Source organism: Poromitra crassiceps (assembly GCF_964638095.1).
Source record: "Poromitra crassiceps genome assembly, chromosome: 12".
Classification (NCBI taxonomy): domain Eukaryota; kingdom Metazoa; phylum Chordata; class Actinopteri; order Beryciformes; family Melamphaidae; genus Poromitra; species Poromitra crassiceps.
In genome coordinates this window covers 18,131,215-18,203,154 of record NC_139632.1, presented here as the reverse complement: position 1 = coordinate 18,203,154, position 71,940 = coordinate 18,131,215, and the positions used below count along the sequence as shown (strand labels likewise).

The 71,940-nt window shown below is 44.9% G+C and overlaps 3 protein-coding genes across 3 annotated transcripts; all 3 read left to right on the top strand.

The window, feature by feature from the left end:
• The first annotated feature begins 21,634 nt into the window (after positions 1 to 21,634).
• pias4a (protein inhibitor of activated STAT, 4a) lies at positions 21,635 to 34,097 on the top strand. Its single transcript, XM_083647535.1, has 10 exons — positions 21,635 to 22,007; positions 23,349 to 23,433; positions 23,545 to 23,586; positions 24,851 to 24,941; positions 25,128 to 25,256; positions 25,496 to 25,601; positions 25,846 to 25,919; positions 27,791 to 27,951; positions 30,233 to 30,384; positions 30,506 to 34,097. The coding sequence occupies exons 1-10, from the start codon at positions 21,680 to 21,682 to the stop codon at positions 30,742 to 30,744; spliced, it is 1,407 nt and encodes a 468-aa protein (XP_083503661.1). The 5' UTR covers positions 21,635 to 21,679; the 3' UTR covers positions 30,745 to 34,097.
• Positions 34,098 to 36,964: 2,867 nt separating this feature from the next.
• Positions 36,965 to 48,457, top strand: map2k2a (mitogen-activated protein kinase kinase 2a). Its single transcript, XM_083648145.1, has 11 exons — positions 36,965 to 37,599; positions 37,841 to 38,051; positions 38,562 to 38,708; positions 38,898 to 38,975; positions 40,454 to 40,505; positions 44,488 to 44,612; positions 45,302 to 45,515; positions 45,757 to 45,821; positions 45,951 to 46,012; positions 46,311 to 46,356; positions 46,515 to 48,457. The coding sequence occupies exons 1-11, from the start codon at positions 37,511 to 37,513 to the stop codon at positions 46,623 to 46,625; spliced, it is 1,200 nt and encodes a 399-aa protein (XP_083504271.1). The 5' UTR covers positions 36,965 to 37,510; the 3' UTR covers positions 46,626 to 48,457.
• Positions 48,458 to 61,231: 12,774 nt separating this feature from the next.
• Positions 61,232 to 70,810, top strand: zbtb7a (zinc finger and BTB domain containing 7a; the record flags this gene model as incomplete). Its single annotated transcript, XM_083647594.1, has 4 exons — positions 61,232 to 61,264; positions 64,314 to 64,877; positions 66,490 to 67,427; positions 70,336 to 70,810. 4 exons carry the CDS (start codon positions 61,232 to 61,234, stop codon positions 70,769 to 70,771), a joined length of 1,971 nt encoding a protein of 656 aa, XP_083503720.1. The 3' UTR covers positions 70,772 to 70,810.
• Between the last annotated feature and the right edge of the window lie 1,130 nt (positions 70,811 to 71,940).

Here is a 71,940-nt window from a genome sequence, read left to right as displayed (position 1 = left end):
TGTGTGTGTGTGTGTGTGTGTGTGTGTGTGTGTATGAACTTATCTGCCATACCAATGAAGTCCAAATCAGTTATCATATAATTGTGTGCTTATTTGTTTATTTATTTTTAAATGATTTAATTTGAGTTTATATTTTTAAGAAAAAGTAATACCATAAATTACACTTATCTTCAAGGTTGAGGTCAGTTCACTTTCAATCCAATAATATAAAACTGTAAATTGTAGATTTTGGACAATTGCAGAACATCTTAAGTCAAGGATTTATAAAATATATATCTCCTGAATTATTATCATCATTATTATCATCATCAATATTATTATTGATTGTGGGGTTTTGAAGAAAAAACCCTCAGTTGGTTGCCTTGAGAGTGAAGTGACAAACCAGATCCAGGAACAAGAACCAGGTACCAGAACCTCTTTGGACTAATTTTATGTTTTATCTTCTGTTTACAATCCATTGACTGACTGTGTTTCACTGGCGATATAAGTGCAGTGTAATTGTTGTGTAGCAAAAAGGCAAATGCCAGTGTATGTTCTGTGGGTGTGTGTGTGTGGTGCTATGTGTGACTGTGTGCAAGCTTTCACACACACGCAATAACTTACATGTATGTATGTATTGTATTTCTTAGATTATAGATAATGATTATAGATTAGGATGTAAGTATTACGATGTGTGTATTATATATCAAGCTGATGTTTTTGCAGTGAAAGCGCCGTAGAGCATCTTCTCCCCTGACCCCTTGGTTCTAAACCACACAGCATTCTCTCCTCTTAACTGCTGCTGATGCTGGATTTATTAGGCTTAAAGAATAGCCTACACCTCTTCCTCAAAGGGGATCAGACATTAAGTGTAGATCAAAAGGATAAGGTCTTAAAAGGAGACGAGAACAATGCACGGCTTCATGCAAAACAGATTTCTTACTCCCTCTGTTAAGTCAGAATTGCAGGAATCTGTCTGGAGGTGTTTCAAAAGCTTCGTGTTTAAGATCAGAATAATGCATGCATCCAGCTTCGTCACATGCTAGAGAATCATTCTAATGGCTAAATGAGTTAATTGCACTCCCCACATTGTATTGCATTCATTTTGCAAAAAAATACCACAATTGTTTCAATTTGGGATGTTTTAGATCATAGTGATGTATAACATGAAAAACATTCATTACAATTGTGAATTACATAGCAACACTGTAACAACGGAATATAATCAGCAAATTTCTATTACATAAAAAGCACTGCATGCAGATACTGCGCTTATATGTCAAAATACACATGAAAGTGGAGAAAGTATAAAGAACACTAAAATGGTATATGATGGGGATAAATTTAATGTGCATGGGTATGCTTTTGTGTTTAGAGTGTTCTTGCTAATGATGACACCATTTAAGGGACTGCATGGGCTGTTCAATATGGTTTATAATTATACACATGTGGATACACAAAACAGCAGTGGAGCCTGGTGTAAATAACTATTTTAAGATGAATGTTTCTTGAGCTGATATAAACGGTGAGCACCGTCTCTGTCAGTATCGTTTTGCTGTCTTGTAAGTCTGTGTTTTCTTTCATATTCAGTAAAACCTCGCATGGCAGGCTATCAAAGGGAAACATATATCAGTCAGAATAGTGTGGAATCAAGTACAATAAGCTGTTGCCTGCACCCCCCTTCCTCACCCCCCTCCTCCCAATATCCCCCCCCCCCCCACACACACACACACACACCCCTCCCCAAGTGAAACTCCCAACCTCCACACCCGATAGAGCACCCGTTGCTAAGCGACAGAGGGAGAGATGGATTGAGGAGACATAGTCGATCAATTCTACAGAGAGAGGAAGGGGCAGGGAGGAGAGAGAGAGGGAAGGAGAGAGAGAGAGGGAAGGAGAGAGAAAGGGGGGAGGACAGAATGCAGAGTGATTGCAGTTGCATTGAGGCTCCAGTTCGGGTTGAAGATGATCTTTTGAAACATCTATCTTTGTTAACTGTATCGCGCTCTCAGAAAATAAATCCATCCATGAAGCTGTCCACCTTTCCATCTTTGTCCAAGTGCCTTACTTTAATACTTTTATCACTACAAATTATAGCCTGCACAACCAGCCCCCGTTTAATATTCCCTCATTCAAAACAGAGTTAATTGTATATTGCATACACTCTTTCCTGCTCTCTCTCTCTCTCCATTAGTCACTGATGTGCGCACGCACACACACACACACACACACACACACACACACACACACACACACGCACACGCACAAACAGGCAGATGCCCAGCAATACCACATGCCCTGTGTGTGTGTGTGTGTGTGTGTGTGTGTGTGTGTATGTGTGTGTGCGTGCACACGCGTGTGTGTGTGTGTGTGTGTGTGGGTGTGTGTCTGTGTGTGTGCGCAGAGCTGGGTGTTGAGCGCATCGACTGAGTATCGATCCCACCACTCTCCTCCCTGCAGTCAGCCCTTGTCCTACATAGCATGCCCTGTCTGATTTCTCCCTTAATGGCTTTTATCCAGCTCCAATCTTTATTTAAACTGAAAAGTAGGAATTAGCACCCACTCCTATCCTAGTCTCTCTTACCTATTCTGTTCACTGTCATCTCTGAGCAAGTACCAACTCCTATCCTAGTCTCTATTACCTATTCTGTTCACTGTCATCTCTGAGCAAGTACAAACTCCTCTCCTAGTCTCTCTTATCTATTCTGTTCACTATCATCTCTGAGCAAGTACCAACTCCTATCCTAGTCTCTCCTACCTATTCTGTTCACTGTCATCTCTGAGCAAGTACCAACTCCTATCCTAGTCTCTCTAACCTATTCTGTTCACTGTCATCTCTGAGCAAGTACCCACTCCTATCCTAGTCTCTCTAACCTATTCTGTTCACTGTCATCTAAGTACCCACTCCTATCCTAGTCTCTCTTACCTATTCTGTTCACTGTCATCTAAGTACCAACTCCTATCCTAGTCTCTCTTACCTATTCTGTTCACTGTCATCTCTGAGCAAGTACCCACTCCTATCCTAGTCTCTTTATTCTGTTCACTTTCATCTCTGAGCAAGTATCACCTCCTATCCTAGTCTCTCTTACCTATTCTGTTCACTGTCATCTCTGAGCAAGTACCCACTCCTATCCTAGTCTCTCCTACCTATTCTGTTCACTGTCATCTCTGAGAAAGTACCAACTCCTATCCTAGTCTCTCTTACCTATTCTGTTCATTGTCATCTCTGAGCAAGTACCCACTCCTATCCTAGTCTCTCTTACCTATTCTGTTCACTGTCATCTAAGTACCAACTCCTATCATAGTCTCTCTTACCTATTCTGTTCACTGTCATCTCTGAGCAAGTACCCACTCCTATCCTAGTCTCTTTATTCTGTTCACTTTCATCTCTGAGCAAGTATCACCTCCTATCCTAGTCTCTCTTACCTATTCTGTTCACTGTCATCTCTGAGCAAGTACCAACTCCTATCCTCTCTTACCTATTCTGTTCACTGTAATCTCTGAGCAAGTACCAACTCCTATCCTAGTCTCTCTTACCTATTCTGTTCACTGTCATCTCTGAGCAAGTACCAACTCCTATCCTAGTCTCTCTTACCTATTCTGTTCACTGTCATCTCTGAGCAAGTACCAACTCTTATCCTAGTCTCTCTTACCTATTCTGTTCACTGTCATCTAAGTACCAACTCCTATCCTAGTCTCTCTTACCTATTCTGTTCACTGTCATCTAAGTACCAACTCCTATCCTAGTCTCTCTTACCTATTCTGTAGTGTTCACTGTCATCTCTGAGCAAGTACCCACTCCTATCCTAGTCTCTTTATTCTGTTCACTGTAATCTCTGAGCAAGTACCAACTCCTATCCTATAGTCTCTCTTACCTATTCTGTTCACTGTCATCTCTGGGTAAGTAACTGCAGCTCTCCAGGCTATACGTTTGCTTTCCCACTCATAAACGTGCGGTGGTAGTGTTTCACTCGCTCTCTCTTTTACTGTGTGGTGCTATTTCTTCATATTCCTCTTATAAAGAATGGTGCTAGTCTCCGTGTGTGTTAGCAGGATTATGTATCATTACCCATTAGTGTAATAATGAATAGGATCACGAGACTACCACTAAGCTGTTTGTTTCCCAGCTTGGATTGTCATGCCAACAGAGCTGACACTGCAGCCTCCAAATGAGAGCTATTTATTCTGCACAAGACCTCTTCTCTTATTGACGGTCCTTCCGTGTTGTGATCGGCTGGCCACAGCCTGGGGAGGAACCCTCTGCGTGCCGTCATCCCTTTCGATTTGATTTGATTTGTTGCTCATAGAGGGAAGCGATGGGAGAGACTCTTATCTTGGCCGAGCAGAAACAAGCCATACCAAATAAGACACATCGGACTATCTGTGCTGGCACACACAATGGGGATTAATTGATCCCCTAATACCACAGATAAATCAATTCCTTCCTTCCCCCTTGAGCTCTCCGGCCAATTGGAGCGCCTGCCGTTTGATCAACAGAGTGTCTCTGGCCAATAGGAGGAGGGCCAAGGGTTGATTGACAGCTGCATGGAGGTGAGCCCTAAAGGAGGTTAGGGAGAGAGAGTCCATCAGAAAGCCATTGGCAGCAGGACTGCAACTGAGGGCTGTGGCATAGTCAGTGCTGAGTGTACAGTGATCCATAGAGAGTCCTGTGTGTATAGGCATAACCGTGGTTGTAAGACTAAGAAGGCATTGACATTGCTGTTTTGCTGTGCAATAATAATGATTTAGGCTTTATGTATGTATGCTAGAACCCGAGAGGCTAGCTCTCATTTTCAGATGTGCTATATTGACTATATTGACAAGAACCCCCCCAAAAATACCAAAAATTGCACACTGTATGCACAAAATGCTTGTGTGAGAAATGTGTTGTTGTGAAAGAGTAAAATGTAGCATAGTGTGATCAATCAAAACATATATCTGCGGTCAGTGTGTTATTTAGTTGTATTATAAACGGCCTCAAAATCCTCGTCAATAGCTGCTATCATCCCTCCCCCTCCTCCTGGCTATACTGAGCTAAGTCTCTGGTCAAGACATCAGCCATTTTCTCACAGTCACCCCATCTTATCTCCACCTTCGTTTGATCCATCTCCATTAGACGATCCCTTACAGCCCACCATCATTCTCACTCTTTCACTTCTTTTGTCTCGCTCCATCTCGCTCCCACCTCGTCTTTCTCTTATCACCGGCTCGCCATCTCTGTCTTTCCCACAAACATTGTTTTCCTCATACAGCTCATATAATAACAGGCTAAAAATATGCCTTCTTTTTTTCTTTCCATTATTGATTTTGCCCGTAGCATTGTCTATGGAGAGAGAGAGAGAGAGAGAGAGAGAGAGAGAGAGAGAGAGAGAGAGAGAGAGAGAGAGAGAGAGAGAGAGAGAGAGAGAGAGAGAGAGAGAGAGAGAGAGAGAGAGAGAGAGAAAAGACAGAGGGCGGGGGAGAGAAATGAAGTAGAATCAACTGGAAAAATGATTACTTTCTATGTGGTAATGCTCTCACCTTTCCTATTTTACTTAAGCTAAGTGGCGAGTACCATATTGTGCTTAAATACAGTAAAGACATTGCGATCAAAAGGTAACAGCATCTACTGTAGTGAGATCTTTCATCCATTCTACGACTCAACGCGACAGTGCACCAAAGCAGTTTCACTCATGTACTGCGTTTAATAATAACCCAATCAGAGAACCTAATCAGAGAAACCGTACCAGTGCACATTTGTACCAGATCAGCTTTTCAGGGAGAACGGTTGGCTCTTTTGGCACTGGTGTGTAATGGGAATGGAGAGAGTTGATCAATAGGCTATCGATCGTAGCTGGCCAGAGTCTGGGGAATTGAGAGTGAGAGTAGAGGGGAGTCAGGGTGGGGGTTGGCTCCAGGTTGAATTTTTAAAATGCTCTATTTCAGAGATGACAAATAGTCTATTTGAAAAGACAGAGACAAAGAAAGAGGGAGAGAGCTTGATAAAGGGAGTGCGAAAGAGACTCGGCTAGATGTGTTCTCTGAACATCTGAGACCTCTTGGTTTCGCAGAAGTTCTACAGCATTTTGGATTGGAGCTGGTGAACTACAAAGACAAAGGGAATAGGGACGTCTCGGGCTACAGTAGTAGTAGTGTGTAAGGGAAGGGGGGGGGGGTGTATTAAAAAATCCTTCTGATCCAGAGGGCGGTGCCTTAAAAACAGCATGGACAGCACACAGAAAATGATTTACACTCATATCTTGTATTCTACGACTACACTTAACCCAGTCAATTCATAGATATCCTTTTTTTATACGTTCATGCAAACAAACCTTAAAGTGCACATTATTTCCCTGTCTTGCACGCATTAATTTCACTTATAAGGCTGTCCGAGAACATTATTTAATTGACCTCATGCGTTACATTACACATTCCAGCTACAGGCCTACAAACAGGGTAAATAAGCCCACCTGGAAGCATTACGTCTTATAGTCAAGTCAATTGCAGGCAGTGGGAAGCAGTTAGAGCACTAGTCTGTAAACACCCCCAGAGAGGAACCTATACCTCAGTAAAAATTCAGCTGTAAATAATGTATTGAATGCAAACTTAAGGTCCACGGGGAGATATGGAAAGGCTCATTACTCTTTTAGTTTGTTGCGCTTTTACGTAGTCCACACAGCTCTCAACAATCGACTTCAGCCGCGTTCTCCTCCGTTTTGATTTAAAGATGCTTTTACCTGCGGATATTGTTATGGATATAGGTATTGTTTTTTTTATTTTCTACACATTGCCCTGGGGTTTCAAGGCTGTTAACTCATACACCCACCCACATGCTCATGTGCCCTCTCAAGGTTGGTGTGTGCGTCTGTGCGTGTGCATTTGCGTGTGTGTGTGTGTGTGCGTGTGTGTGTGCGTGTGCGTGTGTGTGTGTGTGTGTGTGTGTGTGTGTGTGTGTGTGTGTGCGTGTGCGTGTGTGCATGTGTGTGTGTGTTATCTGCACCGGTAGTTGAGGAGAACACGGGGCCTGTGTCTGTGTGTCCTGTTGATGTGGTGATCCGGGATCCATTGATCTCGAAGCAGGATGTCAAACATTTTAGTGGCGATCTTGTCCTCGTTGTTGCCTCGCACTGCCAGGTTGTTAATGCATTAGAAATCATTCGTCCCTATCTTTCCAAACTTATCTCACCCCACTGCCCCGAGCAACACAAGAATACCCCTCCCCGCCCCCCTTCCTCCACCCTCTGTTTCTAGCCATGTCCTTCCATCCTCTGTCTCAATCAATCTTTACGACACCCGGTGGCGTCTCTCTAATGTTTCCGGACTTGACCATATCCCCGTTCAAAAATTCTTAATTAAGCCCGTTCTGTATGTTTACCGTTGGGCAAATTACAATCTGACAGGGCTAATAAAACAACATGGGGCGAGAGAAGGCCAAGAGGAGCATGTGCTATAGGAGCCTTACCTCTTTCGCCTGTCTCTATCTGCACCTCTCCTTATCTCCCTCCATCCCCACCTCTTCATATCTCCCTATTTTCTACCTCACAGGTTATGGGGAGGGAAGGGAGGGGACGGGAGAGTGAAATGGTGGTTTGGCAGCATGTTGGTCAGGGTCTTATATTCGTCACCGTGTCAATTGATGTGACACATTGTTTTAAATACTCACATGTCATTTCAGTGACATAGTGTATGTCTTGGTAATTCCATTCCACCTCGTCGCTTCTCATCTCTGATTATTAAGATTCATGAACCTGCCTGCCTGCATGTCACCTCTTACAGATATGAGTCATATATCTATGTTCACATCAGCATCTTTCTTAATTTGGGTATTGACTTATGCAACGTCCACACATTGTGGAATCTATAGCCCACACAGTATGCGTATTATATCTCTATTTCTGTACTGTTTTGTTGGGTCATTTGAGAGCTGCCATCAATTGCTTTATGCTAAAGCATGATGGAGAGGGAGGACATGTCACAGGGACCTCTTCGGCTGCTTGGTTTAATATGGAACACATAGTTCAAAGCATGGAAAAGCAAGATTGAGCTCAGCACCTTTCTTATTATTTGTAACATGCACATTTCCAGAAACACAGAAGAAGATAGCCAGAGCTCCATCTGTTAGCTACTGATGGTGCACACCTCAGCGAAGTTGGAATCAGCCATGGAAGTGGACTATGAAAGCCCTCTGGGGAGTGAGAGGAGAGGCTGCATGCCGACTGTGAGCGAAGGGCTGACTATCACGGTATCAATGGGTATCAGAACTGGTACATCAAAAAGCAAACTAAACACAACACAACAAAACCTAACTTCGCTAAACTAAATCAATCAACCCAAATACCAAAGCCATCCAAAGTCAACTATCCTTAACCTCACTTTACCAGAGCAAAGCAAACCCAAAACAAACTAGCCAGGTGCTCCGGAAACCCATCCACTATGGTTAATGAGAAAGTCCAAATAAGAGCAGGATTTTTCTGATCCAGTGCAGTACAGGCTCCCACATTGCACTAATCAGACAAATGTAATGTTAATGTCCTCTATATGCAGCTATTATATGGTTTTACATTATATTAACTAGGAAATGACAGAGAACCAGAGCACAGATGAGATCAAATGAGCATTATTAGCATAGGAGCGCCGCAGGGCTGCGTCTCCAGTCCCTTGTTGTGGTATGACCTCTAATGATCTCTACACCCACGCCTGCGTGGCCACGCAGGCTTCAAACACCATCGTGAAGTTTGCGGATGACACGGCAGTCGTGGGGCTGATCTCCAACGGCGATGAGACGCCGTACAGGAAAGAGGTGGATGTCCTGGTTCTGCCAGGACATCCACCTCTCCCTGAACATCTCTAAGACGCACGCGCCAGTAACGATCAACGGCACAGAGGTAGGGAGTAGGGAGCCACTCACACCACCACTGTGGTCAAAAGAGCCCAACAGCGCCTGTACGGCCTCAGGCGCCTGAGGAAATCTGGCCTGAGGCCCCAAATCCTCAGGGACTTCTACCGATAAACCGTAGAGAGCCTGCTGACTGGCTGCTTTACGACATGGTATGGTACAGGACCTGTACTGACAAGGAACGCAAGGAGGGTGAGGCGCTCAGCTCAGCTTGTCACCGGATGCGAGCTGCCCAGTCTGCAAGAACTATATACACCCAGCGGTGCCTCAGGAGGTCCCTGAGGATCATCAAGGACCGACTCACCCGCACAACAGCCTGTTCTCTATCCTGCCCTCAGGGAGGAGATACAGGACCACCAAAACACGTACCAGACGACTGAGGAATACCTTCTCTCCACAAGCCATAAGACTCCTCAATGAATAAAACACACACACACACACACACACACACACACACACACACACACACACACACACACACACACACACACACACACACACACACACACACACACACACACACACACACTACCTCATACTGTAGTTTGGAGTGCAATATATATTGCAATATTGCCTTCTCAATGCCAGAGTCGATCAAAACGATGTGCAGGACAGCCAATAAAGTGGGCAAAAGTTCTAGCAATTGGAAGGGATTGTATTTTTTAGCATATACATGAGCAAGTGTTCAAGTTGCACACTTTTGACAGTCACAAATAATTATTCACAGGGAGAACGTGACTGAAAGTGTTTGTGTGTCCGCGATCATCTGTGTGTGTGAGTGTGACAATGTATGTCGGTGTGTGTTCCAGGGTGTGTAATGCATCTTGCACCCAGCAGCACCTGACAGGAGCAAGGCCCTGTGGGGTGGCACTGTTGTATCTTACACTTGGCTGAACACAGACCTCACATCAGAGGTGCGACAAATCCATCCCCAGTCTGCCAGAACCTTTCAGAGTCACTGTGCCTGCGAACAACACATCTCCAGGTTCCCACACCTCAGAGCTGACGTGCAAGTGTGCGCGCGCGTACACGCCTGTATGTTCCTACGTGAAGTGTCTGTGTCTCGATGGCGTCTTTAGAGTGGTTAATCAGAGGAGAGGCCGCGGAGAGTGGCAGAGTGTCAGGCGGGCTCCGGTGAAGAGTCCTCGAGCCCTCTTCTCTGCTGTGTGTTGACACCTCTTAACCTCAGTCTATCATCTCTCACACTCACACACTCCACTCCTATTGACACTCACCACCCAGCAGCTCTCCAAAGAGCAGAGGAGAATCCACTACAGGGATTGTTAGTGTGAGGGGAGCCTCAAAGCCTCTGAAGGAGAAGGGATATCATGTACGGGAATACACATTAACGAGGTGCCAGTATATGTACTGCAGCGGTTGTTCCTGGTTTGTTTTCTTCACTTTTCTTTAATGGATGGGTGGAGGGGAAGATGGATAGACGACGGATCAAAGAAAAGATAAACGGACAGAATGATTGATGGATCAAGAACCACTCGTGTAAATCTGTCAAGCCCTTGACAGAGAAAACAACTCGTATATATCCTGAGATGCTGGGCCCTCAAACAAAACGCATCAATTTGTAAATTAATCTCTCTCTGCTCCTCTTGTCTCCTAACAACAGGAAGTGTATGGGATCTCTGTCCACCACTGTCACTGGCTAGTGTAAGTGGGGTCAGGGGTTTGGGGTCAACTGAGAAGAGGTCAAAGGTCATAGAGCAGTGGGTCTTGTTAAAATACCTTTTAGCCTCCTTCAGGGATATTATGTAATGGCTCTGGGAATACGGTAGCTTGCAGGTTGAGGATGTGGCCGTGGATACGAGATGATATATGTGTTCTGCTTTATGCCGCATGTATATTTATTGCCCTTTTTTAAAAATCAGGATGCAAAGTAAGTGGCGGGAGGTCAAGAAGGGTCAGGGTTAATGCTTATGTGTTTTTCTGGAGTATCATCTTCATTGTCCAGTTTTAGCCTATACGATGTGAAGAGGCTGCTGCATCTTCCAGGAATCTCTCGTCCCATCTGATACCTTTGAGGGTTCTCAGGTTGTGAAATGCCACAGAAGGATTTTCTTTGTTTTCTTCAAATTACGAATTTCTGTGAATTCCGAATAAAGGATATCCAAAAGGTTTCTATATCCAGCGTGTTGGTTCCTCTTGAAATGTAGCACAGTTTTACCCAGAGGTTTGGGAAAACTGGGTCGGACTGATCAATATATCAGACATTTGAATATCAATACGATCACGACGCTGTCCTCAATCTTAATCTTTAATATGGTGATAATAAGTGTATTAATTTTCATATGTTTCACTCAATAGCCTTGGAATATGAGCGATGGTGGCCCGTTTTTGCACAGCAAATATCCATCTCCCTCCTCTGCGCCGCCATTGATCACTTCACGGAGCCGTGCAGTTTCTCTCTCTCGCGCGCTTTGTCCTCCAGTCTCTCTCTCGCCTTCTCTCTTTCCTTCCCCGAACACCATTGCACTGTAAAATTCATCCTTATCCCCTGCTTCAGCAAGCTAACTGTGTGCACTACCTTTTATCAGTCCAGAACTGAACTGTTAAATTAATAAATTGATATTGACGAGCTATCAGCCGGGGGATAAATTATTTGGGAGCAGAAGGCTGGGGTCACATGACTTTTAGTACCCACGATTCTGTAATTATTCCCCACGAGAAGGACCACGATGTGGTGCATTGCCCATCCCCCCTAGAAATGAACGAGCACACACATACACACATACGCTCGCACACACAGAGACACACACTCACACACATAGAACTATAAATATCCTCACATACAGTGGATTACTGGAGCCATGGGAATAGTGATGATCATTACTGCTATCATAACCGTCATCATACACGGCGTTAGCTGCAGATTGAATTTTACCATCGCAATTTACACAAAACCAAAGCAGACACCTATAGAACGTGTGCACCAGTGTGTAGCCAATACGTGCATGTGGGATGTATACGATGTAGCACTGAATGCAAATGATACAATATTGACCATTACATTGCCTTGAGCGTAGAACAGGCTACCTGCTGAAGTGCAATGTGAAACGGTGGGATGAATCTCATATCCTGCAGCTGGTCTGCTCCTCCATCTGTAATACATGCAAATGAGAGGTGCAAACGGGAAGGAAGGTGAGGCCTGCATGAAGGGGCAGTGAGCATGTCAGAGTGCCAATCATGGAAGTGCTCTTGTTGCCCTCCGGCCATCGCTGACCTCTTGACCCTGGCCATGGCCTAAAGGTCAGAGGTCACCAACAAGGGTCAGTGGGGATCATTGCAAGCCCTGGCCGGAGAAACATCACCATGGCAACACCTCTCTCTCTCTCTCTCTCTCTCTCTGGGAGGAGAGATGGGGGTGTTCTGCATTCTGTATGCCTAATCTAAAATCATGCAGAATGAGGGGGGGAGAGAGAGAGACAGAGAGAGAGAGAGAGAGAGAGAGACAGAGAGAGAGAGAGAGAGAGACACAGAGAGAGAGAGAGAGAGAGAGAGAGAGAGAGAGAGAGAGAGAGAGAGAGCGAGCAAAATGCACAAGCCAGGTTGAGCATCACATCTGTGCTTTTTATGGGAAGTCAAGCTGCCCCTATTGGCTCCCACTGAACTAGCACATCATGCACAGCTGAATGAGTTGGGCAGCTTCTTTCATCCAAAGTGATTTACAGAAGCCTGGCATGAGCACTGAACAAACATGTTTGCTTTGAATATTGGGTACTGCTGCTGAGGTCACGCTCTCTCAGTTAAGAGGGCGACTCACCCCTGACATTATGCTCCATTATCAGGGCCAAAGTCATGGTGCAAAAGAACACCATGATCTCTGCCAAAGTTTGGTGTTGATAAATTAGGCCAGTGGTTCTCAAACTTTTTTACATAAAGGACCCCTAAACTGACCAAAAAAAATTACTACAGGACCCCCGTTTAAGAAGATTTCGTTGCAACTCCCCCACCTGATAAGATTTTTGCTTTTAGATGTTCTATGAAACCCATGACCAAAATTGTCATACATTCTGTCATTGTGTTACTTATGGATGGAATGATAGAGAAAATAAATTATTACCCTTTTTGCTTGGACCCCCTGGAACCCCCCTCAAAGACCCCCTGGGGGTCCCCAGACCCCACTTTGAGGACCACTGAATTAGGCTATAGACATAAATAAACAACAAATAACTGCGATGCAGCAGTTATTACTGTCTAGACAACATAATAGAGTGTGACAAGAAAATGAAAGAAAGGAAAATAGCTTGATAATAGGAGAGAAAAAAACGTTACCACTTGCATTCGCTCCGAATGGTCAAAGCAGTCCTGAACAGATTCACATGCGTCGTGCGCCATCTAGTGGTGGGATTAGCTCTCTTCCACGGTCCTGCGCTCCTCCTCTCCTGCAGAAAAGGAGGAAAAAAGCACTAGGCCTGCTTTTGTCTCCGGGGAGCTCCGGTCGATGCCTCGTCCCACCATATGTCTGATCGCAGCTGCCAATCAACAGGTCAACGCGACCCCGGGGAGGCGCAGACTAGTGGGGAGAGATCAAACAGTGGACCTCGGGGATGACAGATGCAGATGAAAAGAAAGGCAATAAAACATTGCTTCAAAGATGGCAACGGTGCACTGGGAGGCAAATTATTGTTAACAGTAATCTGCAGAATAGCGCCTGGCATTCATGATGATCGATTGACTATTATGGAGCCTTTGAAGCCGAGGCAACGACGGGCTATTGTTCATGATGGGACACAACCATGAAAAGCAGCTGGTTTTGGTTCAACTATAGTGCTAGGCTACTTAAGTCTTAAACACTACACAATCATGCTTTCTAATAGTCTTGCAATTTTTTTGCAATTTTCCTTCAACAATTTAAAGTTCATACAAATTAACCAGCTGCAATATTGGCGCTACCATGATGAAACGTAGGCCTATGTCTGGAAGAAAAACAAAAGTAGACTAAAAGATGAATAAAAATGGAGGCCTATAGTGTTTTACCATGATTCTTATCTTCTAGCTAAAGTTAAATAAACTCTAAGCCTAGTCAAACTATAGTAGGCTATATCATAGGCATAATTGAATTAATGAATGACAAAGACATTTCGAGCTTGATCTTCCAAGGAACCTTAAAACTGCACCATGATTTGAGCCAACTGAAGTTATATCACTAGCCTATCTGTTATGAGTTGTACATTAATATGGCAGCCTATGTCTGCAGCTATTGAATAGGAATAATATCCAATGTAGGCCTATCACTTCATTATCATCATCGTCAAGCTCTTTAGCATAATAGAGCATTCGAGCTCACCAGCTGATATCAGGCCTATAACAGCCAAAGATTATGTAATCAGATCAAATCATAAAGGATTGGTGTGCTGAACATACAAATAAGATATTTGCCAATTCTGATACATTCAACCTAAACATATTCTGTAACACTTATAATAACTTTAATCTATAATCCATTTACAAGCAGTTAGTTAATGATGAATTAAACATGAATTACTTATTATATTATAGATGTTAGAGTCTGATTAGTCCATCAATAGTACTCATAGTTCAACATTTGGCTACCTGAATTATAAGCAAGGAATCAAGTTATCTTATGTCCTTTGTCAAACATTGGCTAATGCTGGTAAAATTCACACTTAGACCTATAAAACTTACATAAGTTAACTTAGTGTTAACGGATTTACTCGTGTTTTATAAATAATCTGTTAGTGTTACTATTGTGGAAGACATCTGTTAGTACCAGGATGGCCTAGAAATGTGCATTGGTACAGTATACAGTATATGCAAAAGTAAAAAGCTATTAACAATGTATCATTGTTGAATGCCATGTTGTCATGCTGAAATTTGTATTAATAAATTATCATTGCTGTCACTGCATTGTTTGTTTCATTTCTAGGCCATCCTGGTACTGACAGAGCCTAACAGTTTTCTAACTTTTAATACAATACTGTACTAATTTAAGTATAGACTGTAAATGTGTGGTTGTGTGTTTGCAAGTGTATCATGATTATGTGTGTGCTGTGCATGTACACTCTCATGTGAGTGTGTGTGTGTGTGTGTGTGTGTGTGTGTGTGTGTGTGTGTGTGTGTGTGTGTGTGTGTGTGTGTGCGCGCACACGCGCGTGCGTGTGCATGCATGTGTGTGTGCATGCATGTGTGTGTGTGTCTGTGCAGCAAACACAGTATGCAACCAAATGAAAGCCTTAAAGCTGGTGAATTGAAGAGGATTTGATGCGGAGGGCAATTCATGGGAATTACCCAAATTAGGTCTCCAATTAGCTGCTGACATTGAAGAGAGATTTGGTGAACAAAAAATAATTAGATGGATTTGTCATTGTTCTAATGAACATAGCCAGAAAATAACTGTTTTGAATCACCTCTGTTCTCTTCCTTAAGCTTTATTCTTCTGACATATTGTTTGACTTCTTAGAATCTAATTTCATGTCAAATATTGCCTTATTCAAATATTGAATAATTTGCGAATAAAAAGCCCACATGAGCTGCGACAAACAGACTTCAGAAAAGTCAATGTGTGACCTAATCCTCTCAGGGTGGTGCACTAGATGTAAATGCCAACCTTTGTAAGTCAGAGAGGAATTTCACTATTGATGTGAGAGCTGGACAGCTACAAATTCACTTGACTTCTCTAGATGGCACTAATGTGCTGCTGTTGCTGCTTTTACATGTAGTTGAGGAGTAAATAGAAATACATACTTGCAGTTATTATTGTTATTGTTAGTTATTATAACATCTTACTCTTTGTTAGCCTATGTCAGTGTATCATGTGGCCTTCATCCTTTTAAAAGGTGTAAGTCCATTAATGTTACTTCCTCCATAGTGTTTTTTTTACAGTGATTTTGGCCATGTGTTCAACGTGTAACTTCGTTTTTCAATATTAAAATTTGAGATGAATGTAGGTTGAATCTTAATGACACCATATTACTGCACCTCTTGAAGCCTGTCTCTCCAGCTTCCTCTCTCCATCCCTTTCCTCTCCTCCCTCCATCCCTGACCTCCCGCGGTGCTCCCTCTCTGTCGGAGCGCTTACGGATTACACTGTGTGATAAGCTTCCTATTTCTTGAAACTATTTGGGATTGCTGGGATTATCTGGCCTCAGATCCTTGGAGTCGGCATTGGAAAGCCTGATTTTAGTCTCTTCAGGCTTTGACTAATTAGCAGCTAAGACCAGGTGATATTTTAGCACTGGGCTCACTTTTATTATGTTCACACACAGGCAAGTGCACACACACACACACACACACACACACACACACACACACACACACACACACACACACACACACACACACACACACACACACACACACACACACACACACACACACACACACACACACAAACACACACACACACACACACACACACACACAAACAGAGAAACACACACATATTGTACTGATCTTACACATAACTGAGCCAACCTATATGTGTATGTGTATGTATCTGTTTCATTTTCCTCTGACACCGTTGGCCTGACAGCGTTCATATTTGGCACGGGTACCGGCAGGGGTCCTGAGCAGCAGACGGTGACAGGGCCGGATTTTTGAATCAGGTAATTAGAGCTGACTAAATGGGCAAAAATGGCTAATTATTGGCAAAAACTGAACACAGGTTCAGCACCATGGAGAGCTCCATTCGTTAGCTACTGATGGAGCGCATCTGAGCGGAGTTGGAATCAGTCAGGGAAGTGGACTATGAAAGCCCTCTGTGGAGAGGCTGCATGCCAACTCTGTGAGTGAGGCCTAACTCAAATGGCCAGTGGTTGTGTGCTCCAACAGGTCTCAAAACATCATGTGTTGAATTTAATTTCCCTTTTGCCCAACAGTAGGGTTCATACTGTGCAAATACTGAAAACATTCATACTACTCACTATCATGGTACAGAGGCGTGCAAGCCCGGGTGGTGTCCCACTGGTGGCTGCACACTGGGCCATCCCCAGTAGACTCCCAGTAGTGACTGTGCCAAGCTGGACAGAGGGAGGGCCGGGACCAGAGGACAGCCCCAGCAAGCCGTCCTGTGGCTGCGGTGCAGGACATGGCCCAGGCAGTAGGGCTGTCCTGTGGGTGCTGTGCAGGACTGTCCTGTGGGTGCGGTGCAGGCCTGTGCACAGGCAGTAGGACTGTCCTGTGGGTGCGGTGCAGGCCTGGGCCCAGGCAGTAGGACTGTCCTGTGGGTGTAGTGCAGGACTGGGCCCAGGCAGTAGGACTGTCCTGTGGGTGCAGTGCAGGACTGGGCCCAGGCAGTAGGACCGTCCTGTGGGTGCAGTGCAGGACTGGGCCCAGGCAGTAGGACTGTGGCTGTGGTAGAAAGGTCCTGGTAATTTGACGAGTGAATCGCCCCAAAATGGCCTTTCTTATTTTTCACTCTGATCGGCTTTGATGAAGCACTTGTTCAGCGACAGGTTATGACGCATGCTGTTCCTCTGGTTTTTAATCAGTATTTTTTTCAGTATTGCAGCAATTATGAACTGGGCTAACACAATGAACTAGAATTGTCTTTTTGGGATGAGAGTTTACTTGAGAACTGAATTGAAGTAAACAAACTTATTTTTACTCTGAAGTCTATTTTTGGTGAATGTTTTCATTGTACCTCCAATACACTGGATTTATATTGAACTTCCCTGTGTTTGCATTGTCACTGATTATTGCTTTGATTAATTGTTTGCATTCTGCTTGGTGGTTTAGATTGATGATAGGTGAGGTCATGACAGAGTGTACAAATCTTAAACGTTAACATTGTCAGACTAAACTCTGGCTGGCACCCCAAAAACCTACAATCTGCTATAGAAAATGTTATATTATTGTTTGTTTATTAACTGGCCCCTGGCCTCCTGTCATTTTGCAAACGTGGCAAAGCAAGTTGAGTATCCATGTTGTATCCATGTTGAAGTGGGAGACGAGGACTCAGACATCTTTTTTGTAATAGGCCCTAATAATTTGCCATAAGATATTGATAGATAACTATATTCTAGTAATGGGGACTTGACTCGGACCCGACTCAGCCTCTCCTTTATTGAACAGAAGACAGTCAATAGTAAAGCTCAGTACCGGCCAGCATTTCCTTGCCACCATTGCGTTGGCTTCTGTCCTCCATTGTTATTTCTGAATTAAAATATCTCAAACTCATCTGAGAGGTTTGCTTGGTTTCCAAATTGAGAGATTGTTGGACAGTATCAGGTATTGGACAAAAAGGTGTCCCCAGGTGGGTAAACTACTTACCTTGTATAATTTACCCATCTGTATTTACCACTACACCCCTACCGAAAATAGGATATGGATATTAGATGTCACAATAGCAATAAACTGGTAGCTTGTCAAAGCCAAGATATCTGAATATGCATGTGACATGGTTTACTGATCTGTGAGTTTTGGTTAGGGAATTGGATTAAATTACCTTGTGTTCAAATCATGGAAAATATTGCCCTCTTCTGTTTAAATTATGAAATAGGCTATAGCCTACTAGAAAGGCATAATAGTAGTAGTCTATAAAATATATAAGCTATGAATACATATTCAGAGATGTAGTATCCAGCATTGTATATACAACACAGGCTGTCACTATAGGGACATTGTCATCTGCAAAGGCAGTGAATTCATTTATTGTAATTGGGATAAGATAATATTTTAATCATATTTCTTTAAACAATAACAGATGAAAAGCTTGGCATTATGTAACTTGCAAAATTTACGATGAGAATGAAAATTGGCTTTTTATTCACTTCCCAAACTCAAAAGTAAATCCAAAGCAACTATGTGTCAGTCATTACATTATGTATATCATTGTAATTTGTTTAAATGATTTCAATTAATCAAGGAGGCTATATTCTTTGCACAACCACACATGAGAAGCCTTTGGAAAAACAGGACTGGATCACTAGGAATGCAAATTTCCCCTCACAAATTTAATTATTTTTTTCTACAAGAATGGCATGCCACGGAGCTTGCGTTTTGAACAGGATTTTGGTGATCTATACTTGATTTAGAAGGCTACTTATATTTCGTTAATTACTCAGTCCGAACTCAATTATGAAGATGTTGTGTAGACAAAGCATTTACCTCCACAGCCAATGGCTGGTTGCAAAGCATGAACCGGAGTATTTTCCTCGGACGGGAATTGAGAGGACCATGCGACCCCATCCACTTGACACACCATGCTTTACTTGTGTGTTGAATTGAAACACTTTTTCCAACAGACATTCACAATATCTCAATACTATAAAACGGAAACACCATAAATATCGAAATACTTTGACATGTGTTATCATTTATGAATGCTGAGGCCTATTTTGGAAAGGAGACCTGCCTCTTAGTAATTTTTAAAAGTTGTACTGTAACTTTAAAATAATGATGGTCACTCCCACTTTTTCTGTACCGCTGCAGGCTCGCGGAAAAGACGCGCTGTAATTGGCTGTGGCTATCCGTCGACCAAAGGCTTCCCTGCGTTCCATTGGTGAAAGACTAGCCGTCGTCTGACTCTCGCGGTACTGCTGCACGAAGATGGCGGCCGAACTGGTGGAAGCGATGGCAAGTAGAGCTTGGTTCGCCCGGGTTGATAGGAGAAGGGTGCGGGGGTGTATATTGAAACTCGGTTTGGCCGTGGAGACTCAGGGCTTCAGCCTGAATATGGCCAAGAGCTTATAGTTTTACAAATGTGGAATATATTTGGTTCATGAAAAAAACGAACTACTTTCCTGTTAGCTTGTTAGCTAATGCTAGCTAGCTAAGTGCGTTGGTTTAGCTAGCATCACGCTAGCTAGAAGGGAAGAGAGACAGATAAAATGAATGATGAGACCATAAAAACACTTGGTGGCTGGCTGCTAGCATCCTGTCGTCGTGCAGATGTCTAACGTTGGCTTGTTGGGTTGAAATAATCTTTGTAGCCAGCGAATTCGTTTATGGAACTGTGCACCTGTCAAATGAATACGCTAGGTTAGTTCCATGATTGAGGAATGGCATTGGCAGCCCAGTCTTGAGTAATGTTAGAGCAAGCTAGCCGAAAGCGTAGGCTGCAATATGTTCATGAGAGCTTGAAGAAAAGCCGCTGTACCCTTTGTAGTACTGTAACGTTATACGTTTTTCGCACAACACGTCTGTATACACTATACAGTCTGTGGACAGTTATCGTCAAAGTCTAATCCAGATACAAAACGGCTGTGTATCAGTTAGCTAACATCGTATGCACAGAGACAAAACTGAAGCATGCTCCGGCTCGTGTTTTTCCAGTAAACGTAACAATAACATCCCGTTCTCCGGCTTCTGAGTCAGGCTCGCCGCTCCCCTACTAATCGCTGCTGATTTTTTGTTAAAATAAATAAATAACAACCAGGCTGTATGCGGCGCTTATGTGCCTTGTCTTGAGAATACTTGATCCATTTAGCATTTGTGCAATTACATAAAAAGGTAGACACATTGAAGATTGGAAGAGATGGCTTAAAACGCGGGATTGTGGCGAGAAAAGGAGGCATTTGGACTCCTGCATCAAGAGTACAATTTATTTATCGTTCATGTAGGCTTTATTGCTTAAATATACACTTATATTCTGCGAATAAACCCTTCCCTTTGCTCTGCCTGTCACTTATGCTGGCCAAACAGAAGTCTTCTCAAAAGCTAACAACAATCGGTGACCTCACATTAACAACAAATCTTCTGGAAAATTCTAGTCTTGCAGTAGTTGGGTTAGTTTTATATTTAAAATGCATCTTAATTTTGATATTCAGTTAAGATAGTCCATGACTGAAACAACAAACCTTTTGTCAAATTTGAAATATTCCCAACTATTTGTTTCATTCTGTGGTGTTCAACATTTCCTTCATTCTACTTAGCTTCTACATTTCCCTGTAATTTCTTTGTCCGACTCTTAACGCAAACTAAAATTATAAAACCATGCCATGACCATAGGATGAATCAGTGTGACATCACAACCACCCATAAATGCGGAACCTGCAGCAGTTAACTAGTATGAATTGTGCCAAACAAATGTTATTCTCAAAAAGCTATACATCACATCGCTTATATTTTGACATTCCGAGTGAGAGCAGAAGTAGCTCAAGAGTCTGATTTATAGCATGTTGTGTTAAAGTTGTGTGAACTGTCAGTTTTGAAAATGAAGTCAATTTAGTAAACGGCACAGCTGGCTAGAGTGAGTCAGTGAGACACTCAAGGCTGGCTCCATAGGGTCCCATTATTGAGTTACCCGTTTCCACCCAGTGACGCAGTTTGTTTACAAAAATGCTGATCGGCTGATCCCCTTGTATAGGATCAGAGTTGGGCCTGTGTCAATTCTATCAGTGTGATATTCTTCATGCAAGTGTAGCTTATGCAATTAAATGCAGGATTGGCAATCCCACACTTCTCTATCTAGTTTTTTATGAACTTGTCTTGACATGCTGACACCAAATACAATTTGCTTGGGATAATTGGAGAAAAATAATCCAGAACATGTTTCTTATGATTATAGGAGAAAAATAATCCAGAACATGTTTCTTCATTAGGGAAATCACTTTTAAGAGTTAAAGGAACACTTTGTCGATTTTCAAATGCTTGTATCATTACAATGTCGGTAGTATATTAAATTAATCTTTTTTACTTTCCCTCCATGTTGCCTGCACTGGTATTGCAAATTTATGTCGTTAATTTGTTGTAGTGTACTACATGAGGCACAAGATGGTCTGATCTTTCAGTCAGACTCTCCCCTTCTGTAAATTTAGTCATATTTGTATTTCTCATCTTTTTGTCCTGTCCTCCCTCTAGAACATGGTCAAAAGTTTCCGGGTCTCGGACCTGCAGACGCTGCTGGCCTCAATGGGCCGCAGCAAAAGCGGGCTGAAGCAGGACCTGGTGAGTCGAGCGCTGAGGCTGGTGCAGACAGAGTACAGCCCAGAGCTGCTGAAGAACGTCAGGCAGCTCTATGAGTCGCGCTTCCCCAAGACATCCAGCTGGCTGGCGGCCCGGCGTCCGGAAGGGATACCAGTTGCCTACTCATCCCTCAGTTCCTCCTCCAACTCTCAGGGCGCAGACTACCTCAACGGCATCTCCAAACACCTCTCTGCTGCACCGGCAGCAGACGTCAAGCTGGTGCCACTGCCCTTCTACCAAACTCTGGAGACGCTGTTGCCACCGACTGAGCTAAGTTAGTGATTCTTTTCAAACTCAATGGTGAAGGGAACCTTCTGTTTTATTTTTACTAGAAATATTGAGCACTTCGCATGCTCATTTCTAGCTTTGCGTGCTTCACGTGCACTTTCCTAGGTCGCGTGCTCATTCCTACCAGCATGCTCTGCGCTCAACTGAACCGCATGCGCAATTCAGCAATTGTGCGCTGACCCTTTCCGTCTTATAGTAGTCTTATCATTGTTATACCGAAATGTCAATACTATTTTGATACTTTTTGTTGAAAAGGGTTCGGTATTAGACGTTCCCAAAGTCCGGTACCATCACTTTAACAAGCCATTGTTGTGTCTTTAAAAGGAAAGTTAGTTAATTGCAGGCTATTGTCCTTTAAAATTCATCAAAGTCCTGCAAATTAAAATCAGCAGGACACCGTGTCATGTAAACGATTTCTGGATAAAGCCTACAGAAATATGCCATCCCTGCGGTACTCTATATCTGTCTGTCTGCTGTCTATTTCCATTTTTGTCCCACTGATGATGTCACAATGTCTATGACATCATCAGTGATGTCATAAGATGATTTTGGTCAATAATAAACATTTCACTGATGATGTCATGTCTATGACATCATCAGTGATCTCATTAGTGACATTATTGACCAAAATCATCTTATGACATCACTGATGATGTCATAGACATTGTGACATCATCAGTGATGTCATAGGCATTGTGACATCCTCAGTGACAGTGATGTCATCAGTGATGCGAAGTTGGGCAATTGTGCACTGCGCAGGTGAAGCCACGCAGCAGCTGAGCTGCGGCGAGACCGAGCTGCGTGTGGCAAGCCCGCAAAGCTTTTCTGCCCCTTCGCCCTAGTAGTCTACATCCCCCTTCTTTATGCTGGATACTGTATAGAATAGTCAACAAAGAACACTGTCTAGGTTAGGAACCATAATTTATAGCAGCCACAACATAATGTAATTTAGTTTGAACCACAGCTATTAAACGAAGGCCAAAACAGTGTGCATGTAGTGTAAACAAGGTGCAAGGTTCATAAGGCACTAAAGGCAAAAGTACAAACAGGTCATGACTCATGTTCTTTTTTTGTCCCAAGCTGTCAGAATGGCTGCACTTGTTTTATATATCTTTTAAATATTATTTTATTTCAAATTGTTTTCAAAATTTATTTTTAATATTATCTGTTTTTTTTAGGTATCAAGTATCGTATCATTATCGCTATATTAAACTTGGTATCGGTATCAAAGTCAAAATGTTTGTATTGTGACAACACTAGGTCTTAGCATGGTTTCCTTTATTGTCTTTGAATGGAATGTTTTTGTTGATGGGTTTTGTTTTTACAGTTGCCCAGAACAACGAGAAACTGCAGGACAGTCAATGCATATTTGAATTAACACAGCACCAAGCAGACCAGCTCAGAAATGCTTGGTAAGAAGTTTGAACACCTACTGTACATCAGCTCAGTTTATTTCATGCTAGCTTTATTGACAAACTGCATATCTGCCGTACACTATAACTTCCAATCTTTTACTCCCTCAGTGAGCTTCGCCCTGGAATCAAATCAATCCAAGTGGTTCTTAGGTAAGTTCATGTTGCCCTTCCACACGTGAGTGCATTATTCAAACTCTCATAGAAATGTCCTATATATATCAAAATGGTGTACTCTGTAAGGTGCCTGTTTTGCCTCTACGTTTATAGTTAATTACAGATTGTCACACTGGTGCACACCCATTTTTGTGCACTATTTTATGCCACAGTGAAAGGGACAAATTGTAATTGCATTTCCACCACAATCCTTTGTCAAAATGGAAGATCTGAATTGCCCATCTGAACAGTTGGGTACTACGAGGTTGGTTGCTTTGCTTATAGTTCGAACATAGAGCTAGGCAATATAGCAATATCAAAATCGCGATTACCGGTAGATATAATCTTTGATTTTGGATATCGTAATATCATGATATGGCATAAGTGTTGTCTTACAGGCTACATTACATTAAAGTGATGTAATTTTCCGAACTTACCACTGTTCTAGCTGTTCTATATTATTTGCCTTTACCCACTTAGTCATTATATCCAGTCCACATGACTGATGTAGGGATGTAACGATAACCAGTTTGAATGATAACCGTGATAAAATTCCTTATGATAACCGTACCGTTTCAAATTTTCATTATCATTAAAACCGTGGTACCGTGATTACAGTGCTTTGAAAAACATGCTAAATACTGTCCATTATCAACCAAAGTTGGCAACAGTCTCCCAGATGCAAACGTGCAGCCTTGGAGAAATGATTTCAGTGAGTGTATATCAATCCTTTTTGGGTCTGAGTTTTCAATATAAAACGTTGTAAAATGATTTCAGTGAGTCTCACAGTAATTTTTGAACATTTTCAGCAATTTCTTACGAATACCGTGATAATACGATAACCGTGATAATTTTGCTCACGATAATCATGATGTGAAATTTTCATACCATTACATCTCTAGACTGATGACTATCAAAATGTTCAAGGAAACCCTGTCTTTGCATCAGTCTTGTTTGAATAAAAGTGCTTGTGACATCTCACATGTGGCTTCGACTTACAACTGAACATTTAGCCTACTTTGTATGAAATACCAAGATAAGTATCGCTATTCAGCCTAAAAATACAGAGATATGATTTCTGGTCCATATCTCTCAGCCCCTAGTTGTACTGTTCAGTAACTTGCAAAATAGTCCTTAACCAACATGAAAAAGGGATCCTGCTTGAAAAAAACTGATATCTTTTGCCATATCGCCCACCCTGAGCATACTTACTTATAATAGTAAGTTGTAACCTCCCTCTCTCTTATTATTCTCTGTACAGACTCTGTTACACAGACTCCATCGGTGTCCAGGAAGACCAGTATCCTCCCAACATTGCTGTCAAAGTCAACCAGTCCTACTGTCATGTGCCGGTAAGTAGATTCTCCTCTCTGAGAAGAATCAGAACTGCAGAATGCAAGCACGCAAATTAATCTGTCATGAAGACCACAAGAGGGAACTCAGAGATGCTTATGATTTCAGCTTGAATTGTTAAAGCCCATTTAAATGAAGTCTTGGGAACTTCACACAATATGTTGTGTATGTCTGTGTGTTTACAGGGCTATTACCCCTCTAACAAGCCTGGTGTGGAACCTCGCCGGCCTTGTCGTCCTGTAAACATCACTCCCTGGTTGCATCTCTCAACTATCAGCAACAGAGTCGCCATCACATGGGGCAACTTTGGCAAGGTCAGGGTCTTATACTCAATGTCATGAGCAACCGTTTCCCAGAGTGTTCCTAAACCAGGGTCCAGGGACCACCAAGGGCCCTTGACATTGGAACAATGAGGGAATGTATAAGGATGTGTGTTGTGATCATAGTTACACACTATTATCCATTTCACATAGTTGTGCATATTATGCTTTCTTGTTAATTGCTAGTGTTTTAAACTTGGTGCTCACAGCCTTTTAATCTCTGTTATTTTCAGCGATACTCTGTGGCAGTGTATTTAGTGAGGGTCTTCACCTCAGAGGACCTCTTCAGTCAACTCAAACTCTGCTCTGTTGAGAGTGCAGAACGTTGTCGTGAGCGCAGTAAGTGTTCCTTTCATGCTCTGCTTCTTCTGAACGTGGCAATGAAATTCTGATTTAGACAAACTGACACTCGAGAGAAAAGCTGTCACTTGAATTTTGTTTTTTCTTAGCTTGATTTGTTCCTTATTGTCATTCTTTTGGTACGACCAGATTGATTCTTTAATTTCATCCATTTTGCTGAATACTGTGATAATGTCGATTGGGCTATCTTGCAGAGGAATAATGGTCTGTCATTTATTCCTAGTCCAAGAAAAACTACGTTTTGACCCAGACAGCGAAATTGCTACCACAGGCCTCCGGGTTTCTCTCATCTGTCCAGTGAGTATTTCTTCATAGTTTACTGCTGAGATATTTGACTAGAGATGGCTCAGTCTTCACTGCCTTTACAAATCTAACAATTTCTCTGTATTTCCCATTGTTTCACAACAGCACAGACAAGTCCCGTAAATATTTATCTTAGTATGAAGCTTGACTAGAAATCCACGTGCTCCACTCGCAGATTTCTAGGGTGGAAACTCTGGAGAGGAGGTGCCATGGTCGCACTTTTCTTGGGTGTGACCAAACTCATGCCAACTCATGCGTTTAGCTTTGTGTGCTCAACCAGATTTTCTCTGGCTCGACCGATTTCTTGTCATCAGTGATGTCACTCTGTCTATGTGAGCAAATGTGATGTCATCCAGTGATTCCCATACATTGATGTATTATACCATTATTACCATGGTGCAGTCATGCAACCTTTCCTCATTAGCTAATGCATTTCTGGTTAATTCTGGACATCACAAACATGGACTGAGACTCTTAGCCTGTGGCCACTGATCCGTCAGAAAGTGGACAGAATTATAAAACGGATAGATGTATGTCCGTTGCATGTACAGTACAAGTAACCTACTTGGAGCAGGTGGCGGTAAGCACCATGAAGGTATCAGCGACCCGCCTATAAACTGAGCGAAGAAGAAATCTGGCGTTAGCTAGCTGGTAGCTCTGTGTGCTACGTTACTAATGTGGCGATAAAACGCCACTGATGACCAGTCTGATGTAACAGTCAGCCAGTTCGAGTAATGCTCTTTCCATAAAGGGAACCAACTTATCTGTTGGCTAGTTGTTGATATTATTACGGCATTGTGGCTCTAAAATAGCTTTTTTATCGATGCAGACAACTGTCATGGCGTGTCTTCCGCTCAGCCATTTCCACTCTGAGAACGCCTCCTCGACTCTGATTGGCTAAATGGACAGATCCTCTTGTTTCACTAGTTTTAACTCAGTCCCCTTGTCTGAGAGGCACTGGTCTGGCGTTGTCAGCTGAAGCGCGTTTTTTCTCTCTTTGGCTAAACGGACAGTCACTATCCATCCGATACGTCCATCATCCAGAAAAAGTTCAGCCCTCTTGAACTTTTCTGTCCATCAAAACAAATGCAAATTTGCTGGATACATACGCTTCATCAGTGCTCCACGGACAATCGGACAGCTGTCTTGAAAATGAATGGAAGTGAACAGAGAAATGAAGGCAGATGGACAGACACCACTGATCAGTGTGGCCACCCCCTCAGAGGCCATTTACACCTGGCACTAACATGCGTTTTCTGTGATCAGATTGCAATCGGATAGTGCTTGACCACATTAGCCTGATTTCATTTACACCTGGCGTTAGCATGCGTTTTGGGTGATCAGATTGCAATCTGATCACCCAAAATGGGTGTCCTCTCAATCCGCATACAGTTGCGGATTGAGAGGACACATTGCATTTACACTTGTGTTCAATGTGGTCACAATGCGTCCCTCACCACCTCCGGAGGTGGTTTGGCCGATCAGATCGCAATCCGTCTTCAATGTGTCTTGGGGGTGTTTACACCTGTACTTTCAAGTGGTCAAGCACTATCTGAATGCAATCTGATCACAGAAAATGCATGTTAATGCCAGGCGTATATGGCCTCTTAGCCGTTGGCCTTTCTAAGTTAACTAGAAGCAATATTATAGCCATTTCCTGTTTTTTATAAATAATTAACCCATTATGCTAATTACTCAAATTGCTCAACATACAACTTTTAGCAAACGAGTTGAATTTCATCCACTAGGCCTATAGATGACATTTTAATCATAAAAGTTAATAGGAAACACCATTACTGCGTCCAAGAAATTTCCAGTAGTAAGATCATGCTAACATGCTTCCTCCTCTTCTCCCTTTTCCACAGTTGGTGAAGATGCGGCTTGAGGTGCCATGCCGAGTTTTAACCTGTGCCCACCTTCAGTGTTTCGATGCGGTCTTCTTCCTGCAGATGAACGAGAAGAAGCCCACGTGGACTTGCCCTGTATGTGACAAGCCCGCTCCCTTTGAGTTGCTCACCATCGATGGGTAAGGAGACAGAGACACGCTCAGACTTGTCACTCACCAGCAGCACTGACTTCCTCTCACTATTTGAAAATATTCACTTTTCTGCATGTTGAAGCCAGATAAGAAAAAGGACTCTTGATACAAGTTAAAACCTGTACTGACCTTGAGTGCATGCATTTAAAAAGCTGTCCATGTTTTGAATTGCATGGGAGGGTGACCATCCATGTTATTTTGTATACTACATCTGTAGTATGTACTAGTATGTACTAGTTTATTTGTTGGCTCTTTACTTTAGTTGAACCAACAAGGCTATAATTTAGAGGACTGTAATCATAGGAATCTGGAAGGTAAAAAAAAAATCAATGGTCAGTAAACGCAATCGGAACGATTGTGTTTACACTTCCTGTGGCAGGTCTTATCCCCGCAGCCTGCTTCCAGTGAGTCGCTATCCACCTTATTTTTGGCGGCCATTTTGCCTTACGTTAACTATGGGTTCTATTTCCGGTGTAACCAATTTAGATAACCCCCCAGCCCCCGACCAAAAAAAGTCTATGAGGATTTTACCCTTTTACAGCGGAGCTATTCTGCTCTACAGCCGTGTCGTTCGGGTGCTGGGATAACGTAATGCATTGTGGGTAGTCGGCTACTAACTGTGGCTAATGTTAGCGGCTAGCTAGCTATGTTACATGGCAGTAAAACGCCAGCAAATTGATTTAACTTTTAACCATTTCGAGTAACACACATTTCGAGTTTCCATACGGACCTCCAGCGTTGGTTAGTTGTTTATAACGTGACTATATTTATAACTTTTATAGCGGACTCCAGCTTCCGGTTTATAATTCGGGTCTGCAGCCAGAGTATAACAAAGGAAATGGCAAGCTGCAACAATGAGTCACGTTAAACCGGACCTTGTACCCACGATTCTTTTTTACAGTGGGGCATTCAAAAATAAGGTGGATAGCTTTGACCAGAGATGATCTCTGGTTTGACCAGGTAAAAAACAGCCTGCGTTTTGCACAGGAAGTCGTAACACAAATGGCTCCAGTGGGCGGGGCTACATAAGGTGAATAATGATCCATCACTTTCCGTTAACAAGGTGTATAGGTGAACACTGCTGTTTTATCTGTTTCACTTTCTGGTAATTGTTACTAACAATGAATGCAGATTAACCGCTTGTCCGTTTGATCAAAGAATGTCATGATAAAATATATTTATCAACGTCATTTGTATGTTCAGTTTCCTGACAGTCCCTCCCTCTCAAAAAGTCAGACTGAAAGCATGGTCTTAAAATTTGTCTTTGAGGTATGTTTGCATTCCTGAAATTACGTTTGTACAAAAGTACCGGACTTCCAGTCCGAAATCCCCTAGTTAACTGATCTCTCTAGTTTAGGTGTTATCTCTTGGATATCCACACTCCATAGCTTTCCAAATGTCAAAATCTGTATGCTTTTAGAGGGGAGTTTTGAGGCTGTGAATATATTATTTATTTATTTTATATAACTACGTTTGTGTGTCATCAGACTTGGAATGACTTGGCTGAGGCAAACACACTTTCTTAGTAGTTGTCTCATAGAGAACAACTTGAATAGTATATTGCTATGCTATTTAATACAAATTATTATGTGGACATGGTCAAATGTGCGTTCCCATGCTGATTGCTGATAGAGCCAATGTTTTCTGATGACCAGGCAAGTGGAAAATGGAGGGACGTCTGTTTAATAAGCCAGTAGTTCTCAACTAAGTTATGTTGACAGGAGAGTGCAAGTTTTCATTCAAAACAACCACTAGCTGTTTCATCAGCTGATTTCATGGATTAATTCCCTATCCTCTGGTTGAAGGTGTGCTACTCTGTGAAATCAGTAGGTGTAGTGATTGATTTGAATAAATATTTGCATACACTTGACCCTCAATTGCCCATGGTTGAAATCAGTATAACAATAACAGCTCAAGGTTGCATATCACTTGAAGCATATTTTATAGCGGGATAGCTGAACTAATCACATCTATATCTGTTGGTCAAATGAAACATCTAACAGTCATTATTTTTGCTAGACATGATAAATTATTAGTCTTTTTCCATGGTGACTTTTTGGGTGGCTGCATGACAGCCATTTGTGAGTGCAGTATGACAGACGGACAGTCTGCAGAGAGTGGGTGGAAAACTCACAGGAGAGGGCAGAAATTGGATAAAAAAAAGCCAACCCATATAGACCTCTGCTCTGCAGTGTTTGGAGTTATTCTGTTCCTATTCTGGGATAAAAGATGATGCGTGGGCAGACCCTAACAGCACTTTGTATTTCAGGCTGCTATCTGAGATTCTGAAAGAGACCCACGAGGACATTGAGGAGATTGAGTACTTAACTGACGGCTCCTGGCGACCCATCAGAGATGAGAGGGAGAGGGACAGGGAGAGAGAACGCAGCAACACTCCCGACTACCCTGTCGTTGATATATGTAAGTGTGTCTTTTAGTTGCCACATTTACCTCTAATCTGAAATTGTATCGATATTTTTCTCACTGTATACTAGGTTGCTACAATACTCATGTGTTGTTATAATGGCGTTTCTCTCTACAGGCATCCCTGAGGCAAATGGCCATTCACCAGCACACAGCAGCACCAGTCTAACAGGCATGGGCGGAGCCGCCGGAGGCCATGGGGGAGGCACTGTGGTAGATCTGACTCTTGACTCCTCCTCTGATGAGGAAGGGGGAGGGGCTGGGGGAGACACTGATGACACTGAGGACAGCGCTGACAGTCCTGCCCCCAAGAGGGGCAGATACAACTATGACAAGGACCTGGTCACTGCGTACTGACTGGCTGCACCCCCCAGCCCTCCTCCCTCATAGACTGAGACACAGAGAGAGCGAGAGGCAGGGGGCTAAACCTGAGGAGAGGAATACTTTAGTCCACTAGATGCATCCCCCTTATGCCCAAACATTAGAGCATTTCGCCACCTCTGGGATATATCCAGACAAAACAAACACTCACGTGCACTGTTAATGAATCTCCAATCTAGAGCAGTTGGTGTTTGTACTGTACACCACTGGAAACAGCTCTCTAACCCCTTTTGGTCGATCACCACCTTGCAGTGAATACCTGTATCATCCTCCCTCTATTAAAGCGACAGAATGAATAGAGTACCAACCCCCCTCCCCTCCAGACTATTCCTTACTCCTCTCCGCCACCCCGTTCCTCTGTAGTTTGTATTTGACTTGGACTTACGGGCTCTTTTAGCCGCGGGCGTTCGATGTTTGCGTCTCCGAATTCTGTCACATTTGTGATGAACAGGCAAGTTGAAAGTGGAGGATGCACCTCGGTAGTTTTTCGTAGGAGGTCAAAACACAAACAATGAATGGAAAGGAGCACGGATAATTTGGGGAGGACAAGTCGGAGACTTCTGGAGTGTGATGCAAAATTTAACCCCCTCTCCCATTGCTGTTCTGGTTTTCTTTGTTCCAAGAATGAAATCTAAGCTTGAAGCAGTTTTTTCAGGAATTTGTCCTTTTTAATAATGAATGGGCGGAACACAAACTGCCGTTGATGTGTGATGCTTTCCATTTTTATTTTATCCTTAGATAAAGAGAACCTACCTCAGTCATAAAACTTAGCGGACTGACCAGAGAGAGTAGCTTAGAACAGGAGAACAGAAGCATTGAGGAGTCTTTCTGAAGCCAATTTTACACTGGAGATTTTGTTTCCTATGTTTTTTCTTTTTTGTTTTTTACTCCCCACCCCTCCCCCTCCCTCCACCAGCGTTCCATGCAGCCCTATCTCCGCTGGAGTGGCAAATTGTTGGTGAAAGGCTAAATAGTGAGTGAATAACCAAGCTAACTGTAGGTGTTAAGGGCAGTTTATAATACAGTGATTTACCATATTCTATAGTAGATGGCCAATGCAATCCAATAGAATATGATGTCCAATGGACATCGATGATAGAATATGATCATGCTTGGTCGGTGGCGACCGTCATAAATCGCTGGACTATAAACTGGCCTTGAAGCGTGTAAAAGGTTGTGGCTGGAACAGTGCTGCATTTGCTGCAATTATCTTCAACAGGAATTCTGAGGGTTGATTTACCAAGTCTGGATAAAACTCATCGAGATTACTCTGTGGCAGTTGTGCAAAAGCAAATTTATTCTAAGATTTCATCGATGCGAAATAGTCATGAGATTTGGGTGCCTTTTTTGTTTTGCGTTTTAAATGGTGAAGATTGGAGCTTGTAGGCGTTAGGCTAGCTGAGCTGGCTAGCAGAGGACGCCCCAATCTTGAGTTTTTAGTTTTGTTTGTTTGTCCCCCCCCCCTCCCCCCAATTATAGTTTATCACTTGCTAGATTTTTTTTCCAGTTGGGGAAATGGACAGAGAAGCCGAAAAAATGATAACGGGCAGTTGTGGAATAGGATTCATGAGTGATGACATCCTTCTTACACATTTTCGTTTCCTTGTCTCAAAGTATAGCATTTATTTAATTGCTTCACATTCTCTTGTTTGTAGTAAATGTATATAATATTTGGCAATGGTGAAGGTGCTGTACAGTCAGCAGCTCCGAGTTGTGGAAAGCAGGACACTTCTGATGTTGTGGCTTAAGTGTGCCGTTGTATCTAATCCAGTCCCACAGTGCTGCTGGTGATGAAATTGTTCCTTTTCTTTTCCTCTGAATTCATCCAACCTCGGTCAAACACAAAGTTATTTGCTGCGGTGGATTCAACATGTCTGACACAAGTAAACATAATGAATCAGTCATGAATCAATAAGTCTTACCCCGCCGAGCTTCAGTTACTATCTGTGCTGTCTGGAACAAGTGGAGCCGCTTCAACTAACAATCCCCCTCACCCTCATCTCAGTGCAGATAAGGGCATATCTATTTGATGGAGTATAAATTGTCCTTGACATGCTTGTAGGCCTATAGCTAATGTTCCTCTGCACCTGTGCTAGTACTGGCAATAAGAGATGGCTGTTCTTTAGGTGATGATACTTAGGCTGGATGTGCAGGTTTCAGTTTTTCTTCAGGTCATCAGCTTTTACTTGGAGAGACAGATGAGAAAAGGTGTCACTTTACTAGAGCCTACGGTTTTTCCTTCTCATCATACTTCAGCCTAAGTTTTGGGCCCGTCTTAGGCCGATATTGACTTCCGATACTAGGAGATCTCTGACCACTGTGACCAGGTCTCCTCAACCGTTTCATTCATGAAGATCCGAAAATGAAATGTGAGTCTAGGAAAACAGCGCTCCAATTCCACTGGGAGACACTTGGAAAAATACTGACCTAGATGAGTTCTGCATGGTATGTTTGCCTTTCTCTTCACCCAGTTTGTTGCGTTTTGATTAGCCAAAAATCTTCAGATTTTTCCAAACTGCGAAAGCACAGGGAATTGATCCGGGTCCTCACTGTTATACGTTCATCTTCTGATACAGTTGATGACTGGAAAAGTAGGTTCAGTCAAATCTGGTCTTCCATTTTTCCTGTTCTTTTGACACTTTGACTTAGCTTACAAATTGTTCAATGGCACTTTTGCCTGTAATAATTCCAAATCTGTCCCTGAATAGGCCTTTTCTATCTAAGTTGCTTAGAAGCAAAATAATGTAAAAAAAATACTCCAATATCCATCTTTAATTAGGGATTTTTGATTCATAAGTAACTGCTATACATATTTAATGACATTGTTCATTTGTCCCTAGGTATAGGAGATCATAATTTGAATGGATCTCCTAAACCTTTCTTTGCCTTATGGTTAAAGATGAGAGGAGGTGCAAGTTGCTTCTGTGGAACTGAGCCAGACAGGTTTGCAGGTTGTTAGGGGGCTGGAGAGAGCAGAGGGTCAGGTCTTTTGTAGTGGCATCTCTTCTTCTTATAATAATGCATAAGGTAGCATGGGCAGAGGCTTACAATCCATGATGTAAATGTTTTGTTTGTTGTGTCTTTTTATATGTTCATATTAAAAGACAATAAAATTTAAATAATATTTTATTAAGCTTTGAATCGCCTCCAGTTGTTCCTACAGGCAAACTGACACAATAAGGAAATGTCTTGGGTACCAGCAGTGCAGCTGGTGCCACTGAGGGCTGTTTGAGCTGTAGATTGTGATGTCGTGTATCAAACTGCTCAGATCTTGGAGACACATTTGTCGCCTGATGAGGAATAAACTGTAAAATTTAAAACTATCATATTCTAACAGCTGTTATTGACGTGTGGAATTAATTAAAATGATTTTTTAAAAACGTGTGTGCCGCCATTTAATTTTGAAAGTAGCAAGTGTTCGATGTGGGCTGAAGTCAATTAATGCTGAAAACAAAGAATAGGGAAGCAAGCAATTCTTGGGTCTTAGCTGTAGGTTTGCAGGTGCTCTTTGAAAGTAATTGAAAAGTTAAAAAAAAAATGCTTTAACTTGTAATGGATTGTCCTGTGCAGTGTCTGTGAAAGTAATTTGCAAAATCTAAAAGACTATTTGGAGATGGCAAGATTAAAATCAACACATTGCGGCCACTGTCTGTGGTTGTCATCAGGGTCTGGGTTACATTTTGTTCAAGCTGATTCTTTGTTTTGCACATTATGGTCAGGCTGACATTAGATGTGTACTGTACGGTACCCATGGGCAGGGAGCAGCTGGCTTGAGTTGTAATTCTACTTTATTCCAAGAGGGGTCACATTTCTCACGGGCTGAATTAAAACAAACAAAACGCCGCTGAGTGAGTCTACGTTAGACTTCCGGTTTTGTAGTTCTATTTTCAAAATAAAGGTACAGTATAGAAAAACAAAGTTTTTAGTGATTTATTCTACAAGTACAGGGATGCAAACTAGTCACCTTTGGGTGACAACGTGACAGTCACCTTTTTCATTCCAAAATAGGAGGATTTCTATGTGGTTTTACGTCTGCCTGGTATCTGTCACCTTTTTCACTCCCCATGAGTTTGCATTCCTGCAAGTAGTATTCACAACCTAGTTGCCAACAATATTGGAAAGTTAAGTTCAAACTTTCAAATGTAATAGGCTGGCCAGATACTATAGACCCTTTTCACAGCAACCGTTTTGAGGTGGTATAAAGCAGGGCAAGCACAGGTGTAACCAATACCATTAAAGATTGTTCCATTACATTTAGGTGTCCCAGTGCCAAGGCCCTCATGAATGTTATTGGTTATTACACCTGGCCGTCTTTACCCTGCTTTTACACTCAAATGGGTGCTGTGAAATGGGCCCATTAGGACAATGGTTCTCAAAGTGGAGTCCTCTTGAAGGGATTCCAGGAGGCCCCCAGCAAAAATAGAATGTATGACTATTTTGATCATGGGTTTCATAGGCTACACTTTCTGTAATAAAACATCTAAAAGTGTGATGACCCTCCCACTCTCCTCGCCTTGTCTTGCAGGAGTCTGGTGTTGGGGTCGTTATGCTGATTGGGTGCACCTGGGCCCGGTGCACTCATTGGGCTGAAGAAAACCTTCAGACCATCAGTCTCTCTCCCTCCTCACTGATGCACCTTTTGTTATGTTCTTTTGTTTAATGTAGTTTGTGTTGTCTATTATTTTCCCATATAGTTTTAGTTAATACATTGTTTTAACTTTTACTTTGGTGGGTTAGGGTTAGGGTTTGACTCCCCTCATATGTTACAACCCGGCTCAAGGAAATTACAAATGAGGGGAGTTATTATACACCAAACTACTAACTGCTAATTCAAGAATTCACTGAGTTTAAGTCTAGGCATGGTTAAGAAATTTGCCTGGGCCTCCAGGTACAGGATACAGCTTAATTAGCCTATTATATCAATGTGAAGTGTGTGTCAGTGTGAAGGTAATTTGTAATTAATAGGAAGATTCAAATGAGAAGAAGGGGGGCTTCCATTTGGACTAAATTCACTCAAAAAGCTCACAAGCAAATAAAGGAAAATTTCACATTTTAACTTTAGGCTATAGTAGGCAAAATGGTTCTCCTTTAGAAAGTGTCAATTTTCTTCTTCTTAACAAAGCTAATAATGTGTCCTCTCAGTGCATCATAGCTGAATTTGAGAATACTGAAATTTTTTCTTGTACAACAAAACATTTATTCACTCAAGCAGTGTTTTTTTTTATGAACAGATTTTATATTGATCATGCCAAGGTCAAAACGTATTAATAAAAATAATAGCATGATTAACTTTGTGTTTTACAGGCAAGGGATGGTGGTAGGCTACTGTATTAATTATGAAAGCACAACACTGCATTATTTAGAAATTAAACCAAATCAAGAAAAAAATGACAAGTGATGAATGTGTCTTATTAAGTTGTCATAAAGCCATTCAGTTAAACAACTGTAAATGTTTGTGATGGCTTTTGTTTCAGAGATTGTGACCTTTGGCACGGCCTGGGGTGTCTCTGTTTAGTGTCTTTCCACCAAACCACTGCAGGAAGTTGTTATCATTTGCCTACTTCTGTTCATTGCAGTGCTGAAAGTTTCAGAAAAGTTGCCTGTGTGCAAAGCAAGGTGATAACCATCATTTCAAGATATGAGTAAAGGAGGAAATTGAGTCTGATTGATGTCAGATGAAATAGATGTCAGTTGCTGAGTGAGAAAATATGGACACTCTGAGAGGGTATAATGTAGGACAAGTGCTTGTAACTTGATAAAAGAGAAAGTAAAGTGTTTGCATTTTGATGAGACAACACAGGAGGATGAACAGTAAAGATCAAGGAAGGGAAATTCGTAAAGGTGAGGGCAAAGTGACATTTAGCAATTAGCCCCACATTCAGCCCCACTGAAGTAGTGGAGAGAGACATGTCAATTCCTGCTCTAGATCAGTGGATGGCAGTAATGCACCTTCACATGCCAATTGCCATTCCAAGGCAAGGCAGATGAAGTTGAGAAGAAATTGTTAAATTGACCCTTTTATACTTTATAAGAAGCGATCCGGAAGTGTTAATGCAGATGGCGTAGAGAAAGTCTGCATCACTGCATCAATCATCAACTCGTCAGACAGTCCAGTCTCGCGTTATTTAGAAAGGGTTCTCCCTGTGCGTGTCTGATGCTGCTGCAGCTGCTGCTTCCTGTATTGAAGCACCAAAGCCGAAGCCCTTTTTTCATCCGAACCCCACGCCCCAGCCGAAGACGGAGGGATTTCTAGCCTGCACGCCCCTGTCCTGCGAAGGCCAGCAGAGTTGCTTACCCGGTGTAGCTGCCAATACTCGCGGCGGCCCCGTCTTGTGAAAGCTGAGAAGCAAGGGCTGAACATTTAGCTCTGAGTTTGCAGGGCACGATTTTCCAGGAGCTGGTGCTAGCAAGTAGCAGCTAGCTAGGTGGCTAATGGCCAGTAGCAGCAGGTAGATAGCCTTGAAGACAAACAATTAGCAATGTATTGACTGTAAATGTCACGGTAGTACCGAATAACGACCTGACATAAAGGGCAACTGATATGATGTGATTTATCCAAGTAGCTGACTGACATGCTCGCAAAAGTAAACTAAGTTTGCTAGCGTTAGCCAAGTAACTAGCCAGCCAAGTTAGAGCTGATCCTGTTGCTTTCTCTGACTGAGTTTCGATACCATCTCACTGCATCGTATCGCGTTATTTGGGAAAGTCGTCCAGGGTAGCAAGACTAGCTATTAGTATTGAAATGCCTGCCAAAAGAAGACCCGTTCCCCTGAACATAACGCCCATAGGGGAGGGACAGGCCATCTCAACAACCATCGATGCTGCATCTGAGTGAGTAGTAACGTTATTTGATTTTAAGTATAGACTATGCTGCATTACTATATGAAATAATTACTCAGAATTGTATTATGTTGTTGCTTGTGTTATCACCCTTTACTGGTACCTCCTAGTCCAGGTGCACCAGTCTACACAGATTTGTTGTATCCAGTGCTGGACTAGAGATGCCCCTCTCTCTCTCTCTCTCTGTATTAATTTCACTGCATCCCTTTCCTCCTCTGTCTGTGCCTGACAGAGCCAATCTCGAGGCCTTACAAAAGAAACTGGGTGAGCTGGACCTGGATGAACAGCAAAGAAAACGACTGGAGGCTTTTCTCACGCAGAAAGCTCAGGTTGGGGAGCTGAAGGATGATGACTTCCACCCCATTTGTGAGCTGGGAGCTGGGAATGGGGGTGTGGTCAACAAGGTTCGCCATAAGCCCTCGAGTTTGGTCATGGCCCGCAAGGTGAAGCTCCACTCTAAGGAATATTAAGTTGAAATGTATCAGTCGATAGGAACTGAATCACAACATATTCCAGTCCTGAAATATGCTTTATTACAGCACAGTTCCGTTTTTACAAGTACACCTTAACGACGGTTTCCTAGACTCAGACATGAGAGTAGGATGTCATGCTTTCAAATCTGTGTTGTCACACCAATAGTACAGTTCTATTTGATGATGCCTACTCCAGACATATTTTCTGAAAATATTGGTACATATGTGTACAACTTAATTCTCCTGCTCTTTTGTCAATGAAACAACTTCCACCTATGAATTCTTAACTTGAGTGGGTTGAAAGGAGGATGCAACCTCAAATACTAACTGGGCACAGACAAACGTGGGAATTAATTAGTCCATTTACTGATGCACCAGTGGCATCCTGAGATACGGGGAAGTCAGAACGATGTGGTTCATCTGTTTCATCCGTCTTTGTCAGATCAGCAGTTTAATGTTTCCCCCTGCCCCCCTCCTCAGTTGATCCACCTCGAAATCAAGCCTGCTATCAGGAACCAGATTATCAGAGAGCTGCAGGTGCTGCATGAGTGTAACTCTCCCTACATCGTGGGCTTCTATGGGGCTTTCTACAGCGATGGAGAGATCAGTATCTGTATGGAGCACATGGTGAGAGACTCTGCTATGAATGAACAGAATTAATGTGCTCAGGTTCCAGTAATTTATATATAACTCGTAACAACTACATTAATATTTCTTCAGAATATTTATTTATTTGTTTCCAAAGAGCCACCTGCACTTAATGTTGTTTTTTTTTTTAGATGCATGTGAGATTCTGAAATGTGTCTGTCACTACAGGATGGTGGATCCTTGGACCAGGTGCTGAAGGAAGCCAGAAGAATCCCAGAGGAAATCTTAGGCAAAGTTAGCATAGCTGTAAGTAGTTTACTTATTTTATTTTGTAAAGTTTAATGGCAAATTTCTGTCTTTTCCGTTCAGTACTCAGATTCTTCTTTGGCATGAGAGGAGTATAGGGTATTAATAATGCAGGTAGTATATTAGATGCCTGTCTTTTAATGCAAAATGTTTGCACAAACAGTTGTGCAATGATTCTCAAAGATAATTTTATTTTCAATCTTATTCGTTTTTTGACATTATAACAATTATTAATAATACATTAAATTTACATACATGCATTCAATTCAATTGATTGTGTAAAAGAAAATAAATTGTCACTTATTTCATTGTAAGAGTTTGAGGTTGCTCCAGGTCACAGGTTGTCTAATACACACCCAGAGGGCCAAAGCAAGCTCCAACAGTTGAACACAAAATACCAGTAAAACATGGCTGTTCAACACAAGAACACACACTGCATTAATCACAACATTTCAGTTATGATAGTCCATTTTGATACGTTTTTTTAGTCTTTGATGACACACACTTCCTTGTTTACTTTGCTGACTGCTCGATTTATGCTGCATTCAGGTCATATCAGAAGAACTGAATTTCATTGCTTCAGGCCTGAACATGTTTAACTCTCTCGAGCGCCCACGCACATTGTTGATATTTATGAATTTAAAATCAACCAAAAACAAACAGCAGATATTGCAGATGTACGGACGACTGTGTTCATGTGAATATATGCTGCTATGTTTACCGCTTGGGTTGACACACTTCCACAATTTCTGATGCTTAGCTAGGTGGGAGATAACGGAGCCTGCAAAACATTCCCACTATCCTACTTGTAATTATCACTAGGAGTAGGAGGTTGTTGATGTATGGATGTACTCAGTCAGTCAGCAGTTTGCATTTACAGAGAATCCAATATGACATGAATGTGGCATTAGTGTCGTTGGAACAGTGCACTAGCCAAATAAGCTGTCCAGTCCAGTAGTTTGCATTGGCCCTGTGTGTGTGTGTGTTGGAGAGAGCAGTGCTCCCTGTTTCTACAGTGAAGTAAGTGACAGCATTTTGAACATAATAAATCATCAGCAAAAACTGGGAAAATAAGGCCCAAAATAACAGGTGAAAATGACAGAAACTTTCCTTTGAATACTTCAGTTATTACAATGTGTGTGGTTTTGCTCCGGTAACATGCTTGTTATGTACTCTCACCTCTCTTCCTTTGTGGGCGGGCGTCTCTTGTGGTGTTGCTTCACAAGCAGCTCTTTGTGCAGTAATGCACCCGAGTCGCAAACGCAACCTATTTTTGATGAGTCGTATTTAGTTGGAGGGGGAATGCTGACTTTCTATACCCGTTTTCTCAGACAAATATCTGGTGCTTACTTAGTCCACGATCCTAAGGATTTTAAATGGAGGTCTACATTCTGTTTGTGGTCCAAGAATAGACTTTCTCGTCCACATCTGGGAAATGGAGGGCCTGTGTGTTAAATGTTCTCCTCTCTTGTTTATAGGTACTGAGGGGGTTGGCCTACCTACGGGAGAAGCACCAGATCATGCACAGAGGTAACGGTGTTCTGCTGCCCCAGAAGTGGCTGCATTACCGTCATAATTCATTGAGACAGGCACAGATCTGTAGACAACATTTTCAAAGCACAGGCTAAACAAGATGTAGGCGAAAGGGAGATGCACAGATGACATGATAGGTGATTGACCAAAAGTGTTATGGGGGCGTATGTGGCTAGCCAGGGGTTATTTGGGGCCCTGTTTGTTAATTTTGCTGTGGAATTAAGTGTAGTATTGTGTACAATAACGTGTTATCACAGTACTGTCGATTCATGTGAGTCACAGGCATTTATGTATAGCCCAAGCATTTGTATGCTTCCGCCGGCAAAAGCCGTGGCCAGAGGCATTATGTTTTCGGGTTGCGCGTCCGTCCGTATGTCCGTACGATACTCGTTAACACAATATCTCAGGAATGTCCAAACGTCCACTTGGACTCATCAGGATGAACTGATTCGATTTTGGTGGTCAAAGTTCAAGGTCACTATGACCTCACGACCGTCCGTTCCATGATCGTTATCTCGGAGGTCTTGAGGGAATTTCTTCAAATTTGGCTCAAACATCCATTTGGACTCAAGGATGAACTGTGATTAGGTTTTGGTGGTCAAAGTTCAAGGTCACTGTGACCTCACGCCTGTCCATTCCATCAAGGAAAGGCACGGGGCTAGGTAAAATGGGCCATAGTTAGGGATAGGGTGGTCGTAGAGACTCGGGATTCGAGGGGAGGATAGGGGGATGTGGGTGGTGGTGGGGGCGGGTCAAGGAAGCGAGATGGGGCTTGGGAAATGGGTCGTAGCTAGGGTAGGGATAGGACTGTTGTAGAGAGTCGAGGTTCGAGGGGTGGGTAGGGAGACTGGCTAGGCTCATGTGGGTGGTGGGAGGGGGCGTGGGGAGAGGGGCCGTTGCTTGGGATAGGAAGGTCGAAGAGTGCCGGAGGCATACAATCACGAGGCGGTTATTTCTAGTTGTTAGTGGTTATTCTATTGGACAATTATTTCTTGATTTATTTATCAGCCCAGCATCTTTGAATTGCTTTCCTGTTGACTTTGCTCTGCTGGTTTCACCCTGGAGAACTTGCTGGACATAATCTTTGAAATAAAAAACAAGGGTGGGTTCAGGAAAAACATCTAGGTTGGGGGAAATGCTTCATTGATATGTTATGACATAATGGAGCTTTATTTAAAAAAGAAAGAAAGAAGAAGGCGGCAAATCATGCAACAGATTGCAACAGACATTTTACAGTATTCTGGTCTGTTATGGTGTGTGGATTACGAGTTTGTAATATTGACAGCTTTTTCTGGTGCGAGTTTGATCAATTAAATTCTGGAAGTAGGACTTTTATAAGTAAAATGTGGAAAGCCCTTCCACTCCCTACGAGTTCATTACATCTATTATTAGGCTTGTGTGACTACAGGCCTGCTACTTGAGGCTAAATTCTATTTTTTCACTTGAGATACAGATGGTTCCTTGGCCATAAAGCAGTTTAAGAACCAGTTGAATCTGTAATGTTTGTTTTGGTTGTCTGATAATAGCCATACTCAGAACAAGAGTTGCACACGGCTAATACTTAGAGAAGTCAGAGGGGATAACCCTGACGTGTTTCCAGATTTCAGGAAAGTCATCCTTCTCATTTAGCATTAAAACTGTGTTGTTTTAGGTTGTTTGTTGTGGGTAATGGGCTTTCGAAAAAAAATCCATAATCGATCATCTGGAAAATTATCATTTTTTGATTAATAATAATAATGCAATATGCTGGCTCAATCACATTGATCAGGTAGTGAAAATTGTTGCACTTAACAATACTTGTGGGCAGCATATATCTGTCTCGGATCAGTTTGCAGATCGCCTGCCTCTGGCCCTCCCCTGTCTGCTCGTTGGAATGGGCATCCGCCGTGCTAACACTGAAATGATGGTAGGGTGAGAGCGAGGAGGTTGAGGGTTCGTTGTTAACCCAGGGTCGGATGTACGTTGTTCAAGTGGTACATGATTATGGCTGTATTGTATTTATATTACACGGCATCGCAGTGTTTACAGTGAGCTAGGTCATCTTCTAACTGAAAATGGTCCCACACAAAACCTCACCATGCTCTCTTCATGTTTGCTTCATGACTGGTGGTTTACTTTCAATTTGACGGCAGCCCAACCTCCACAGGCTTTCAGTTTTCTGAAATCCATTCTTTCAGCACCTCTATTTGATACCAAGGAAGGGGGGCGGGGCTCTAGATGGGTAGAGAGTGGGGATTCAAGGGGTTGGTTGGGGGAGTGGTTAGGGGGGTGTGGCTGGTGGGAGGAGGTCGTGGTCAGTAAGGGGGCGGGGCTAGGGAAAATGGACCATAGCTAGGCATAGGAAGGTCGTATAGAGTTGGGGGGTGTGGGTGGTGGGAGGGCGTGGTGAGGGAAGGGGGTGGGTCTAGGTGAAATGGGCCATAGTAGCTAGGGTTAGGATGGTCGTAGAGAGTTGGGGTTTGAGGGGTGGGTAGGGGGATGTTGGTGGTGGTGGTGGTGGGGGGGGGGGGGGGTAAGGGGGTGGGATTAAGGAAAATGGGGCGTAGCTAGAGATGGGAAGGTCGTAGAAAGTCGAGGTGTAGGTAGGGGGGCTGGCTGGGGGGATGTGGGTGGTGTAGGGGTAGGAGCATTTTCCATGCTGAAAATGATTAGCCGTGTTGTTGAGGTACCCACACAAACATTGCCTAAAGTGCCATAATGTCCACACTACTGTGCCGTGGGCTTCAAGGTATTTGTGCTTATGAGTCTGGACATGGCCAGACATGACTGCAACTTGACTTGTTGGCAGAGGCATACACAACCACAATGCGATATTTCTAGTTCACTGTTGGAGCTGATTTTAAAATACAAGGTTTGCTAGAGGTAGGAGGACATTAGGCCTACTAAAGCCTTTTTATTTACGTTTCTTATCATTGAAAATGTCCATCTCTACTGCAGCCGTGGTTGCTGATGGTGCCGTCGTGGGCATACAAATAAATGGGAAGCATGAGGCAAAAGCAGGCTTAGCAAAGCACTAAATGCTTCAGTCTTTACATTAGAACAGAATGGCAACGCAGCAACACAGCTCAGTGTGACTCTGAAGCAGGCACATTTCCCACCCGCTGCCCGTTAAGAAGTACAAAGTGTGTCATGAAAAGTCTCGGTGAAGACGGCGTCTTGACCGCCATAGTGTAGCGTAGCACAGTGAAGTTTCACAGTGCTGCAGGGTCGGTGGTACCGTGTAGAAGGCAGTTGTCTGTGAGCCCAGGCGGTAATTACAGCCTCTCAGTGGTGATTATGCAGCGGCCACGCCCTGCTGACCCCTCCCTCCCTCCCATCGCTCTCCCGCTCTTTCATGCCACCTAAGTCAAGGCTCATTTGTCCTTGGGTGGTGGGAGGGGGTCAGACCGCAGAGGATAGATTGCAGGGCTCCATCTTAGCCCGCTATTTTGCAGGATGTTTTCCAGCGATGAGCGGCCTTGTTTATAGCAGGGGCTCAGCAATAGTATAGCTGGAGCTATTTTCTCCCTTCCTCACCGAACACGGCACCACAGACAGCTGGGAGGGGGCTGAGCAGCACGCCACCAACGGCCTTGGAGGCAGACCGTCTTGGTCTAAATATTTGTCTCAAAGGCGATTCTCTGTTGCAAGAAAAGTTTTGTTATGTACAAGACTTCAAGAATTCACTATCCACCAGGGAGCTCGGGCTCTTGGTATTAACACACCCAGGCAGTGTTTCTTATTCATGATTTGTTTAGGCAGGATTATTTATTGTAAGCAATCCCATTACCAGAGACAGCTTCTCTTCCTGATGTCCTCCTCAATGTTTGTGATAGCCCCATTTGTCAGTAGTGAGGTGTTTTGAGTATGGAGGACACCGGCAGGGGATAGGGGAGGTACCGCATGAAGTAGGGACATGGAGTCGTTAGTCTCTCTGGAAACTCAGGGGTGTGTGTGTGTGTGTGTGTGTGTGTGTCCACCGTCTCTCTCTGCCACCTAGATGTGAAGCCCTCCAACATCCTGGTCAACTCCCGCGGGGAGATCAAGCTGTGTGACTTTGGCGTGAGCGGCCAGCTCATCGATTCCATGGCCAACTCCTTTGTTGGAACGCGCTCCTACATGTCGGTGAGTCAGCGCCGCGCTCCTGCGCCCCCACCCCTTTTCCTCTGGCCCTATCCCCACTTTCCTTCTCCTCTTTTCTCACATCTCTCGCTTTCACTGCCCCCGCCCCCTTCCCCTCCCCCCTTCCTCTGGCCCTCCCTCATGGCCGTGCCAAGAACTCGGGGCTGTGCCCAGGAAAGGGCTGTTTGGCACCGGGGTAGGCACTGCCAACTGTGTTATATCATCCTCACTCACTCTCTCTCTCTCTCTCTCTCTCTCTCTTCCTTCTATCCCCTCCCTCTAAGACACCTGGAGGGTACAGTCAGTGCACAGTGCCCAGAGCGGCTTGTTCCATCTTAGTCCCATCCCCTGCCCACTAAGCAGCAGTGGTTTAAAGACGCTTGCCCCCTTCATCATAAGTCCCAACACACACACACCTGCCCTTGCGTACCCTTCTCCAGCTCAAAACGGAACAAAGCGACTCTTCACTTCCTGCCAAACCCTCCCATCCTCTGTCCTCTTGCCCCCACCACGCCCCACCAATCCTTGCCATGCCCGCTCCACACCGCCCACCCACCCGTCCACCCCCCTCCCCTCTGCCTTCGCCTTCCCCTCCCAGCCCTCTGCCCAACCCTCTCTCCTCCTGCCTGGCGTCTTGGCAGGCCGAGGCTCTCCCTGCTTCTCTCTGACGTAGATTGTGTGTCTCTCAACAGCCGGAGAGACTGCAGGGCACTCACTACTCGGTTCAGTCGGACGTGTGGAGCATGGGTCTGTCTCTGGTGGAGCTGGCGATCGGCCGCTACCCCATCCCCCCACCAGACGCCAAGGAGCTGGAGGCCATCTTCGGACGGCCCGTCCTGGATGGGGCCGAGGGAGAACCTCACACCAACACGCAGAGGCCCAGACCACCGGGCAGGCCCGGAAGCGGTAAGGGGACACAAATGTATCTACAAACATACAACACTTCAAATAAAACAAAAAATCTTTATACTGATACACAACCTTAGCACTGACGGTTGTGCTTTCATAGCTTTAAATGTTCTATTTTCAATTCTTAGAATATATTGGTTTCAAAGTGAAATTGAACAAGATCATTCATATTGTATGAACGAATTTGAAAAGGAAAAATGTCTGATTGTGTCCATGATATGCGATGACTCCTCCACAGGACATGGGATGGACAGTCGACCTGCCATGGCTATCTTCGAACTTTTGGACTACATCGTGAATGAGGTCTGAGGAATTGCTGACTGTACAACGTATTATCTTATATATACACACTCTTATATCTCAATACATGGCTGCTTGCCCTCTCTCCCTTCTGTTTGTATTGATGCTGTTTGATTCTTGCCTTCTCCTCAGCCTCCTCCTAAGCTGCCACATGGTGTCTTCACCTCGGACTTCCAGGAATTTGTGACAAAATGGTGAGCATCAGCAATGGCCTTTTCAGATTGAGAGATACCAAATCAAAGCATCCAACTCAAAATGAGAGTACCGGTACATCAGCCAGGTATAGATGTCAACACTTATATCCTCTGGTGTGACCATAAAAGATGTGGTGTTGACTGAAATGGGTCAATTTGCCTTTTTGTATGAAGAGTTTGTAGAAGCTGGTGTAGTGAAATCCTCAGAGGTAGCTGTTTCAGACAAAACAAATGTCCTTCATTGACAAGAGGCAAAGTATTTTCTGGAGTCATGTTTTTGATGTCTTTGTGTCTGCAGTCTGTTCAAGAACCCAGCTGAGAGGGCAGATCTGAAGATGCTGATGGTGGGTGCCTGAACTCTGCTGCTGCTGTAGTGACTTTTGAAGCACATTTAATTTTTCAGTTTCACTTGTTTGATACTTTGATTCCTAGCTACTTTGTATATCAACAGTATTTACACTAATACAAAAAAAATATGCCTCTCCCCTTACATTTTGTTCAGAGTCACACGTTCATCAAGCGATCAGAGGTGGAAGAAGTGGACTTTGCCGGCTACCTGTGTAAAACGATGGGTCTCAACCAGCCAAGCACCCCGACCCGCGGCACCGACTGAACGGGCTTCGAACAAGCCGCACTGCCCTTAGACACACCTCCGGGTCTCTCATACACACAGCCACACGCACACGCGCACACACACACACACACACACACACACACACACACACACACACACACACACACACACACACACAGATCATCCCACATATTGGCACTCCTTTCATCTTGCCCTTGGGTGAAACGGTTTTGGCTTCCTTTTGTTTATTTGGCCAATAGCAGCAGGGCCCATTGAGTTGGTGTACTGTACTAAGACCACAGCTTCACCACGCCAGTGTCAGAGTAGCCACAACTCACTTTGCCACACTGCTACAGAGGACGTATCAGGCACTCAAGGGCTGCCAGTGTGTCAGTTGAATTTGCATCGATATCACGGCGCCTCTTTTGTATTGTCAAATATTCTGTATTAATCTTTTCTATGGCAACGGTTGCTGGCTTGTGGGACTGTATTTTTCAATAATTACCTGCTGTAGAGATTTGTTGGGGTGAAAAAGATCGGGAGAGGTCCACAAATATTCTCTATACTTGCTAATTGCAATGGGGTTTTATTGAAGGTAAATGCAGTTATTTTCATTTAAAACCCTTTTCGTTGAACTTATCCATGCAAACGTGTTCCCAGCAGAGATGTTGTAATTACCTGCAAAACAATATTTACATTTGTGAGTAGAGTGCAGGACAAATGGGTGGAAGAGGAGTGCTTTTCTCTTTTTGGTAAATGAGAGATCACTATAAAGATCACTTGTGAACAATGTCACAAACCAAAGAGGGTACTCATGACTACTAAAGTTTTGGATGCAATGCCTGATTTCTTTTTTTATTTGATTTTTTTTCCTTTTGTATGCACATTCATGAACAGTATATGTATGTACTTTGAATGTTGACATTTAGATTTTTCATTCAGTGGTAAATACTCTGTATTGACATTGTTTCCTCAACATACATTTCAATTCACATCCCACACTGCGGGTGACATGCTTCACATGGCAGAAGGCATATGCTATTGAGGCCTGAGTTATGCCAATGTCTTTAGTGACTTTTGAGAAAGCAATGATCAAAATGTACTCATTTGACAATATAGCATGGTTTATTATCGTTCTAATACTGTGTGTATTTTATTTCCCAAGATCATGATGGGGATGATTAGCTGGTGTTTTATCAAATGCCTGAATCTCTTATGTCAATATGAAATTTCAATCACGTTGACTATAATTTTTTCTGCTTTGTTGTTGGTCTGTACTTGAATAATTCCCCCAAAGTGTATTTGGTTCTGTTTCCACTGTACTGCTATGTGTGAGTATGCGATGTGCGCTCCAAGCTTTCTCTTGGTACACAACCAGCCTTGTTTAGCAAAGACTTGGGTTGAAATACTATTGAAAGTCCCCTCACACCTCTTTTTTTCTGTGATTTAACCAAACTGTGATGGAATTGCAAACCAACCTCAAGTGGAACTCCAGACTGAAGCTGAAGCAAATGCTTCAAGTATAGTTAAAAGGGTTTTAGTGAACGTTTTGACCCGCAGGTCATTTTGGTCAGATGGTGGTGGTGTGACTTGCTAGCCTGCTGTCTTTCTAAGAGCTCCTCTATTCTCTCTGCTTATGGCTGATGTTTCTTATTCCCAAAAATCTGTGTTCACTCAGAACAAAATGGATGCATTGTCACCTGTATGTGTACAAAGCTATATCAAAAAGTACAGGAGTACTATTTTGCAGTCTTAATATACAAATATTTTTGATTTATGTAAATGACAAGGGAGAAGAGTCATTTTATGATAATATAAAAAATGTGTTGGATATGGTTATAATGTATAAAAAGTTTAAAATAAAAACCTATTTGTGAATGTACTTCAAGCTTTTCATAATTTCAGACAGCAATTGATATGATTCACTGTCATCTTGTCTCATTTATGGATACCTTGTTAAATAAATGCCAAACACAATTTATAGTGTAGGGTAGTAGGATGGTTGTGTGTATTATATAGATCCTATTATTTATTCATATGTTGAAAGCGTGCCAGCTCATAACTTCTTGTTTTTGAAAGTGCCCGCCCCCCACCCCCTTAATTTCCGCGTCACGTGGTTGTTGACCGACAGACAGGTTCAGAGTGTGTCAGCCGGGCAAAGTCAAATTTCGGGGAAACTCGGAACCTCCCTTGGGAACTCTGGTAACGTTATGTTAACAAACCATTCGGGTCCACATCTAAAATTATACCGATGTGGTGGGGCTTTTATTACTTTATTATCACTGCTCAAACAGTCTTTATCAGCCATAGCCAGATTTCCACACTGTGCTAGATCTTAAAATTAACAGCCTTCTTGAAACAATTAATTTGATGTAGCAGCAGCCTCTGTCGGCAACAGTTAAACCATGTTGCAAACGTTAAGACTGTGTCCTGGGATTCATGTCATGTGCCTTCTTTTTGTCTAGATTTAATCAAAACCATCAGTCAGACAGTAATGACAAACGCAGATTTGATGCGGGGTGTCTGGGGTGGGGGAGGACCAGTTTATATTTGGCCTGAAAGGCGACATTGCCATAAAAATGGCTGACATCATCTCAGACTGCTATGGGTTGAAAACAACCAATTTCGAGGGTGTGTAATTATTGCGACACTGAATGAAGGATAACTTGTCCGTAAGTATTGTGTATTTCTGTGAAAGTGTATGGTATTTTCATTTCCATAAGGACTTCATCACCTACATTCCCTACTCTTGGCGTTTCAAATTGTGGCACATGCAACACGTCCAAATAATATTGCATTCCTCAAGTTTGGGCGCTTTCTAACCACCTGCTGTAATGTTGATGTTGCAGCAGCAGCAGCGTTGAACAGCGCCCTCTAGGCAGGGGGCGTGTCATTGCCTCTCCCTGCCCGTTCAACCCATGGTTCAACCCCCCTTGAGTCTCTTGCATGGTGATGTCCTCAAGTGCCGGTGTCAAGCCCTGCAGCACTGTGGGACACAGCGACTTTCCTGTGAGACTGGAGGCAAAAGGCGACTCTTCGCGCGGGCGGGGTGACAGCATTGTTTAAGGTACGTCCCGCACGCCACACTCCTATAAAGTGCTTCCCCAGGTGTGCTGCTGGAGGGCTGTCAGATCACAGGTAGGCTACAGACAGTATGACAGAATGGTTGGTTTACACCTTGCCCCGTCCCACAACAGCACAATGGCTGGCTGAGGAGCGACTGAGGGGGCGTGCGGGTGGGCGGTTTGAAATGGCGCAACGTCAAGTGCATGAGCTGTAAATTTACACACGGGGACTTCACAGTGGATACGCCACTTTCTGGTAATGTCTTCCCTGATGCCTCACCTGTAGCAGCCTGGCAGGTATTATGTACGGAGCCTGTGTATGGAGGGGGTTGCTGGCAGCCCCTACTGTATGTGCTGGAATGTGCCAAGGCTTGTTTTTGGGGTGGGACACCATGACCTCAGGCAATAGGATGGGTGGGTGCGACTCTGCTGCTCACAGAGAAAAAGGAGAGAGTAGTGAGAGATGAGGCGGGTGAGAGAAGACTTACAAGTTCATTTCACCATATGCCCAATTCACTTGACTGGCCACACATTGGAGACATTCGCCGATCCTCACTGTAAAGTCAAGGAGGGCGGGAAGTCACGGGTTAATCATTTGTGTCATCCCTGATTATGTTTATTACTTTGACAACTGTCCACTTTTGAGCGCAAATACATTTCCACTTTACTTTTGCCTCGCAGAGGGGAGGAGGGAGAGGAGACGGAGGGGGAATGCTGTTTCTTTAAGAGAGAGGGAGAGAAAGAGAGAGAGGGAGAGAGAGAGAGAGAGAAAGGGAGGGACCTCTTTGCCCTCCAGAAACCAGGAAGGGAATTGAGTTGATCTGCTGCTGCTTGGTTAGCGCATACGGGGCTTTGAGCTGCACGACAGTTAGAGGGAGAGAGAGAGAGAGAGCTCCGGAGAGGAGGAGAGAGGAGAGGGCTGAGCTAACCCACAACAAGCACCACCACGGCCATCGCAGGTGAGCTAAAGGCACCCCGCTACCCCCTGCTGTCTGCCCCGGGCCTGTCGGCCCAGAGGGGAGCAGGCAGAGGAGGAGAGGAGAGAAAGGAATGAGGGAGGGGGACAGAAAGGAGAGCAGGGTGGGGGGGTTGGCCGGGGAGGAGAGGTGGGTCGCAGCAGTAGTCCCTCTTCAAGGTTCCTTTTTTTTTTACCCTCCCTAAAGTACTTCCTCTGTGCTGCTTTTTACCTCTGGGCATTCCTGAGATAAACTTTATTGGATGTGTTCAAGGCATTAACTTTTCAGGCAGGTGGAAGCACTTAGAGGAGGAGGGGGATGGGGGCTCTCGAGAGAGGGTGGGGGGTATTGGACGAGAGGAAGGAGGAACCAGAAATAATTATATTGGACAAGGTACACGCAATAGCAACAACTTTTCGGGACAGTGTCAATTCAAATGCTCGTTGCGGGGCAAATGATGCGTTGTGTGCGCCGTGCATATTGTATTTACATTAGATACATTAGACTGTTCCTGTAGTTTGGAATTGACCAGCATAGGAATAAGTGTTAATTTAGGTCAGGAGTTTTAAGTGTCTCTGACATGTCACTAGACTTAGACGGTATGATAGAATCCACCTCTAACGTTTGGCCACTGCTGTGACAGTTGTGGCTCAGATGTTTTTCTCGTACGAAGCACGGCCCTGTGTGATGGCTGGTCTGTACTTTTAATACCTGGCAGCCTGCTAGCAACATACTGTAGTGTATAATTCAGCCCTCAGTGCTTACGTTAGAGCAGGCTTGGAGATAGTGGGGGTGGTGAGGGCAGAGAGAGCTGGGACTCGTAGTCCACGGCAGGGGCTGCAAAGCAGGTCAAATCGGATTTCAGGACTCCATATCCCAGAGTGCCTTGCCCTTGGCCATACAGGAAAGGGAACAGCCGCCAGCCTATCCCGGCAAGGAGGTGTGGCGACTGAGCAGCTGTCAAGCCAATGAGAGCGGGGGAAGCGAAGCCGAGTTGTGGGCTGAAAATAGAGGGGGGGGGGCGGGGGGTGGTGGTGGTAGGTGTCTGCTTGTGTGGGATCAGGCAAGGGCTTGCCTGTATGAGTAGGGCCACTCGCAAGTTTCCTGTCTGCTGAAGCTCTCTAGCCCTGCCCAGAGACGCAGGCCGCCAGGCAGGCAGGGGAGGCACACATAGGGCCTGGGGAACATTTCTGCCTATTTGGTAAGCACCCGAAAGACACACACACACACACACACACACACACACACACACAAACACACACACACACACACACACACACAGTGTCCTTACACTGTGACAGAGAGGAGAGGAGAGGAGAGGCGAGCGGAGGAAATAAATACCATAGTGTATTGTGCGTGAAAGGGAGACAGAGAGATGGGGCTTGGTAGAGTTCAGAGTTCTTGACCCACTTGCAGATAAAGGAGGGAATGGCAAATAGGTCAGTGCTGAGAGAGTAAGGTGCTGCACAGAATGCAGCGCAGGAGAGCGCTTATTGTCTCTCCAAGTTTTTTTTATTCGCATAGTCTTAACTTTTTTTTTTAACCAGGCTATTCCCGGGGACTGATCTTGTATCTGTGTTATTGTTAGCTTATTAAGGCACCGCATTGTTTTTAACGCCGTCATCGGGAGACGGGTACTGCTGCGATCAGATGGCACTGTTATTAGATGGAGAGATTTGCACATGTGTTTATTGTGGCTTCTTCAGAGGGGTTAGAAGTAATTCCACTAAAACCACCGCGTCCAATATTTGATCGACGGCAGCGAGGAGGAGCGCGCTGATAGCTGGCAGACTACAGGCGCTCTCACTTATAGTTGATGTAAGAAATGACTGAGTGTGAAATCTGTGGCTCTCACAGAGGGGGAGAATATGGGGCACCTCTCGTGGAAACTGGACCTCGTTGGTAGCGTAAGCCGCCACAACTAAATCCATAGAAGAAGAAGGGGGGGAAAAAACTCTGGAAACTTTGGTTATTATGCTTGGGCACTTCTGCATTTGTTGACGGGTTTGAGTTTTTCTCCTCAGCTATACTGTCTCACACCATAGTCACTTTCATCATGACATCGTTTTTTCTTCCCCCCCTTCTCACCAGCATTTTGTTCAACGCAGATTCTAATCTTGGCTGTCATGTCCTGCTTGCTTGTGGTTGGTTTGAAGGCTTCACAGGAACCCTGACTGCATCGCTCGATAACCAGATGCATATTTTTTGGCATCCCATACTTGTCGAACCCGTTTTTAAGTGTGTGGGCACGGAGAGTGGCACGAGGCGAGCACCGTAGATGAAGACGCCCAAATCCTGGGAAAGTGTTTGGAATGCTTCTCAGAAGGCAGCAGCAGCAGCAGCCGCCAGGGCCTGACATTTCTCATCCTATCCAATGTCACATAAACGCTGAATGTTTATGTCCTGATGCTGCCCTCGATTCCACTTCCTGGGTACCACTGCGGAGGAGAAGTGACTATACTTTTAGTTCAAGTAAATTCCAGCAAGAGGTTAAACTGGGACGTAGCTATAAGTGTGTGTGTGTGTGTGTGTGTGTGTGTGTGTGTGTGTGTGTGTGTGTGTGTGTGTGTGTGTGTGTGTGTGTGTGTGTGTGTGTGCGCGCGAGCATGTGTGTGTGTTTGTGTGCGTGAGTCTGTGTGCGTTACCAACAATAGACTCCAGAGGAATTGCAGGGGACTTCAGTGGCTGTGGGCTGGTCCAAGACACCACCCATCAATTTGGCGGTGAGGCTGAATACAGTTTGATATTCCTGTATGTTTGTGCCTGCACCACTACGGCCCTGAAACTAGCAGGTTCAGAACGACTGAGAAGACAGGTTGCGTGATGTCGCCGTGGCAGTTTGAGGCTTTATTTTAGGGGCGAAATGTTGGTTACATACAATACACTTCATGTAACAATCACTTTATTTGGTCAAAGTTTCGTTTATGTGGTCAAAATGGTGTATTATGGCCTTTTTATGGTGGAATCAAACCAGCATTTCTTTTTTTTTTTGTATTTCAAACCAAGCAGCATCAGTTGTATGCCTTGTTGACTGCTCCAACATTACAACATTTTCTACAGCTTGGATACTTACCGTCAGCCTGTTCCTTAGTAGAGTAACTTCCCCTTGAGTTTGGTTTCCCTGGTCAGCTGCTCCGTATACCACAGCTTCCAGCCTGGCAAGGCAGACAGACAGACAGACCCCTCTCTGTTGTGTTTCTGTTGTTGTGCTGAAGTCCAGGGGGAGTGAAGGGGCTTCTTCTGTTCTCCTCTGGGACGTTTATTATGGAGAGGCCAACACAACCTGATCAAATTAGACGAGGAGAGGCTGGGATGTTTTTCTGAGTGGGGGTAAAGCTAGACTTTAATTATTATTTTTTACACTCTTACATTTTTGTCTCTCGGAGCTTGGTGAGTTCTCTTTTGGTCATATGTTGTTAATTCGGGGGTTTTCCGACATTTCAAAGACAAGCTCCTTGGTTCTACTGTAGACGATGAAGCCTATTCTGCCTTAAGCAGTACCTCTACTTAACATACTGATATTCAATCATCATTATTTTGTTTGTGTACATACAGAGCCCACATCAGGAAGGATAGAATGCGGCTAATCTGTCACTATCGGCGTGTTGATTTGGCGAAACGGTTTCGACGTGACACCGGGGAGAAGATGGGTGGGTTGCCTAAAAAGCAGGGTGAGATAGTGCAGGGTGGGTGGGTCTGTGCTTGGCCTCCTCGGCAAATGGAATGGGGAAGTTGGAGATGTGGTGGGCACCGTGCAGTGCAGTGTCTGAGACAGAGATGGAGTGATGATGAGATGAGAGGGACAGATGAGAGGAAGCAAAGGAGGGGGGGAGGGAGGGAGAGAGAGAGAGAGAGAGAGAGAGAGAGAGGGAGGGTCAGACAGAGTGGGGACTGAGAGAGAGAGAGAGCTGGTCATCTGATAACAGAGCGGGTTCTGTTACACGCCTGCCACAGACTTACAGGAAGTGCTCCTTCCCCGTCGGGCTGCGCACGCACAGGATGGTGCAGCGGGCCCTGGGCACACTGGACCTGCGGGCCGAGCCGTGCGGCGGGGCCCGGCTTGGGTTCTGCTGGACGCTGGGGAGAGGAGGGCTGCTTTTGAAGCCACGTGTTAGATTCTGTTACACTTCCTGGTTGGCAGCACAGCGGTGTGAGAGCACGTTACTCAGGCTGGAAGGAACCTCAGACCGTGGCTGTGGTTGTATTACACTGTAGTCTGAAGGAGGCCACTAACCCAGGACATGTTCCAGAGGGCTTCTCATAGCACCGATGACTTTCATTCCAAACTGAAATATCTCACAGCTGAAAAGGGCGACGCCCCCTCTGACAAAGCCATTGCTGCCATGGAAGTAAATGTTACTGTGGTGGTTTATAATTAGTGATGTGAAGACCTTTAATTGGTGCGTGTAATCCATGTGCTTATTTTGAAATGTCACATCACAAACAACATAATGCTATTCATTTTGGAAAAATGGATAACATTATGCAATTAAACACTTTCATTTGATAATGCGTTTAAAAATGAATGCTGCCCACACTGTTTTCATAATGTTTAACTACACATGCCAGTCTGGCTAATGCAGTGACTCTGACTAGGAATTCTAGCACTGCAGCAAGAAAACCAAATCCACACAGTTTTAGGACAACAATGGTATAAGTGTTAATAATGTTACAAGTATTAATAATGTTATAATGTGTTAGAACATACTGTAGAGAGTTACTGGTTTTCAATTCACCGGTCCCTTTGCTCTCTGGTAATGTCATTGCTGATGCAAACCTTAGACCTTTGTAAGCGCACATCATAAAAACCCCTGCTAACTTCCTCATCTGAAACTTTTATTGACCAACTTGAGGGTGGTTAAGTTTTCCCTTATTGATGAAGGTTACATAGGTAAGTGAGGGAGAGGTGTCTGAGTTTATCATTGACATCCCAGCTGGATTCCTGCGCTGCCACACTCTCACTCCGGGGTTATGAGTGAGCTTGCTTAGTTTGTTTTACCCTCTGCCTCTTCACTGGTTTTACTCTGCCTCTTCACGGGTTTTACTCTGCCTCACCCACCACCTTTTCACTGGTGTTACCCTCTGCCTCGCCCACCACCTCTTCACTGGTGTTACCCTCTGCCTCTTCACTGGTTTTACTCTGCCTCTTCACTGGTTTTACTCTGCCTCTTCACTGGTTTTACTCTGCCTCGCCCACCACCTCTTCACTGGTTTTACTCTGCCTCGCCCACCACCTTTTCACTGGTGTTACCCTCTGCCTCGCCCACCACCTCTTCACTGGTGTTACCCTCTGCCTCTTCACTGGTTTTACTCTGCCTCTTCACTGGTTTTACTCTGCCTCGCCCACCACCTCTTCACTGGCTGTTTTACCCTCCGCCTCACCCACCACCTTTTCACTGGCTGTTTTACCCTCTGCCTCACCCACCACCTTTTCACTGGCTGTTTTACCCTCTGCCTCACCCACCACCTTTTCACTGGCTGTTTTACCCTCTGCCTCACCCACCACCTTTTCACTGGCTGTTTTACCCTCTGCCTCACCCACCACCTTTTCACTGGCTGTTTTACCCTCCGCCTCACCCACCACCTTTTCACTGGCTGTTTTACCCTCTGCCTCGCCCACCACCTTTTCACTGGCTGTTTTACCCTCCGCCTCACCCACCACCTTTTCACTGGCTGTTTTACCCTCTGCCTCACCCACCACCTTTTCACTGGCTGTTTTACCCTCCGCCTCACCCACCACCTTTTCACTGGCTGTTTTACCCTCTGCCTCACCCACCACCTTTTCACTGGCTGTTTTACCCTCTGCCTCACCCACCACCTTTTCACTGGCTGTTTTACCCTCCGCCTCACCCACCACCTTTTCACTGGCTGTTTTACCCTCCGCCTCACCCACCACCTTTTCACTGGCTGTTTTACCCTCCGCCTTACCCACCACCTCTTCACTGGCTGTTTTACCCTCTGCCTCACCCACCACCTTTTCACTGGCTGTTTTACCCTCTGCCTCACCCACCACCTTTTCACTGGCTGTTTTACCCTCTGCCTCGCCCACCACCTTTTCACTGGCTGTTTTACCCTCTGCCTCACCCACCACCTTTTCACTGGCTGTTTTACCCTCTGCCTCACCCACCACCTTTTCACTGGCTGTTTTACCCTCTGCCTCACCCACCACCTTTTCACTGGCTGTTTTACCCTCTGCCTCACCCACCACCTTTTCACTGGCTGTTTTACCCTCTGCCTCACCCACCACCTCTTCACTGGCTGTTTTACCCTCTGCCTCGCCCACCACCTCTTCACTGGCTGTTTTACCCTCCGCCTCACCCACCACCTTTTCACTGGTTGTTTTACCCTCCGCCTCGCCACCACCTTTTCACTGGTTTTACCCTCCGCCTCACCCACCACCTTTTCACTGGCTGTTTTACCCTCTGCCTCACCCACCACCTTTTCACTGGCTGTTTTACCCTCTGCCTCACCCACCACCTTTTCACTGGCTGTTTTACCCTCTGCCTCACCCACCACCTTTTCACTGGCTGTTTTACCCTCTGCCTCACCCACCACCTTTTCACTGGCTGTTTTACCCTCTGCCTCACCCACCACCTTTTCACTGGCTGTTTTACCCTCTGCCTCACCCACCACCTTTTCACTGGCTGTTTTACCCTCTGCCTCACCCACCACCTTTTCACTGGCTGTTTTACCCTCCGCCTCACCCACCACCTTTTCACTGGCTGTTTTACCCTCCGCCTCGCCACCACCTTTTCACTGGTTTTACCCTCCGCCTCACCCACCACCTTTTCACTGGCTGTTTTACCCTCTGCCTCACCCACCACCTTTTCACTGGCTGTTTTACCCTCTGCCTCAACCACCACCTTTTCACTGGCTGTTTTACCCTCTGCCTCGCCCACCACCTTTTCACTGGCTGTTTTACCCTCTGCCTCGCCCACCACCTTTTCACTGGCTGTTTTACCCTCTGCCTCACCCACCACCTTTTCACTGGTTTTACCCTCTGCCTCGCCCACCACCTTTTCACTGGTTTTACCCTCCGCCTCACCCACCACCTTTTCACTGGTGTTACCCTCTGCCTCACCCACCACCTTTTCACTGGCTGTTTTACCCTCCGCCTCACCCACCACCTTTTCACTGGCTGTTTTACCCTCCGCCTCACCCACCACCTTTTCACTGGCTGTTACGCTCCACCTCACCCACCACCTCTTCACTGGCTGTTTTACCCTCTGCCTCACCCACCACCTCTTCACTGGCTGTTTTACCCTCTGCCTCACCCACCACCTCTTCACTGGCTGTTTTACCCTCTGCCTCACCCACCACCTCTTCACTGGCTGTTTTACCCTCTGCCTCACCCACCACCTCTTCACTGGCTGTTTTACCCTCCGCCTCACCCACCACCTTTTCACTGGCTGTTACGCTCCACCTCACCCACCACCTCTTCACTGGCTGTTTTACCCTCTGCCTCACCCACCACCTTTTCACTGGCTGTTTTACCCTCTGCCTCGCAGACCACCTTTTCACTGGCTGTTTTACCCTCTGCCTCGCCCACCACCTTTTCACTGGCTGTTTTACCCTCTGCCTCACCCACCACCTTTTCACTGGCTGTTTTACCCTCTGCCTCACCCACCACCTTTTCACTGGCTGTTTTACCCTCTGCCTCACCCACCACCTTTTCACTGGCTGTTTTACCCTCTGCCTCACCCACCACCTTTTCACTGGCTGTTTTACCCTCTGCCTCACCCACCACCTTTTCACTGGCTGTTTTACCCTCTGCCTCACCCACCACCTTTTCACTGGCTGTTTTACCCTCTGCCTCACCCACCACCTTTTCACTGGCTGTTTTATCCTCTGCCTCGCCCATCACCTTTTCACTGGCTGTTTTACCCTCTGCCTCGCCCACCACCTTTTCACTGGCTGTTTTACCCTCTGCCTCGCCCACCACCTTTTCACTGGCATTGTATCTGACTTTTGGCCAGGCTTCCTGGTTAGTTTGGAGCGAAGCAGTCAGGCCTGCAACCAGGCATCACAACTTCACTTTTATCAGTGGCTTGCCCACTTCCTGCTTCACTCCCAATACGACCAATCAGGTTTCCTCCCTGCACTGGCAGCAGTGAGTCACTTGGCCACGGCCTTTGCTCAAAACCCCCCTGTTCCTTGGAAGTGGCCACCCCCCCCCCCCCCTCTCCATACCGTTTCCCATTATCTTGCAATATCCTTTCGGTGCGACCTTGAACCTTTTTGACCTGTGGTGTGTTCGTGATTCTCTCTCTCTCTCTTTGCAGGCCAGCTGCTACAGAAGCCAGTCAGCGTAGACCAGGGGTTTTCAAAATATGAGACTGTGGGCCTCCCCCCAGCTTGTAATAAGGAGCCCCGCTCGCTCAATTCCTGGATGCCTATATGGGAGCATGATTATGTTATTTGATCCCATAGACACTCAACAATTGAGCCAGCCCAAGATAGCCTGATATTGCTGTTTGACATACTTCAGACTACACCAAATACATAGAAAGGTTTGTCTGAAGGCGTTTTTTGTTTCTGACTCTGGGAACGTGGGGAAAACTGTCAAATTCCCCCAAACTACTGTATCTCTGAAGTATTTCTTTAACCAAATCGCACACATTTAGGCTCTTCTATGATCTTGCCTTTTAATAACTAATGTAATATTGTTTTCACTTTTCACTGAGCCTCCCCTGAAACTGCTTGGAGCCCCCCTGGGGAGGCCTGCCTCCCACTTTGAAACCCTCTGGTGAAAACCTCAGTGACATGGGAAGAGAAATGGAAAGAAAGGCATGATGGGAGAAGAGAGGAGAGGAGAGGAAAGGGGCGGGCCAACTTCTTCTTCTGGCTTGTCTGTCTAATGTATTCAGTATTCTGACACTTGGCTTTGATGCTGTATATGTGTTGTAATCCTAACACTAACACACCCATGCTGGTTGAAATGTATGGGATTATTCTGATATCGAATAACACTCGTGGAATGGGAACACAAATTAAGTAAGCGGATTTAATAGTTTGCTTGTAAATTCCAAAAAGTCATCAATCATTCACAGATGAATTAACACTCGAATTAACACTTGCAGCCTACTGGTCAATAACTTGGCCTTGTGTTCCGCTGCTCGAAAGTGTCCCATCTGTGCTGCATTAACATTTATGGGTTCAGATGAAGGGATTGGTGATTCAGTTCTGTTGGCTCTGATTGGTTCCTCTTAAACTTAGTGTTGAGTGGTGCTTTACTTTTATTAGGCAATCATATTTTTATTTTTTATTATAAGTAACTTGCAGGTGTTAGATAAACGAAACAGAGCAAGAAGTGTGTAGTCAAACTAGGGATGTCAATTTTCGGTTAATTTCACTTTCGATTAACCGACGCTAATAATCGATTAACCTATCGGTTAATTCATAATTTTTTAATATAATTTTTTTTTTTTTTTTTTTTTTTTTGTCTATTTACTCAATGAACTCATGCCCAAACAAGGCGTGTCTATTTAGATGCTGAAATGTTAATGCTTTTTGTGTTAGAATTTCTAACACAAAAAGCATTAACAAGCATTAACAAAAAGCATCAACATTTCAACACAAATTATTTTTGTGTTAGAATTTGTAACACAAAAAGCATTAACATTTCAGCATCTAAATAGACACGCCTTGTTTGGGCATGAGCTCATTGAGTAAATAGACAAAAAAAAAAAAAAAAAAAAAAAAAAAAAAAAAATTAATATTAACTGATAGACCGACAGCAATAACCGAACAACGACGTTAGCGACGGTTAATCGATTAACGGTTAACCGTTGACATCCCTAAGTCAAACCAAAAAGTTCACAAAAATGGAAGTATTACGTACAGGACCTGTTGGATAATGGCCTGACAATATCACCCTCCCCCTGCTGTGGTTCTGCTCAATAAAGCATCAAAACAGTGGTTGTTGTACTTCACATAAAAAGCAGCAGCACTATAAAAAGAGAAGATGAGACACTGCTTTGACTTTCATGCTTGTCTATCTAAGAAACATCTGAGGTTGCACAGGGTTAACTGCTTTTTTTCCGTTGTATTTTAGGAATGAATGGTATGTGTCAGCCAAAGACAGATACTTTTGAGAGTGGAAAATCCTCCGTCGTACTGTAGCTGCTACAAGTCAGCCGGCACACCACCACTTTTACTAACTGCACCACACAGCCCGATAGTCACGGCTTTGTGAGTGAACGACAAGCGGACTGGCTGTGAGGATTTGCCCTGGGGTTGAACACGGGGCAGCACAGTCAACTGAAGTAACAACAACCAAACTGAAACCAAAATGTAACACGCTGGCTGCTTTAGGAGTCGGTAGTCTCTCGCCCGTGAAGTGTAATCTTGCTATCTGCTCGTGCCTGTGTGTGGTGGTGGTGGTGGGGTGGGAGGGGAGGGGGTGAAGGTAACCATGAGCTGGGGAGGGGACGGGTGGGTGCTGTTTGAACGCGGTTGTTTGACTTGCAAAACAGGGTGCCAGGGTGCTCCGCGGGCCGGGCAGCGAGAGGAGGACCATCCCTGGAAGTGGGCCGGCGCCCCCTAGCCGGCGCTCCGCTCCGCTCTGTGCCCGGGCCGGCTGCGGGCCTTGTTGTCACCCACAGACATGAATTAGTGATAAGGAATGTTTGAAGCCATGAAGAGGTGTCAGGATCAGGTTTGTTTGCACCGTGTTTCCTCTCTCTTACTGCTCTTCGCGGGTTATTTAGGGACAGGTGGCTCCTGCATGCAGAGCACTCCCTCCATGCTTCGCTGGCACTGAATCCAGGTTTTGTGTGTGTGTGTGTGTGTGTGTGTGTGTGTGTGTGTGTGTGTGTGTGTGTGTGTGTGTGTGTGTGTCTGTCTGTGTGTCTGTGTGTGTGTCTGTGTGTGTGTGATCTCCTCCCAGCTCAGCTTCTTTACCCCACAAAGCCGTGACCCAGGGTCAGCTGTGTAAATTCTGGGAATAACGTGCAGTACGCAAGGCTGCAGCAAAGCCTGGTCTAGTGCAGGATGGTGCAGCCTGAGTGTGTGTGTACTGTATGTGTGTGTGTGTGTGTGTGTGTGTGTGTGCATGCGGGAGGGAGAGAAAAGCAGTTTGGCTGGAGTCTGGATGGGCTCACAGAGATCTATTTCCACCTGTGAAGGACATGACCGGTAGCCATGTGGTTGCTGCCCTTTCTCTAGCTCTTTCTTCCATCTCCATCTCACTCTGTCCTCTCTTCCCTTCCCTCCCTCTGCCTCTCCCTCCCTCCCTCCCTCCCCGTGCCCTCTCTCTTTGTCTTAGCCGCCCTCCCCTCCCTCAGCCTATTCAAATGAGGGGTTGGATAATAAAATGTGCCCGTGCCATGTCAGACGGGGCCATTTTCATCAGTGCTCTGTGCTCTGCCAAAGACAATGGCAGTGTTTGCCGAGGCTTTGCAGCCGGCAGCCTGTCGAGGCTGAATAGGGTTAAGGGGAGGAGATAAGGAGATAGGGTTAAGGGGAGGAGATAAGGAGATAGGGTTAAGGGGAGGAGATAAGGAGAGCAAGGGCAATGGTGGGCCATAGACATTCTGCCATGAATCAAGCACAAACGCTACTCTAAAATATGACCCGTTATTTGAATGCACATCATTTGAATGTTCTTTCAACGTCTTTATTAGAACGTTTTTGCCTACAGTTAAATGTAAACCATTGTCGACCCATTTAGGATCATGACTAAGTTGGCCCCAACTGCAGATTTGTCTGTATCTGTCTGTATATATATATATATATATATATATATATATATATATATATATAGACTAAAAGAGAAGATGAAGTGAGAAAACACAAACGTGCTCTCCGCTGCTGCCTGCCTCTCTAAGGCTTTTTTCAGCGCCTTACCTAACTCTGACCTGTGGGCACAGCTGACATGGTGCCAGATCTCTCTAGGTGTGGAGAGGGAGAGGCGTTACAGGGAGGGGAGTGGATATGAGCAGAGGAGAACAGAGGGGAGGTGAGGTGAACACAACAGGTAGGCAGAGGAGAGGGGAGGAGAGGCAGCCAGGTCGGGCAGGTTTGGGAGTGTGTGGCGTGGCGTGGCGTGGCGTAGTGTACATACCAGGAGGGCTGATCTGAAGGAATGTCATTTGAATGCATCGCTCTTATAGAGCGTAATCCCCCCACGGCTTCACCCCCTGCTGGGCGTCCCTGGCAGATGGAGGGGTGGGGGTGGGTGGGTGTCCTGTGTGTGTCTGTCGGTGTGTACTGTATGTGTGTGTGTGTGTGTGTGTTTTGCATGCGTCAAAAGCGTGCTTTCTATTGATGCCTGTGGGATGCGACAATATGCGTTGACAAATTGAGGATGGCTTGTCCTGTCGACACCGCCCCCCCCCCCCCCCCCCCCCCCCCCCCCCCGTCCCCAGGCTTCAGTCGATCATTGTAATCTCCCCCCCCCCCGCCCCCATACGTGAGCGAGGGGACAGCCTTTCCTGAAACTTGGCACAGGGTGCAGGGTGGGGTAACCAGCTCAGACCGGATTGACAACCTCTCTTTTTAATACTGTTCCCTCGTAGCGTGTTGCGTGTCCTCTACCTCCTCCTGTGGGGTTTTTCCACAGGGTCTGCTGTATCTGGCAGCCCCTCCCTCCCTCACTCCCTCTCCTCCCTCTCTCCCCTCCCCGGCCTTCCACTGACACGGAGTGCACAGGCTGCACAGCCCAGCTCCCAGCATGCACTCTGATCCCCACTGCCCTCTCTCTATCTGTCCTCCATGACCTCTTACTTGGGCTCTTGCAGGCGTGCGCACACACGCATACGCACACACACACACACACACACACACACACACACAGACGAGCAGGCACAGGCCGAAATGCATCTGAAACTGTTGTGAGCGACACTTCATTCAACACCGCTAGAGACCGTTGCCATGCATAATATATCACACACTGTCACACTTATTGTTTGCTAGTAAATCTGTAAATACACTTGTTGTGCCAATAGTTTTTTTGCTGTAAAATCAATGTCAAGCAGTTGTGGTGTGCAATACTCTGGTGTTACAATATGGCTTCTTTCCAGTCACTTGAGATAGTTGTCTGGGGCTCTTGGGCCCGTTGAGAAGGAGTTGGGTTGCTGGAAGTTTTGGAAGAATCGGTTGTTTTTTGCTACCACAATCTTGATCTGAGCTGCTCCCTAACCAGAAAGATGCTTTAGGGGCATCTGATATATTAGGTGGTCAAAGTGAAGCATGTACTGGAAAGTAGAGTTTCTGGTCATGCAGACATAAAAGACCTGCATCCACATCATTGATGTGTGGAAGAATCTGCAGAGAACAAAGTTTGGCGTTGCTAAGATATTTCTGGGTAAACATGAGCAGCCTTGAGTGAATCCTCTTAGATTTTCACGAGTGGCTAACTGGCGATGAGGGTCAGCGTGCAGTTGACTCAGAATAAGGTCACACACTGTGCACTGGCCCATGGCACACTGTGCACTGGCCCATGGCACTTAAAGAGTTTGTTGTTTTTCTTCTGTGCCCTTCATGCACTTTTGCTTTTGTGTGTCTGGAGTTGTTCTCCGAAACGGTCTTGTGTATATTTCCGACTGCGGTGAATCAATTAATCAATATCCCTCTCTCTCTCCCTCTCTCTTTCTTTATCCACATGAAGAATGTCATGAACTGTGAACTGATCTATAGTTCTCTTCTTTCTCTCTCTCCTCCCCTCCTCCTCTGTCTGATCCATCCCCCCACACTTCCTCCCTCAGACAGGCAGACGGACAGACGACAGGACGGATACGCGGGTGGCGGCTGTGCTAGGCGGCTCGGCGGCAGGCTGGTGGAAGATGTCGTCGGGGGCGGGCGGGAGGGGCGGCAGGCGGCTCAGGGGGACGGCGGGCGGCGGGGGCGCAGGAGGGCGAGGAGGGGCCGGCGAAGCGGAGGAAGGCCCCGTGGGGATCCCTTTCCCCGAGCACAGCGCCGACATCCTGGGCAGCCTCAACAAGCAGCGGCTGAGCGGGCTGCTGTGCGACGTGCTGCTGGTCGCGCAGGAGCGCGAGTTCCCGGCTCACCGCTCCGTCCTGGCCTCCTGCAGCTCCTACTTCCACAAGCTCTTCACGTCGGGCGCTGCCGCCGACCAGCAGAACGTCTACGCCATCGACTTTGTGGCGGCAGAGGCGCTGGGGGCGCTGCTGGACTTTGCCTACACGGCCACGCTGACGGTCAGCCACAGCAGCGTGGCCGACATCCTGGCTGCCGCCCGCCTGCTGGAAGTCCCACCGGTCCAGGACGTCTGTACACACCTGCTGGACACCAAAGTGCTCTCCCCGCCGGTACGGCCATTATACAACTCTAAGCTTTGACATGAGAGTGAATTAACTTTTGCCGCTAACTTTGCTACAAACCAAAAAGCTGGCCCACCAGAAACGTCTCAATCCATATCTACTTCCCCTGGTTCAGCCACTTAGGCAATGAGGCCTCTGGTCACCATGCCATCCCCTTCATTAAATAGTCAGCATAGTCAAGCTTGCATCATGGCCTTTATTAGTCTGTCTCTCTCACTGTGCCAAACACACGCACGTGCGCACACACAGACTCACACGCACACACACACACACGCACGCACACGCGCCCACAGCCGCAGGGTTACTTCAACACTTACTCATGCTGAGCCAATAGTGTGTGTAGAGAGACAGCAAGCTCTTTCACACACAGCAGACTACAGACGTAGCATATCACAGCTACGCTTCAACATTCACATCATACACAGCATGGCAGATGGATTGGTTATGCGATTGCCATTACCTTTATAATAATAATAATAATAATAATAATTATTATTATTATTATTATTATTATTATAAATATAATTAATAAATGTTAATAATAAAATAATCAACTTTATTTATAGAGCACTTTTCATACAAATGATGCAGTTCAAAGTGCTTTACAATAAGGAAAATAAAAATAACAATGTTTGATATTAATAGGAAAGAAAGATACAAATAAAGCAATACCCATACAAATAAAACAATACAGTACACCAAGATGATAACAAGGACAGTGCAAAAAAAAAGAGGTAAAAGCGAAGATAAAAGAGTAGATCCATTGACTTTAGTTAAAAGCCAAGTTAAAAAAATAGGTTAACTGTTGTTTAAAAATGTTCACTGAGCTTAGGTCTGGTATTGCATAGCTTTGGAGCATAGTTAAAAAAGGCTGTGCTGCCTATTTTCATATGTGCAATGTAGTTTATGTTTAAAAACCCAGCAGTAGAAGATCTAAGAGCTCATGAAGAATTATAAAATGAGTGTCTGTGATGTAGGTCACTCCTAAACCATTTAGAGCGTTGTAGACAATAAGAACTTAACACGTATTCTAAAAGATACTGGGAGCCAATGGAGTGTAAATAAAATCGGGGTGATATGCTCTCTCTTCCTTGTTTTGGTTAAAAGTCTAGCAGCAGAATTTTTAATCAGTTGGAGTTTGTCAATCAACAGTTTAGGAAGGCCAGTAAAGAGCATTACAATAGTCCAGTCTGCTTGAAATAAAAACATGGATACATTTTTCTGCATCATTTTGGGATGAAAACAGCTGTACTTTGGCAATATTTCTTAAATCATAAAATGCTGTTTTAGTCACTTTCTTTATATGTGATCAAAAATGTAGGTCTGAATTTAAGACAATGCCCAGGCATGTTACCTCAGATTTTACCTGGGAAATTACATTTCCCTCGTCACCCCTCACTGTAGCTAATGTGCCTTAAACTTTGCTTAAAGGATGTGATTTGGATATGAATAATTTGGCATGGTGGATGCATAATTATGCAGTTTTGGCTTGTTGTTGTCACGTTGTCACTCTCTGTTTTTGTCTCTGTTATCTTTCTTCCACTGGCTTTCTTTGCCTTTCCTTCGCTCACTCTCTCCTTCCCTCATCCTCTCTCACTAGGCGGGCAGTGAGCCAAGAGATGAGGAGGAGGAGGAGGAGGAGGAGGAGGAGGGGAATGGCAGAGGAGGCGGGGAGCAGGGGAATCGACTGCGGGCCCGGGAGTACCTGGAGTACTTCCAGAGGGGGGCGCACTGGAGCAGCAGCTGCAGCACGCCGGAGCTCAGGGACCTGCCCACACACCTGCACTTTAACCACGGCAATGGGGGGCCCCGCAGCAACGGGGCCCCCGGTGGCCCCAACGAGTACTACTCGCCCCTGGCCCTCGCCTTGGCCCAGGCCCCGACACAGGAGCCAGAGGACGACGAAGAGGACGACGAGGACGAGGACGAGGAGGGGGAGGCGGTGCAGGGTGAAACAAGAGACTGGCCGCGGGGGAACGGAGGAAGCCTGGGGTCATCTTACTACCCTCCATCGCAGAACGGGCACTTCTACCTCCCCACTGAGTCCAGGCCGGGGCAGGAGACGGAAGGGGAGGAGGGGGGTAGGGAGGACAGGGAGAGGGGTTCAGCCAGTGCCCTCCTGCAGCAGATGATGGACTCCATCGAAAGGCAGAAGGAGCGTGCGGTGACCGGGGAGGAACAGGGGGAGGGGGACGACCCCGACATGGAATTTTACTTGAATTATTTTAACAGCACGCCGCCTGAGGACGCAGCTTCTGCCGCGGTGACGCAGGGAGTGCCGTCGTCCCTCTGGTTATCGCGGGGCAGCGCGGGCCCAGAAAGAGGGGGAGGAGGAGGAGAGCGGGGTGGCAGCGGAGAGAGAGGCGGTGGGGGTGGAGGAGGTGGAGGAGGCGAGAGGAAGATGCGCTCTAAGGCCTTCCAGAAGTGCCCCATATGCTCCAAGGTCATTCAGGGAGCAGGCAAGCTACCCCGCCACATCCGAACGCACACGGGAGAGAAACCCTATGAATGCGCCATCTGCAAAGTTCGCTTTACCAGGTAAGGCCAATTAATGAACTGACCACCCCTTGTCACATGGACTAATAGTCTTGGACTTGGCCCTGTTCACAAACAGCCCAGCAATGGGAGTCACCACTCACCACAAAGCCAAGGACAGGTGTATTAGCACTAACCCACTTAGCTTAGCATTAAGGTAGCAGTGAGGTAATGCAGTTCACAAATTTAAATGTGTGTCTATGTTGATCATTGATTGAGTCAGTATCCCCCAACAAATAGCTGTGTTTTTTCATGATTCTGCTATGTGAGTCATTGTTTTCAGGTGCCGCGCTGTAGCCAAATGCTAATCAAAATGAACACGTTGAATATTCCACCTCTGATGGGTTCAGGTGGTCATAAAGGTCTGTTTTATTGTGACAGCCTCCATAGCAAAGTCCTGCAATTTTAACATAGGGGTCCTATAAAAGTGGGCTGTGCCGTGGCAGCGTTATCTAGTGGAGGGCTGCTATAAAGAGCAGATACAGAGGGGGGTTACATGCCCTGAATGATACAGAGGGGGGTCACATGCCCTGAATGCTGCCCTATCTGTGCCAATGCACTCATTTGTGATCTCTGGTTATGTTGGTTATTGCCCACGACAGAACAGTACCACCCCCTTCTATCACTCCCTTCCCTCTCCAATGAAATCTGCCATGTGCTGCTCAGGTGAATGTGGACCAGGGCACTTGGACCGCACATGCTTTCTCCATATTTAAAAGTGCTCCTTCCTCAAGACCATTCCTTGAATTAATTAATCAATGGAGCTGCGTTGGAAATAGATGCAGAAGAAATACCTCCACCCTTTGCATTAGCTGGCAGGGCAGGTAGGGTAGAGCAATCTAAATGCGGCTGGCAGTGGGAAGGGGGTATTGTAATCTTAATCCTGTTTGATCAGGGTTAAGAGTGTGCCTCGCACTGTAATAAATCACTCCTGTCCTTTAAATAATTCACCTCTCTGTCAGTGTGCCACTTCGTTCCAATGCTTTGGCCGGCGTGTGTGTATGTGCATGTGTGCATGTGTTCCTTTCTACATGCCTACATGTCTCTAATTTGTGTCATTCTGTGTAAGCTTGTGCAGACCTATAAGGGCTTCAATGTGTGTTTATTTGCTGTATGAGAACGAATCCACTTGGATGGCATGTATGTGTGTGTGTCGGTATGTGTGTTTGAATTGAGTTGTCTTAACCAGGCTAGTTTGTTTAGGTGCCCTCTGCCCTGGGTGCTGAAGGGCTGGAGGATTTAAGAGCTAGAGTACGGAGATAGTGAGGGATCACAAGGGAGGGGAGACCCACCTGTCAGGGCAAGACCAGGGCAGCCTGATAAGGTTGAGTGGGTGCTGACGTGCTGTGCAGTGCAGAAGTAGAAGTAGAAAAAAGTATGCCGAGTGTAGTTGTTGTGGCAGTTCCACAACCACTACACTACAAAAATATTTAGCTTAATATTTAATAGTTCCACAGTCGAACTATTAAATATTAAGATAAATATATATTTTTTTAAGTAGTTTCATTCCGAAATTAGAATCAAATCAACTGTTTCCTGTGTTTGAATGGGACACCTACAGGTACTGTATTCTTACAAACGGATTGATAACACACAATTAGAATTAGTTTTTCAGGATACTGGGTGACCTAAATCCTTGGTTGCCAATAGGGATGAAACAATTACCAGCTTAATGATAAACCGTGATAAAATTCCTGGCGGTTAGTAGTACAGTTTCAATTTTGAATTATCATTAAAACCCTATTTGATGACAGTGCTTTGAAAAACACAGTAAATACTGTCCATCAACCAAAGTTAGCAACAGTCTCAGAGTTTTCAATGTAAAACTTAATGAAATGATTTCAGTGAGTGTAACGTTGTTTTTTTGTTTTTACATTTTCAGCACATTTGAACAATACTGTGATAATTTTGGTCACTATAATCGTGATATGAAATTTTCATACCGTTTCATCTCTAGTTGCCAAAATTGATAAAGTTTTTACAGTCTCATCTATATTTAGAGCTACTGAAAGAGAAACAGCTGATAATGATTTTCGAAATATATACATTGTGTTTTGAAAAATTTCTGTTTCAGAATCCATTCAAGTTTTCATTTACTGTTCAATTTGGAAACTGTCAGTTACTGTCAGTTACAGTATAAACATGATTGACTCTACAGTCTTAGTAGCTGTCTTCAAAGAAAAGCAGAAACGGCAATCAAATAAAGGCCAAATGACACTGAACATTGAGCTTTCTTGTCAGGCAACAAATGTGCTGTTGTGTGAAATGACATAGATAAAGATGTAACGTTTATGACTTATCCTCAGTTGGCCTGGCTGCCATCATAGAGTAACCCCATTGGAAGGGATCCAGAAGATGGCAGTGGCAGTACAGTACAGTTTAACACGAGCGTTTCCACATTAAGAACAATTGCCTTTGCTCCGTGCCAGAGAGCGACCCCCCCCCCCCCCCCATCCACTCCCCCGCTGGTCAGCTTTCACATTAGAAATGTTCCGTCCCCAGGCACGCCTGAGCCCTTCCTGAGAACACCTTTTCAAGTGGACCCGGGAACGGTTCGCTGATCCATGCCCGGGTACGAAACCCAATGTTCACACTAATCAAACGAACCGGACTTGGGTTCACTTTGGGGTCAAGTGTGCTCGGAAACGTCCCGGGTCCCTGACCACCCTAAATTAACCAAAGCCTAATTGCTGAGGCACACGCACATAAACATGAATCATATAGAATAATCTAGTTTGTACATGATACTACACAGCCCCATGAGTAGCTAAGGCAGGAAAGTAACCCTAAAGTGGTGTGCTGTGTGTTTATACTGAATGCAATCAAACAGGTATGAGCTGATCTTCCAGTGGATTTGAATTTCTTTTGTATGTATCTCGATTTGATCCTGTTTACTTTTCCTCCCACCCAGGCAGGACAAGCTCAAGGTTCACATGCGGAAGCATACAGGAGAGAAGCCTTACCTGTGTACGCAGTGCGGGGCCGCCTTCGCTCACAACTACGACCTGAAGAACCACATGCGCGTTCACACCGGCCTGCGGCCCTACCAGTGTTCCAGCTGCTTTAAGACGTTTGTGCGCTCCGATCACCTGCATCGCCACCTCAAGAAGGACGGATGTAACGGCATCCCCTCCCGCCGGGGCCGAAAGCCTCGGGTGCGCGAGCCCGGGCTCCTGGAGGCCCCCCTGGCTCTGCTGGGGCCCGGGCCCGGCATGGGCCCCGGGCCCCGCGGCATCAGGGGGCGGCGGCGCTCGGAGGCGGCCTCAGCAGCGGAGATGGAGGGGGCCGCCGGCGCCCGCGCACACAGTCCTGAGCCACAGGAGGGAGCTGCGGAGGCGGGGCCCTGAGACTCCAGGGGCCACAAGGACACTGCTGGACCGACGCCATAGTCACTCTGCACCGCCTGTGAGACGGGCCACTGAACAGAGAGGAGTAAAAAAACACGCAAAGGCATACCGTACTTAAAAAAACAACAACAACAACACAACAACTAACTATTCCTCTATAAACCAAATCAGGGTGTCACAAAAATCTAATGTTTATGTTTCTTTCTCCTTTTGCTTTAGGAAATGGAGTAGACATGCAAGCACTTGAGTCGGTTTATCTGTTTAAAGAGCAAAGAACGCTTCAGATCAGACACCCATGACGTCCACTTTCTGGCTCATTTCTCTCTTCATGATCTTAGGGGTTTTATACATTGGCATATGTGCTTAGGCAAAATGTAGAATAGATACAGAGAAACTCTGAGCAACTATGCAGTTGATTTAAGATTTGTATTGGTTTGGTCCTCACAGCCTTCAAGCTCTAAGCAAGGTGTCTGTCAAGCATCTTCTGGCTGCTGTACGGGTGAAGCGAGGACAAATCCTCCACGTGAAAACAACCCTTTTTCTATTCTTTTGCAGGTCTGAAAAATGTACAGTTACCATAGAAACAACATTGCCACGCGACGGCATATGCAAGAAAAACTCACACCACCATTTTGATGCAACAGTTTTTTTTTCCCTCTAAATGCTCCAGAAAGAATCGGACGAAGGGTTTGATTGAAGTGTTACTTACTCTATAAAATGCGTTTTAAGAATCTATGGTTTGTCTTGTTGAGAAAAAAACAAAATCATTATGGAGTCGAATCCACATTATTGGGGGCTCTTCCAATGCAGGACTAAGAAGACGAGGCGAGGAGGGTCTGTGTTTATAAATGCAGGACTAAGAAGACGAGGCGAGGAGCGTCTGTGTTTATAAAGCACTACCATCGTCCATGTTGCCTCTTAGTTTTACCATTTCTGTTTTCCCTTTTTGATTTTGTCTTAATTTTTTTTTTGTCGTTGTTTGTTCCTTTTTTGAGTTGACTGCTTCGGGTACTTGACACTTTATAATTGTATACATGTATATACAGCAGGTGGTGATATGACATTGGTCCCTTCTTAATGCTGAGGTATACTTACCAATCGGGGTTTTTTTTCCTCTTAGGCTTGATGTCATATTTCTCACAGAGTGAAGCTCGTGGGTGAACGGAACA

Bases quoted from the DNA above. Each gene is read 5' to 3' on its own strand.
- map2k2a (XM_083648145.1), top strand. From the start codon at position 37,511: ATGCCTGCCAAAAGAAGACCCGTTCCCCTGAACATAACGCCCATAGGG. The intron at 38,052-38,561 runs GTGAAGCTCCAC...CCCCCTCCTCAG, and splicing joins GTTTGGTCATGGCCCGCAAG to TTGATCCACCTCGAAATCAA. The intron at 40,506-44,487 runs GTAACGGTGTTC...TCTGCCACCTAG, and splicing joins GCACCAGATCATGCACAGAG to ATGTGAAGCCCTCCAACATC.
- pias4a (XM_083647535.1), top strand. From the start codon at position 21,680: ATGGGCCGCAGCAAAAGCGGGCTGAAGCAGGACCTGGTGAGTCGAGCG. The intron at 25,257-25,495 runs GTCAGGGTCTTA...TGTTATTTTCAG, and splicing joins CATGGGGCAACTTTGGCAAG to CGATACTCTGTGGCAGTGTA. The intron at 25,920-27,790 runs GTGAGTATTTCT...CCTTTTCCACAG, and splicing joins GGGTTTCTCTCATCTGTCCA to TTGGTGAAGATGCGGCTTGA.